At 37.7% G+C, this 72,089-nt stretch overlaps 1 protein-coding gene across 1 annotated transcript; it reads left to right on the top strand.

Moving 5' to 3' along the window:
* Positions 1-38,290: 38,290 nt before the first annotated feature.
* On the top strand, positions 38,291-64,661 carry LOC149010919 (CBS domain-containing protein CBSCBSPB3-like). The gene is made up of 14 exons (XM_089160964.1): positions 38,291-38,714; positions 38,796-38,964; positions 39,080-39,212; positions 48,453-48,623; positions 49,527-49,605; positions 49,724-49,837; positions 49,947-50,013; positions 57,886-57,991; positions 58,064-58,122; positions 62,842-62,951; positions 63,062-63,192; positions 63,284-63,366; positions 63,452-63,541; positions 63,751-64,661. The coding sequence occupies exons 1-14, from the start codon at positions 38,572-38,574 to the stop codon at positions 63,940-63,942; spliced, it is 1,647 nt and encodes a 548-aa protein (XP_089017090.1). The 5' UTR covers positions 38,291-38,571; the 3' UTR covers positions 63,943-64,661.
* The last annotated feature ends 7,428 nt before the right edge of the window (positions 64,662-72,089 follow it).

Below are 72,089 nucleotides of genomic sequence, written 5' to 3'. Positions count from 1 at the left end.
AGCAGACTTCTCAATCAGAATTGAACTCAAGGCTTTCACATGATATTCTTGTGCCAACTCTAAAGCGAGTATTTAGCTTCTCAATCTCATCAAACTTCTCCTGGAGTTCATTCTTTTCCTTCTCAATACTTTGTGACCAGACCAAGGCTCGGTCAGCTTTCCTTTAAAATCTTCTCTTTCACCTGTGGCAATTTTGGCCCTGTCAAGGGCATCATCCTTTAACATTTTAAGTTGAAAAAGCTCATTCCTATGATTCAAAACGGCTTCTCTCAACATAGAAACTTCTTCCTGCAATTCAGCACAATGGTCAGAGCAAATTTCATAATCATTATTCAAACTATCAAGATCATTCATCAAATCTATTTCTCTGAACTCAGCTGCTGTTAATTTTCTCTCTGAAGATCCCAATTTTCTTCGAAGATCCTGTACCTCATTAACCAATTCGAAGTTCTTCTTGATCAGTTCATCATTTTCCCGAGACAAAGTTTTTTCTCTCTCCAACACTTCAGAAAATGCATTGAAGGCAGCTCCAAAACATCTGTTTATCAATCAATATATATGTATATATTAAAGACAATATAAGTAATCAAATCAAAAGCAAATTAGTTCTAAATAAATAAAAAAGAAGAAGAGGTCTAATTCTTACCCCCACCCATGAGAATAAAGATCAGAATCAGACATCCGTGCAGTATTCTTCTTGTCACGAGGGATTCTACCTTTTGTACCCCATTCTCTGGCAGCCTCCCAATTACGGCTGGCTGTGTGATTTTCTTTTAAAAACCACTCAGGGTGGAAAGGATTCCCGGAATCAGCATTGCTCATGGTATCATCAACCTGATCAGGGGCTGGTTGGAGATCAGCTACCTCAAGAATATTCTCAGGATTAACATTCACTGCAGCATCATTTGAACCAGTCTGCATGATGATATTTTCTTGGTCTTCATGACCGACATGAGGGTCAATTACCACGAGGGCTTCAGGAGGGACAGGATTATTCTATGGGAGAACTACTTCATGAATTCCATGGGAAACATTTTGGTTATTGTCCTCCAAGGGAGGAACATCTTCATCACTTTTCTCAGGAGGGGGAACATTAATATCTGGAGGAGCAAGAACATCAGTATCTGGGACAGCAACATCCAACACAGGGATGGATAAAGGTAAAACGGAAACGGAAATTTCATTCACACGATCCTCGGCAACAACATCCAAGGGAGAGACAGGAACATCAACATTTTCATCACATAATTGATCGGCTATTTCTTCAATAATACCACCTGCAGCATGTGTTAGTATGTCTTCAGCAATTTTCTTCAGATGGTCAGAAGAATAGTCAAATAAATCCTTACCTTGACCTTCGTCCTCAACCATTTTTTCTGGGAAGACAGAAGTATCATGAGGAATTTCTTCACATGGATTATCTTCAACAGTAGGAACTTCTATGGGGGCAGTATGAATTTCTTTTCTTCTTTTCTTCTTCTTCTTTGAGCCAGATGGGCCCCGGTCGGAGATCGGACACCGTAGACCTAAGTCTACATCTCGGTGTATTGGAGGTTCGGGAGGTCCTCATCTTGGGACCAGGGATTTCACTTGCAACTGTTTTCACAATTTGCACATCAGCATCTTCTCCCGATGGCACTTTCCGGAGCCGGGGTAGTTTTCTCTTGATCGGGGAATCTCTCTTAGCAGTTTTTCTCTTCGAAGGATGACAGGCAGTGTGTTTTCTTTTCTTTGAGGGTTTAATAACCCTAGAATCAGACTTCTTTTCCTCTGAAACACTTCTCCGTAGGTCAGCAACATTAAGGATGGGACGAGCAATTACTTCTGATGGCAAAAATATATGATAATGAGTAAGGATTACAAAAAGATAGAAAGGTATACAACAGTTATTATCTTTACCTGGAAAAAGGCCGTGACTAATGAGACCTGCATCTGTCTTCAACTTGGCCGCATCTATGGGAGTTCCAGTCAGAATCATACTCCAGGTTATTCGGTCATATTCAGTAAGCACAGGACGTACTTTTAGAGGAGATAAGGATTCCAAGGAATGAAGACACCATCGAGACCGGAAGTTTGGATTTGGAATAGCGCGAGAAGAAGTATTTTTCCCGCCATTGCTTATTGTCATGGGGAATGGAAGAATCAATGAAAATTTTGGATTCTCTTCCCGGTTCACCCAAAATGCGAGTTCTTCGGCAAAATGAAGATATCCGCGTTCGCGGGATACTTTCAAGGTGTAATAATTTCTGAAGAGATCAACAGACGGGACACGATTCATCTGGAGAATAAACGCAAAAAAACAGTAAACCAGCCTCCAACTATTTGGAGTAAGGCGAGAAGGACAGACATGATAATAGTCCAACAAAGATTGCACTACGGGAATCAGCGGGATTCTAAAACCTGAATCAAGGTGATCAAGGTAGATGGTGATAACACCAGGATCAACTGAGTAAGGACGGTCGGAGGAGTCGGGAACCCATACTCTAGCATCAGAAGGAAAATGGTAACTTTCCAAATAAGAATCCAGGTGGGATTTCTTTATTTTAGTGGGATACCATTCGGGACCGGCATGCTTTGGGTCCATTTTTTCTCTGGACATGTTGACAGGAGTATAAGGAAGGATGGCTTCGTCATGAGCATACGGGACCGGTTTCCAATCTGAAGGATCATGTTGAGAAGAGGAAGAAGCACCAGACACATTTTTCATTTGCTCTCTGTTTGAAGGTATATCAGGTTGGGAAGAGATACTGGGTACTGAAGGGTTGGAAGCAGGATCCATGGCGGAGATAAGCAAGGAAGAAGAAGGAAATTGAAAAGGTAAAATCTGAAAAGGAGTAATAAAGGAGTTAGCAGATAGGTATGTTGGTGTTCGCGAAGAAGAACAGAGTACGGAAAGGAAAAGGCGACAGTTGACAGATATATATAAAGAATGAGAGAGGATTTCTTGAAAGGAGGGGGAAATACACGATGGTCCAAAATCAATGGTCATTACCTTTCGTAACCGACGCGTGGGATTAATCGGCTAACGCATGAAAAATAGTAGTTGAAAAGAATGAAGATGATATGTGAAAGGGCAAGGGAACAATATGATGGCAATGCATGGGAAAGAGACGAAGTCAGTGATCAGGCGGCGGTAACGTTAAGGAAGTTAAAAAGTTATATTTGAAAATTCAGAAAAGATCTGACAAGACAGTGATTTCAGCCGGTTTTAAGATAATTTGGGGGCTGAGTACAGTAATATAATTTCAACCAATACAAAGGACATGATTTCATGAGAGATATGATTATAAGCAGATTTTCAAGATAATGATGATATGATACGATAACTCGTCATCAAGGTTTTGAAGAAACCGAGGATTACCTGGGGAAAAGGCGTAATAGCCGGACAAGGAATACTGTGTGATTTTGATGAAAAGGATAAAACCTCCTGACCAGAGTCTCGTACAAGTTCGACCTGATCAACAGGCTTGGGGGCTTATGTTGTAACTAATATATCCATTGCCGGTTCATACCGGTCAAACCAACCTCAGCCGGGTTCAATTGAGAGATAAAGGTAAGATGATCGAAGACGTCCAAAGAGGAGCAATGATCTGATGGCCATGATTGAAAGAGTATTATAAGCGGGAAAGCCAGTATAAAAGAGAGGGAAGATCCGTAAGAAGGTAAGTCTCTAGAATCAACCAAAACTCTAAGCTCACTCTGATTGAACTCCATTACTAGCATTTTAGAAGCTCCAGTGAGCTCTGTAAACACCATCAACACCATACTGACTAGACCGTCGGAGACGAGACGCCGATCAAGACGATCGGCTCCGTTTCTTACTGTGATTCTGTTTCTTTCAGGAGTGAGAGGTTGATTGATCGAAGAGCAAACCAGATCGAATCAGATCTGAGGAGTTCGGTGCGAGAAACTTCGGTTCAAGGCGATCGGCAGAAATAGCACCAACAGACGCCACGACAGTTTGATTAACTATTCAAAAAGACCTAAGATTCTTAGGCAGATAAGACCTAAGATTCTTAGGCAGATAAGACCTAAGATCCTTAGGCAGATCAAACCTAAGACTCTTAGATCTGCCTAAGGATCTTAGGTTGAAAGACCTAGGCACAAAGACCTAATGTATTTAGGTAGAAAATCCAAGATTTACTTTCGGTAGAAAGTCCCAAGATTTATTCTTAGGCAGAAAGGACCTATTAGGCGGAAAAGACCTAAGATACTTAGGCACAAAGACCTAAATGCATTTAGGCAGCAAATCCCAAGATTTATTCTTCGGTAGAAAGTCCCAAGATTTATTCTTAGGCAGAAAAGACCTAATATAATTAGGCGGAAAAGACCTAGGCGGAAAAGACCTGAGATTCTTAGGAAGGCCCTACGAATCTTAGGCAGAAAAGACCTAAAAATCATTAGGCACGAAAAACTTCAAAGATCTTTCATCCTACTCTAAGTTTTTATGACCAGGGGGAAGTAGGTTATGACCAAGCAATTGTTGATGAACAATTACTTGGCTTTTGTGACCGAACACCCCTACCGAGCAGCATGTCTTGGATGATGAACGAGGAATTCAAATGAGAACGACCAAGAGGTATTAAATACAATACCGATCAAGTACACCAATAACGAACAAAGTGACTGGTCGAGAAGACAGAATAAAGATAAGAATCGAGCAGTACATTCACAAAGGTGCATGTCACGAATAGGCAGTATGTAAAATATTGAACAAATAAACTTAGATAAATCACAATACAAAGACACAGTATCAGTGTATGCAAGAAACAAGAGATAAAGCTATTGTATCAAAAACAATAAAGAGGTACCACACCCAAAAAACATCAGTTCTTTAGTTTGTTATAGACAGTAAAAAAAAAATTCAGAGGAAATCAGGCCAGCATCTACTCGGGAGCAGCGTTCTCCAAAGATTTCTGATCACCATTAGTATGCTCGGTCGAGGGACCAGCTTCATCTTTCTCCTCAGGGGCCGGCTCCCAGTTGGAGTCCAAAAAATCCCGAACATCCACCTCCTTCGACAAAGCAAAGACCTCCTTATCAACCGCCCAAGCAGGCCTAGAAATTTTAAGGTCATCGTAGATGCTCGGGTCAATAAATTTTTCCAACTTTTGAAGATTTAGTTTAGGGAACTCTCCAATAATGCTCGAGAAGGCTGCACGTCAACCATATTTGAAGCCCAGAGCAGCAACTTTGGCCATGAATTTGCGACATCCTTGTGTTCGAACCCATCTTCGGACTACCTCATAACGCAAATCGTTAGAGAGAGATTCAAAGGAGGCCGGACATGTCTGAGCAAGTTGATTGGTCAAATCTTTGATAAATTGATCCTTCTCAATCTTATCCTGCTCGGCAGTACAGAGTACAATATCCTTTTCCTCTAAAGACTTCTTAAGTTCAGACAACTCTGACTTAAGAGAAGAAGCTTGCTCTTCAACAGACTTCGCCCGAGCAACTGGTATAGCTTTCTCCTCTAAGATTGAGGTATTCTCATTGATCAAACCTTCCATCCGAACACTCATACTCTATATCTTTTCTTCAAGATGATGAATGGTAGTTTTATCTCGCTGAGCAACTTCCAAATTGCCCCCCCCCCCAAGCTTGAGTTAAGCGCAAAGGAGTCTGAGAAAAAGAAAAGTTATATTTCTCAAAGGAAAGCAAAGGAAAGCTACACGAGAAGAATACTCAAACATCTTTACCTGGTCATTACATCCTGTGTCCGGGAAGAGCCAATCTTCTGCAAAAACCTCTGATTGGCACGAAGAAGGACTCCCGGCAACCACTCTTTAGCCACACCAGTACCATCCATGTTGTTATTTAACACATGTGAATCTTGGTTGAGCGACCAAGTTGGTTCAAGGGCCGGAGACTGGATGTTCGGAGGTACACTTGCCGAAGCATCCTGTGGAGGAGAAGAAGGAGAAGGCTCCACATCCACTCCCGAGCCCGAAGAGCATGTCTCAGCAAGCATCCTTTTGGGCGCCCTAGGAGGCAAGACAGAAGCATCCTTGGCCCTCTTCGAACCTGAGGCAATAGAGGCCGACTTTCCTTGGTCAGAGCGATCTCGATCTTGTTTGGTCGGTACTCTCGCCTCAGCCTCTTGGGCTTCTTCTTCAGCTGCTTGTTCATATTCTTCAAACTTAAGTTTCACTACATAAGAAACATACACAATCAATGCTGACCAAACAGACATGGCGCAAAAAGAAAGAAGAAATAAAGAAGTAAACTTTCCAGGAAGGAACCCCCAATAATGAAGTATGTTGGGGGTATTCAGGACAATGGCCGTGTACGGCAAACATATTCTTGTTCTTAGTAGGGAGTCGGAGAATCCGCTCCTTGGCACGCTCCTCAACTTTGGTCAAAATGGGAAAATCATTTGATCCTTCAGCTGGACCCCGAACCCAATACATGGGAAAAGATGGTTTGGAATGTGGTCGAGCAAAGAAAAATTTAGGTCTCCACCCTTTAGTATTGGACGGAAGGGTGCCAGTACCAACGAAGTTCCCATCCCAACCACATTGAGAGGACGTTCTCTTGGACAGATAAAACCACCCATCTTGTTCTTGCTTCTTCACCATAAAAAAGTGGAGAAATAAAGCAAGAGATGGTCGGGGCCTAATTTCTTTACCTTGACAGAATCCCCAAAAACATATAAAATTTCTCCAACTGTTCGGCACGAACATTCCCGAACACATTTTAAAATGGAGCATTATCTCCCTGAAGAGGGGGTGAACGGGAAGACGAAAGCCACTCTTCAAAGCATCCTTATAGAGTGCATACTCTCCAGGCCGAGGAGAATTCGCCCGCTCATCTGGAGTAGGAACGCGTAAAATATGATCGGTTGGTACCTCATACTTAAGCCGAAGATAGTCTAATCTCTCTTCGGTCATCAAGGACGGAAGGAAGTCGGGACCAGAAGAGTATGGATCGTAGTCTATATGGTCGGGAGTCAGGTCTTTGTTTTTCTCAATCGTATATTCTTCCAAAGTCAGACTATCTTTCCATCGCCTCCTTTCAACCTTAAAACGTGCTCGAGCACTTTGGCCGACTACACTAGGTCGGGACTCAACATCTACTTCATCATTACTGGTAGCCTCACGGCCATAAAATGTTTCATGGGTTTCCTCGGACCTACCACTTGAACTTGGACCAGTGTTCATGTGGTGTTCGGGATTTTTATCAACTACAGAAGCAGAAGTAGAAGGTCCTTCTTCTAGGACCTCCTTAGGTTTTGCAACCTTAGAACCATTCTTAACTATTACCATATTTCCCTAATAAAAATAAAAGGAAGAAATGAAGGAGAAACGAAGAAGGAAACACAAAAGAACAAAGGAAAAACAGAGAACCGCATAAGGGTTCATACTACTTACAAAACACGAAAAGAGAAAGAAGAGAACAGAAGGAACTTACTGGTTGAAGAAGAAGCCAAGTTACTGTTCGTGTACACTCGTTGAAAAAGAAGAGATCAAATTGCTGTTCGTGTACACTCGTTGAAGAAGATGAACTCAAAACAAGGACAGTAAGCTAACAGAAATGGAAGTGGGAGGCTTCGAGTTTTTAAGTTGCAGAAGCAAGGTACGAAAGAGATGGAGGATGACTTATATATACATAAAGAAAGATTCTATTCTAAGGAAGCTAAGAAGCTGTCCAACGAACGGCAAGGATCAGATTATTTAAAGATGCTAATCCAAGGGCTTTGAAGACAACCAAATGGATGATGGGAGATGAAAGGTTCTTTTACCATGATGACGAGCATTTATTAAGACACGACATATGTGACAAGTGTCAACTCAAAGACAAATCTCGATGGAAGTGCTTCGATATTTCCGTGAGAATGGCGGCTACTCATAAGTGGGACATTACAATTTTCAAAAAAAGGAAATTGATCGGATCGATGAAAGGTAGTTCTGTTCGAGAAAGATATAATCCATTGAACCGACCACACGGTTCTCGACCTCAATGGATTGGGGGCCTTATGTTAATGATTAAAATGGTCATTCTATAGGTCCCGGATTAACCATAGAGTTGAACGGTCCCGACCATACTTTTTACATAATACGGTTTGACCATACAACCCATGGTAGGGACGACCACTACATCAAAAGTACCTGATCAGGGTAAACTCCTATCACCTGTAAACTACCTGGAAAGACAAGTCAGGTAAAGAACTCTCCTTAGAGTTACATTCCTAACATAACTCTTATTAGAGTTATATTCCAAATCAATCACTAAGACATTACACTATATAAACACCACAAGCTGGCATAACAAAGTAAGTATTCATATTCTGTGTGATCAATTACTTAAATTATCTATTGAGTAGTTGAGATCATATCATTGGTACTGACTTGCTCGTCGGAGACGTACCTCGACCACCCAAGGTCGAGCACGTGTTTTGCAGGAACGTGATAGGGAAGGACGAGCATGATTTCGTATCAACACATCTAAAATCTAATTAAACCTGTGAAATAGAGCAATTTATAATAGTAATGATGGATTATGTTAAATGATTTGCAGGGAATGGTTTCTCTGGTTTCATACGAAGGGTTAAACCAGCTACATATTTTCATCATTATATTAGCAACGACTCAACTTATTTACAGTCTTCTCACCGTGGCATTAGGAAAAGCTAAGGTACAGAATCTCCATAGTTGAAGAACCCACCCACCTTCCCAAGAAGAAACCTGTTTTCATGGCAGAATATTGACTCTGACCATTAACCCAAAATGTTAATCGTCCTTCCTGAGAACAATCAATCTCCTCTTTTTCTCCAAACCACGAACAGAGCCATCTAAGAGCTTTCTCCCCTATGCCTCCTCTTCTACATGCAACTCTGCAACTGCTCATGGGGCGAGAGAGACTGAGGAGAGGGAACGTCGCGGCTAGAGCCGGACAAAACGGGTTAATTTTTTTTTCTGTTAAAATGGGTCAGAAGGTGGGTCAATTTCACTTAAAATCCTCCTTCTAACTACTATGTTTAATAGGAATAAGCCACATGTCGATTTGTGGTGCCGCACTACTGTGCACAGCAGAGAGATGTGCATAGCAGAGGATTTTTTACCTCTAGGTTGTGATTGAGTTTAGTTATTTTATTTTATTTTATTTTATTTTATTTTATTTTATTTTATTTTATTTTATTTTATTTTTTTATAATCACATGTAGATGTGGATGTTTTGCTATGAGAGGCCATTAAACACTGTCTTAAGAATCAGAATGGGAACACCCTTACATTACCAAAAAATGGAAACAGCCTTAGCGAGTTGTTGCCAAATTTGTCACCCAACATCTATTTTTTTTCAAACTCAATAGGTCTATTTACCAAATTAGCCATCCATTGACTATTCAAATTTTCTCCATGACACGTGTCGCAATTATGTTACTACATAGACGATATCCGCACAGGTGTAAACAAAAATTCCCCTCCCCTCCATTGGTCCTATGGGCGCCCCAAATTTTGCAATAAAACTTTCATTTTTTTTTTCATGATATTACAAAGAACCACCCCAAAGCCCTGAATTCAACCATCTCAATGGGTGTCGCTTCCTGTTCTTTGTTTTCTATCACCAATATCTCAAACCTTATATCACCAAAGAGTTGGCTCTGTTGGCAATGACCATCACCTATGTTCAAGTCTGATTTTCTTGGATGGTACAAATTAATATGTCGCCAATAGAAGGTTGATAGAGTAGTAAAGACTCATATTTCTCAGTGAAAAGGTTATTAGTTCAACCCTTGCGGACAACATATGTAATACCCCAATCCCCCATATATAAAATCACTCATCCTTTCCCCTACCCCCGCCCCCGCCCCCCTCAATAAATAAATAAATAAATAAAATAAAAAGATGATATCTCAAGATTTATTACTATCAAGTGGTGGAACTATTTCACATTTTTGTGAGAGGGGAAAAAACCCTAGGTCCAATTTCCTTTTCTTAAAATCCAATAATAATGTCTTGGCCAAAAAACCCCAAACACGTAAATGTTTTATACTTGGTTTTCTACCAAACCATTTCTCAAACTGAACCATACCAGTCTTGTTATGTTGGATTTTATTTGATAGATAACATATTATTATCATGGCTTTCCCCCATGTAAGTGGCATAAAGAACTCAACAACATAGAGTTCATCTTCTCTTTAAGAGTTCTATTTTTCCTTTCCACTACCCATTCGATTTCGGTTGGTATGGAACAGTTGTTTCATTGATAATTCTATTTTCCTCACAAAACTCGTCAAAATTAAAATACTCTGTCCCTCTATCGATTCTAAGTCTTTTAATCTTCTTGCCAAATTGATTTTCACTTCCGTTTTGTAAGATATAACGCATTTCCAGCCTCATCCTTTGATTTGCGTAAATATACCATGGTATATCTAGAATGATCATCTATGATATCCCTTATCACTAACTAAGATAACCATTTTCCCACAAATATGTTATTTTTAGTAATAATCTCCTTATCACTTTCAAAAGCCAATTTCATTCCTACTTTGTTAAGCAAAGGAGTTGAAAATAAATTTCACCTGATATCTAGCACATAGAGGACATTGATGAGAACAATAGTCTTCCCAACAGTGAGTTCAAAGTCACCTTATCTTTTCCCATAACAAAAGCACTTTGGGAATTTTTTATAAATACTTTTTTCAGCATTCAAGCCTATGGAATAGGACAAAAACATTTTGAGACCACCACAAATGTGTCTTGTAGCATTGCTATCCAACACCCAATCCTTTGATTTTTTTTTTTTTTTTTTTAACCAAATTGCCTCCTGTGATCTTAGCTACAAATACATCATCTTTAACTAGGTTCACATTTCGAGATTTTTTTTTTCTTGAAGCTACAATCTTTCTTGAAGTGTCTTAATCCTTCCACATACAAAACAAACCAAATTCTTCTTCTTAGAAAACTCATCATTGTCTTGATGACTTTTTCTCTTCTTTTTTTGGTTGTTGGTTTCTACCAAGTTTGCTTTTAAGCGTCTTTCCTCAAGGTCTTTTTCACCCTTGTCTTTGAGCTTATTCTTTTCTTCAATTTTGATCCTTACAACCAATTCATCTAAGGTCACTATTGTCTTCTCATGTTTTAGTGAGAGCTTGAAAGCATTCCATGAAGATGGAAGTTTCTCACTCAATGCACTGGACACAATTTGGGTCGACACAATGTCACTATCTTTCATTACAGAGTTTAGAAAGCTAGCCATTGAACCAACATCTTTAAGATTATACTTCTTAACCAAAACATCCCAAATCGAATAAGCATATTCTAATGAACTATACACATGGTATAAGCCATTAGAAAATGCATTCAAGATTTGATTCTTGCATTCGTAGACCGCTTGAATCCAACCCACCTTTTTGCCCTCCTTTACAAGATCACTGCTTTTTTCTGGCATGGGTTCAGTCAAGGCAAATGACACCCAATTTTGGGCTAGGGCAAACAACATCATTTGGCTCCACCGCTTGAAGTTTTGACCTCCAAACTGTTTGATCGTATCAAACTCCGCGACAATCCTCATCTTACCCCCACTAACGTGATAACATTAGTGGGAATTGAATAATGGGTAGCAGAAGGGAAATTGCATACCATCATGGCCAACGAATGTGCCATCTCTTTAATTGTTGACATTTCCTTCAGTGGTGTTGTTTGAAGAATCTCCTCCATTGTTAACTCCATCAACAACATCGTTGTTGTTATTCTCGTCTTTGTTGATACTATCATCTTCAAGATTCGCCATTGGATCTCTCATAAATGAATTACCTTAAACTTGTTAGGTAATTGTATTACAAATTCTAAAAAAGAATAACAGAATTACAATACAATCGAAAATTGAAGATCCTTAGTTAATCTGGAGATCTTGATGTTGCAATCGAACGAACCACCAATGAATGAAGTTGATTCACACCTTGAGTGCTACCTTTGAGGTAATTGATGCACCCTACTACCAGGGTTCTTCGCACCACCACCTCCAAGATAAATCAACCTCCAACTAGAAGATGAGGTAGTTCTTCTAATCCCTTCAAGTAGCCAAACGATACTGTCACATCCACCCAGCCGGTACCCCATTTGGAATACCCGGGATGTGATCCACAGTCCAAGGATCAATGATCTAAGGTCCATGCCTCCCACATACACGGTAACACAATCATGAACAGTAATAATCAATGGTAAAAACAGCTAATACTAAGTATCATGAATAAGATAAGATTAACTAAATCAGAGTGCGGAATATAGATAATAATAGAGTGTGATCAAAATCATAAAGGGTGAGAAGGTGTGGTAGCCACCCTCTCAGAGCAGCGGAAAAGAAGTAAATCAAGTTAGTTACATATCCAAGTGTCACCAGAATAATTCAAAAACAAGTTAATTACAAGATCCAAGGTTCCACAAATACACCAGGGGAATGGGGCACTATGCTAGGGTTTCTTCTATACTAATGGTAGTCTCCTCAACAGTACGGATGAAGTAAACCCAATGCTGCCGCTCCCGCACAACTGTAGGGCTAACCCTGGTGCGGATAGTAATCCTCCTCGGCTCCAATATACGGATCCTCACCGACGCCACTACCCGAAGGGTAGTATGTGGAATCATAGTCCGCCTCATAGGAGGTGCCATCGTAATCTTCGGTACCTGGAATGTAATCTAAAACATTTGCACAAAAAGGAATGAGTTCGAAGAACTCAGCAAAGGAAGTTATTCCATAATTAGAAATCATACACATTCGTAACATATAATAATGCAATGCGATATGGAACATATGATGCAAATATGAGCCTAACTCTATGAATGCTGGTCTCTAGGGTAGACATGCTTTAAGTCATAGCATCGTACTTCTCCGGGTCGTCAGTCACTCTCCCATTTCCATATCTTGGGAATGCCCGGGAAGATCGGTAAAGTCATCAAAAAGCCGTGGTAAGGGGATCGGTCACCACTCTCTCACATCACCATTTGGTCAAGTCTTGGCGCATGTCACAAGAAAGCCTAGCCCAATGCAAGTCATCTACTCAGTCGGTCAAGTCAGATTCAGATACGTCCATTCCTCGCCCCCGGCGATCCTTTCCGGTATCCTTCACACTAGAGTCGGCGAAATCCCGGATTTCGGACTCATCAACCCTATTGGTCATCCACATATAGTAAACGGGAAGCTCTCACGTCCTCTCACGGATTGGTTACCGGTCTTGAGCGCCCGTGAGCCCAAGTCTATCCATATGCAACTCTACCAATAAATGGCCCCTTTCAGGTATCCGTAGCATGGTTTATGTCCCCTACCGGATTGGCTACCGGCCTAGAGCGCCCATCCAACCATACACTACCACGGGTTGTTCGGTCTCAATGCCTTTCCGATTCGGGTCTGACACGACAAGGATGAACCTAGCCACACAACTAGACAATCCTATGTATGTCATCCAATAACTCGGGAGAGTGTCGATAGGCACCATCGGAGAACATCCCATACTATTCCCTCCGATGCCCAAGGACAGAAGTGTCAGTAGGACACCCCCCAAATCCCAAGTCATACGTAAGCAATCGCACATCCAATCTCATCATTTCTCATGCATCCAATGCATATTCATAATAGTAATCAAATCATGATATTGAAACGAATCATTATAAACATAAGCAAATCAAAATGATAAAGTAACACAACAAGAGTATAAAGATTTAAATGCTACTGTTCTAACACATATGTAACAGTCTCATAATGATTGAAAGGAAATTTAGGGATTTCATTCTTTAAATAAAGCACAGTTCAATATTTGATGACTTATATGTTTATGGATATAACCATCCTTACCTTGGATGAATTGATGATGAATTGAGAATACCAAGAATAGTCCAATAGAATTGTTAAGGCCCTAAACAAACATCAATAATAAGTTAGAAAAGAAGTCGGGAAGATCGGATGTCATTTGGGTCAAAACCGACCAAGGTTGTTTGTCAAAGCAACAACTTTGGTCGATGGTCTTGGTCGATGGTATCGACCAAAAGGATCGACCAAAATTGTCTTTGGGGCAGAATAGTGGATTTTGGGGATTTTGGTCCGAAATGAGTCTTCCGGTGTTCGGATCAATCTGAAACTTGGAGGCATACTTAACAACAGTAGTAGGACACTATAAATCAGGGAATTAACCCAATCCAATGGTCTAATTAAAAAGCCCCAATTTGAGCTATCAAATTCAAGTGATAAACATCATGGCATGAGTTGGAATTGATTGCATTGATGAGGAATAGCATGCAATAGTTAGAGGAACTAATAGAAATTCGATTGGAATCATATGGCAATGTTAAACATGAACATAATACACTCTATAGCTCAGTTTGATATCAAATGGCATGATGTTAATAGGTAAATCATGGAATACATATGCTAGGCATGAGATATAAGCATAGCATCAATGAATAGCTAAGGAAATCATGGATTGAACATGAGTAGGCACTTGGAGTGGTGGTTGCAAGGTTGCAGCACCATTCCAAATGTCTCATCAGCAAGGTGACAATAGAAAAGAGTAGAAAATGGTAGGGTAGAGAGTGGAATGAGGAGTCATACCTTAGTGTGGAAGATGAAGACAAGAATCAATGATAAACTAAGTGTCTTTGATGAGGTACCCTTCACACTAACCAAGGAGCTGCTTTGGGAAGCTCTCCCCACTTTCCCAAGTGAGAAAATGATTGCAAAAGGCTCAAGGCTCGAGGTCATATTAAATAGAAAATGAATATTCCATGGAATCATTAACTTGGCAGACTGGGATATTTTGGTCGATGGTATCGACCAAAAGGATCGACCAAAATATTTCCAGCAGAAAACTCAGGTTTAGAATAGCAACTTCAAGTAGGGATTTGAAAGGCTATACAAGGTCAAATTGAGTGAGGTTTTCTTCCACAATTCAATCAAGAAGTCTAGTTTCGGGGAATACCTTTGGATTGTGCACAGGAGGTCATTTGGTACATCAACCATATTAATCTTCTCCGATGCGCAGACTTTCCTTAAACACTGACAATGCATTTAAGCAAGGGGTATCATTGTCAATGTCCATGGGCTCGGTCTCCGAATCATGATCATCAATCTGAATGGTCCATAAATCTCTTCTTCCACCGCTTCGGGTCTTCGGACTTGAATACAACAATGGATCCGGGTCAGGGTCAAGGTTAGAATAGGGCTGGATATTACAGATACAACACAACACTAAGATAAACTCAAAAGAAAGAAGAAGAAAAAAACTTTGTAAAGAAATAAACAACCAATAATGCAAGTGTGAGTAGTGTATGTGTTGCACACCATATGCAAGGAGGAGGTTGGGTTTATATAGGCCCAAACCACACCTTACACTCTTTGAGGTTCTCATGGTATGAATTGGGGCATTGAATTGTATTAACTCACCTCCTTCACAAAGGGGAGAATCAATGACCTTGTCCCTTCTCCACTAATGGGAATAAGTCACCTTGACCTACCTTCTCCACTAAATGGACAATCAATTCTCATATCCGTCTCATTCCCATAAAATGAACTTAATCACTCAATAGCCTTAACCCCACTCATGGTAATGGCCATGACTGGTCATGAAGGTAAAAAGAATTTAAGGTCAATGGCTTGAATTTGAGTAAATCCCACCCAACAAATATGTCCACCACATCACCCATGATCAAGGTCTTTAAGGCTCCCATATCAATTGCAATTGATATTTATAACCACCTCGCACCCCATAATCAATGTCATGAAGGGCCTCATAACCAAGGTCATGAAGGGCTTCCTTTACTCATGGGTGCCTCATTACCGTCCTTGACTCATGAGTCTCACCCACTAACAAATAAATTAAAATAAAAGAAATGCAAAAACTAATTTTGAAACCTAAGATAAAATAGAATTTGATAAAAATCTAACACTTATTATTATATTGTGAAAAAAAGTTATAGTTTTGGGTATTATTTATTATTGTATGCAAATCAAATGATTAAGAACTTTTAAGAAAATAGATAGAAATGTAGCCATTTCTCTTGAGTTCATGCTTTTATAAGAGTAATATGATATGATATTGACTTTGATTTTTATTTTGGTTCCACTAGTTTTGATGTCCCTAAAATATTCTTAGGAGAAGATATAAGCAAAGTGGAGGCTAGAAGGAGAGCAAAGTAATCCGGCGAGTTTGTATTAGTGTGGGGGGCGGGGGGGGGGGAGAATATTTTAATAATATAGGTGCTGCCGGATGGGTGCGAACCTAAGACCTCCCCATGAGAGTTTGGGCTTTTGAACCGCTCAACTAACCCACCATTGGCGAAATTATTAATAATGTTTTGTTCTCAAGGAACAACCTTTCAGCGAAATTTTGCCGAATTTTGGCCGTTTCGGTGAATGGCAAACAGAAAAAGACTGGCGAAAATTTTATGGTGAACTAGCGAAATATAGTGAAAATTGCCCACAGAATGTCGCTGGTGTCTCTCATTTTCATTCGAATCTTCAAATCAAACTAAAACCCTTACCATATCTGCAAAGAAACAATGATGGAGAGAAGACTGAAACAGACAATGAATGTATTTTAGCGTTTCAGAGAGAAAAGAAGTGAGAGGAGAGATTGAGAAGAGCTCATTGAGTGGTTGAACAGACAGAGCTTGAACAACAAATAAAACGCTACTTCACACTTCATAGTTGGGGGAGATGGTGGTCGTCGTCATCCATGACAATGGCTTCGAGCCTTAAAGAATAGAATAACGTGTTCATGTTCTCAGATGCAAAACCCTAACCAGTAGAGTTGTCATGATGCTTAAGGAGCTCCTATCTTGGAAAGTGACGACAGAGCAATTAATAATTAATAATAAAGTTAAAAGGGAAAACAAACCACAATAAAACAAACGATAATGGTCACCTTCCTCCAAATCTGTCTCTAAATTTTGGATATTAGTTCATCTTTGGGCTTACCGAGAATGGAACAATATGGAGAGCAAATAAGGAGGAACAGCCGTGCTCAGGTTGAAGAGAGAGAAGTGTGGATGCACCAAACACAACTTCCTCTTATCTAAATGAAAGGTCTGTTGTTTCATCTCTGATCCTCATCGTTGGAAACAGTAACACCCTGCGACTCTGCGCCTGCGAGAAGAAAGGAGAAGAAATGAGAAGAAATGAAAGAATGAGTCTAAAACTCTGAATGGCTAGTTTTTAAAATAAAAAAAATAATTATAAAATAATTATAAATTACAAAATTAAAAAACTCAGACATTACGATGAGCTTTGTTAACCACACAACACGTGGTTGTGTGGTAAAGCAATTAATGAGGAGGGATGACGTGCTTGCCTTACCCTTACGTGAGTAATTAATGGGGCAATTAATGATTTTTTTACATTTGTACATAGTACACTAGAGCAATTAATGCCTTTTTATTTTTGTTTTTGGCTTTTGCCTACTCGGACAAAATTAAAGGCAAAAGTTGAGATTTCGCCAACTCTTTGTTCTAACTCTTTTGTAACTTCACCATTCTAACCCTACTTAAGTAGTAATTATGCACATGTTCATTAATGGTATCCACTTAAATAAAAAAATAAATAAAATTATGATTATAAATCATTAATAGCTCTTGACCTATTTATGAATTTATGTTTAAATAAATTTACTTTAATGAGAAATAAGGGTCATAAATCATACCAAACATATCTATTTATGTTTATATATAATCATTACCATAGTTGTGCCATATTTATTTGGTATAGAACGGTTCTCATAATCAGTAACTAATGGTTCAATTGTAGTGTTTTATCCATTCATTAGCATATTATTTAAATAATTCTCATGATGTTACTTCAATTGTAGTGTTTTATCCATTCCATTAGCATATTATTTAAATAATTCTCATTATCACATTTGTGTAACCTTTGAGAGCTATTACCACAAACTAATAATCCTATATCATTGTGTGCAGAGGGTACCTAAAGAATGAATGAGAAGCACTATATGGAGTGTGGGGCTATTTTGAGATGGACACATTGTCACATTCACTCAGCTAGTATTCATCTACTCAAATACTCGAGGGAGTGATCCACAGTCACAAGATCAAGTCTCATGTTAATCACATATCATGCCACATAATAACATAATCATGAACAAGAAACAGTAAAGGAATCAAATTATGAAATAATAATAAGTGTTAAGAATAATCAGGGATCTCAAATGGATCTCAAAACAATGCGGAAACATAGTAAAAAATGGTATAAACATTTGTCCCAAAAATGGAAAGTGAAACTAAAAAGAAATCAAACTCCTAAAGTCTACATCAAGTATGTGTCTTTGATTAAATGGTAAATATGAAACTTGAAGCTTCAATTTCTCGGATAGTCTTCGTCTTCTTAAGCGCAATGACTAATCTTTGTACGCACAATCATAACCTACATATGTGTCACTGTACACGTCATCACTCCAATAATCTGGTACATCGTACGCATTGGTCATTGGCACTCATAATCTTGAAATGTCGAGACATCTTGATCCGCAATAGAATCTAAAACAACATACCATGAGGGATGAGTTCAAAAGAACTCAACAATATATATATATATATATATATATATATATATATATATATATATATATATATATATATATATATATATATATATATATATATATATATATATATACACCATTTAAACATGAGACAATTTATGATATTACGATATATGTGCAATGAAATTAGATAATGCTCCTATACTCTAACCAATGCATGTCTCTATCTAGGTAGGCATGCATTAAGATACGACACCAGACTCCTTTGGGAAATCTCACACAGACCCCAATGGCTCCAACCGAATTGAGAGTCACAACCGAGGTATAGAGGTACAATCATCTCATCAACCATGGTTGGGGTTTAAAGTCACACTCTCTCACTACTACCATTGGTATGAGTACTGACGCATGTTAGGGTAATACCTAGACCAATGCAAGTCATCTACTTAATCATATCATTCTAGGTTCAGATACCTCACCCCTAGTACCATACACTCGATTCGGTATCCTTCTCTACCTAGAGTCATCGTATCTTATGGCTGCAACCAACTCGAGCTGCACCTCCTCTTAACCCTATTGGTCATCCACATATGATGGAGGGGGGGAAGCTCTCATGTCCTCTCACTGGTTGGTTACTGGTCTTGAGCGTCCATAAGCGCAAGCCTATTATATGCAACCCTACCAATGAATGGCCCCTAAAATGTGGTTGTGTCCTCTCACGAGTTGGCTAATGGTCTTGAGGTGCTACCACCCCATGCTACTGCCACTATACCCGGCATCAATACCCCCGCCGATAGGATAATGACATGAAGGGTTTACCTAACCATGTTCATCTAAACATCCTAGAAGTGCAACGTAAACTATATGTCTATAGTAGGTTTTTTGGGGCAATGGTTGTACCACAACCCCAGATCAAGTCCATTTTTATTTCAAACTAAACAACACCACTTAACAAATTAGCAAGGCAGTAATCAAACATGGTTTTAGCAGTTTTAGAATATTAAATGAATGTAAAAGTGATAAAACAACAACATATATGTCACTGTAAATATTCAATATTGAATTAGATTTCAAAGATTATTACATATATAGATGAATTCCTCACCTTTCAAGTAGTTTATAACCTTTTCAAGTGAACTAAATGACGGCTTAACACGTCCCAAGTAGTCATGTTTAAACGTTGGCTCAAAGTTAGAAACAACCCTAGAAGTGAACATCGAAATTATAATCGAAAACCATAGTTGGTGCTCGACGACTCTCCTATCAATGTTGGGCATGTCTTCTATAGACCAAACAAAGACATCAAAATTGTCCCTTGAGAATTCTATCAATCTATTTTTAAAATTTTCTTCCCTACTCAGCATCGACATTGGGCCCCAACTTGGATCCTTTGAAATTAGTTATATCCTCTCAGCTTCTCTATAGGCTCTACCCTCTATATTTTGTCCTTGTCCAAGTCATCCCTTACTTCCACCATTATAGTGAAGCTTGTTTTGGCTCTCTTCATGTAATTCACTTAACATTATCGAGAAGCCTTTTGGTCAGAATTAAATTCTCCAATTTTGTTTTCTATCAGAAATTTTATCTTCATATACTTGGGTGACACTAATGCACCTAAGGCACTGAGGGTTGGTCGACCAAGGATAACATCATAAGATGATTGGTCTCGTACCACCATAAAGGTTGATTGAACGATTGTGTCCTAGGGATGCTTGCCAATCCTCAAGTCTAACAGAATTGTTCCCTTGGTTCTTTAGAAGATCCAATAAATCCATACAATTGGGCACCAGATGGGACGAACATTTTTTCATTCAACTTGAGCTTTCAGAAAGTTTCCAATGAGAGAATATATGTCGATGAGCCAATGTCGACCAGAACTCGATAATATTACTTTAATCATTAGAGCATCATCATGTGGAGTCTTGACATGTTGCAGGTCTTTCCCAGAGAAAGTAATGGGTTCCATTTTCACCCTAGATTCTGTCCTTTTAACCTTCGCATTGCCTACCCTCTATATTTTGTCCTTGTCCAAGTCATCCCTTACTTCCACCATTATGTGGTTGTTTTGGCTCCTTCTGTATTCTTAACTTATCGGGCCTTTTGGTCGTTAATTCTCCATTTTGTTTTCTATCAAAATTTTATCTTCATATACTGGGTGCCTTGCCCTGCACTGGGTTGGTCGCCGGATACTCTGATGATGGTCTCATACCACCATGGTTGATTGACGTTGTGTCCGGGGTGCTTGCCATCTTCGTCTACGGTTCCCTTGGCTCTTTAGAGATCCAATAAATCCATACATTGGGCACCGATGGCGAGCTTTTTCATTCAACTGGCTTTCGTGAGTTTCCAATGAGAGAATATTGTTGATGGCCAATGTCTTCTCGATAATATTACTTTAATCATTAGAGCATCATCATGTGGAGTCTTGACATGTTGCACAGGGTCTCCCAGAGAAAGTAATGGGTTCCATTTTCACCCTAGATTCTGTCCTTTTAACCTTCGCATTGCCTATATACCAAGCCTTTCTTTTCACTTGTCTGACAAAGTTCTCAGTTGGACCACCGAGTACAATGTAAATTGGAGCTTGCCTTCTCCTTCAATTGTCATCTCCTCTCAGCCTTGGTTGACCTCTACAATGGCTTCGGTGTCTTTCTCTTCTGGTCCGCCTTGCTCGCTTCTAGTCTCTAGGCGATGACTAAGTTTCCTCCTGCTTATTGCTACAGACATATTTCTTTAGGTGCCCTAGGATATAAGCTTCTCAATCTCCGCCTTGAGTTGGTTACAGTCATTGGTCAATGACCATAGTCTTTGTGACAATCATAGTACTAGTTTTTATCCCTTATCTCGATCTTCAAGTATAGACTAGAGCTTGCTTGGACACTTAAGAAGGCCCTAACCTTTGATTTGCATGAAAATATCTGATCAGCTTGTGTTGGTGGGAGTATATGTCCTCTTTGAAAACTGCTTCTTAGGATATGTCCGACCACCCCTATCAACAATGCCAACCGAGCTCTTGTTCTATTGGGGCTTGTCTTCGTTGGCTTTATTCTCCTTGGTTGGCTCCTCCTTTTCTCACCTGGATTCGATTGTCTCTAAAATCATTGCTTGATTATGACAGTAGTCTAGCAAACTTGAGTTCCTCTTGGCATATCACGCATGAGATTCTCTAACAGACGATGCCTTAGTTCAGAGCGTGGGATACTATCTTTTCATCCAAGTTTTCAATATGGACGGCCAGTTTATTGAATCTAGACACAAAGTCTTCGATTGACTCTGAGTGGCCTTGCTTTACTAAAAAAGAATATCTTCCACCTTCTGAGTATTTATCCCACTCTAGAAGTGTGATATGAAGACTCGACCCATCCTTCAACCCTAAGAACCACGGGGAAGCAAGGCTGGTTCGTGAGGCTAGGAAAATTCAGTAAAAAGCCACCTCACTATTCTAATAAGAAAACATCACCGACTTGTAGTGCATGATATGCTACCTTGAATCCTGAGTGTCATCGAATGCCATGAAGGTCGGATATTTGAAGCTCTTGGGCATGCCAGCCTCTTAAATCGATTGGACAAATCAGTGGAGATTAAGTATAGAATACATGTCCTCCTTTTTTTAGTGTCCTTTAGCCTCTTTAACTTCTCATCCAATTCTTCGAACCGTCAACTAACATAAGCTATTTCTTTGCCTGGAATCATGATTGTCCATGCCGTCCAAGGGCTTGAAAGGTGGTTCGCTGCCTCCTGCGACAAATCTTTCACGACCTTGGAGTCTGTCCCTTACTCCTTTGAAGGAAGGGTTCAAATTAGGTGCGGACGCTCCCCCACATGCTCGTCGGATTGGATCACTAGCCTTATCCTTCTGCCCAACTTGATTCTTTGGGGAGGTCGTGGGGATTGATCGATGGGGGGTGGTTGACCTTCATCATGCATAGACTCTCAATCTTCATGTATTTCACCAGGGGTAGCTGAGGTGGATTCCTTTGTTGTTTGGTGATGAAAGGGTTTGGATCTCGAGGCATCCTACAATGGTGAATGTTGGCTTTTACCAACTCTTGAATTTCCAAGATTTGCCTTTGCAAGTCATCAAATCTATCCATGTTCACATACTAGTTGGATGGGCATGGTGGCAAGTCGAAAGAGGGAACATACTGCTACCACCAACAAGTTTTCCTATCTGGTCTCTTGGTTCACAAGTTCATTATGTTGGCTTCTAGCATCAAGTCCAAATGTTAATGCCACCATGGCTTCTTGATTGCTTTCCCACAAATGGCACCATTAATTGTTTCTCCAAAAACCTCTTCATCAGTGCAAGCCGAACTAACCTGCAAAACAACATGCTCACCTGAATGTTGACAACTTTAGAAGAAGAATAAAAGTTGCAGAGCTCTAAATACCAAAAATTCGACCAAAGAATCTGTACCTGATAATAGCAATGTACTAGGTTTACATAGGTGTTCAAGTATTAGCTTGGTTGTACAATCGACCCTCCCACGGCCTCCTAATAGTCAAATTTAGGGCGTTCCTTTGATCAATAGTGACAAAGTTCTTATTGGTATCCGCAACCTTAACTAGGAACCCTTTCTAGAGCGCTAGGGAAGGTTGGTCTTACTTCTGTCCACTTACACTTCTAGTTGTGCAAGGAGCATTGTCTGGTTCAGATCACTGCTTGGTCGGCCTATGCTGGCCTTCCGTCTAGTTTAACCATATCAATACCTATTCTTCTTCTTTTTTGGACAAATAAGAACTTATATTAAACTCTCTAGACTAATTCTCAAGGAAAGGAGATTAGTGTTTACAAAGCAAGCTGACAAAGACTGCCACTAGACACGATTAAGCTGAAATTTCTTTGAGCCGCTGGCTAAGAAATCAGCAAGAGAGTTACAAGATCTGTGGATAAAGCAAAAACCTACATAAACTAAACTAGCAAAGAGCCTCATAATTTCTTGGACTAAGCCATGACTTGGCCAATCTAGAGATTGGACCTAGCCATTTCAGGCCTTTATGGCTGTGAGGCAATCTGAGAAAATTACAACCTAGTTAATACGCAAATTACAAATAGATAATATAGCTTCTCTAATTCTTCTAATTCTACTGCAAGTGCTGAAAACCCAAACCCAAAAGTAGCCCTTGCAAAAGCAAAACTTCTTGTAGGACTCCAAAAAATATTGCTCCTCCCCGAATGCCTTGAAGATTTGTCTCACGAAGCGTCTGAGAAAACCTTGAAACATATCTGAGGTGGTGAAAAGTTTGCATCTGAAGCACTAAAGTTGCTTGCTAAGACTTCCAAGTTATCGATTGGACCCCAGAGAGAAGTATTTTCTTGCACCCACTAAATTTCACTGAGTAACCTATTCATCCAAGTCAAAGTATTAGAAAGTGAAGCATTCTTACCTCTAAAGAGAAATTCATTTCTTGTATACCAAATAACCCCACAAAGTATACTACTGATAGTATGCACATGTTCATAATGACTAGAGTCTCTAAATTTTTCATCTAAAAAATTCAACCAATCATGAATAGAGCTACCTAAAAATTCATCTGTGTCAATTCTAAGGGGAGACGACCTCCAACAAGCTTTTGCAAACTCACAATGAAATAATGCATGAATAGTATTTTCTACATGTGAAGCACATATAAGACATAGAGGTGAAGGACTACTATCCTTAGTAAAGAGGGTTTGTTGAGTTGCAATACCATCATGAGCCGCCTTCCATAAGAAGGTTTTGATTTTTGGCAAGGATTTGATTTTCCAAATTCTTCCCCATTTCTCATTTTCCAAATGAGATGATTGGGCTTGAGAATGGTTGGTAGTATCTCTAGAACAATGATATGCAGACTTCACTTGGAAATATCCATTATTAGAGAATTTCCACACCCATTTATCTTCAAATTCCCTCATTAAAATTGGAATGACAAAATAGCTTGCTTTTCATCATGGCTAAACCAACAATCTAGCATTTGAGAATTCCATTTTCTGTTAGGCCAATTAGTATGCTCATGTACAAGAATAGGCGAAAAAGGGCTTGGGTCCCTTGAAACGAAGGGAGAGGGAAGATGGGGTATCCAAGGATCTAGAAACACTCTTGTAGATAGGCCATTTCCTATTCTACTAATCAAACCTTTTTTTAGAATTTCCCACCCCTCCTAAAATGCTTTTCTACCCCCAAGATGCTTTTTTGACACCTAGACTTCTAAGAAGTTTGAATCTTTCGGATATTTTCCTCTCATTGTTCTTGCCCAATGTGAATTTGGATTTGTAAAAGGCCTCCATCCTTGTTTCGCCAATGGGGCTTTGTTAAACAAATGAAGGTCCCTAAACACCAAACCACCTTGTTTCTTTGATTTGCATAGCGTGTCCCAATTAATCCAACTAATTCATGTGGTTCCTTTATTTTTCCACCAAAGCTTCCTTAAGATGCTAGAAAGCTTATCACACATCTCTTTAGAGATTAAGAAGTTTTACATTGTGTATGTTGGCAAAACAGTTGCAACTGCTTTAATGAGGATTTCCTTTCGACCTAAGATAGAAGTTTCTCTTTGCATACAGCTAATTTTGCCTTAAGCCTCTAATATAAATAAGAGAAAAGTTGGGTTTTTGATTTCCCAATGTTTGAGGTTAAACCCAAGTAGACTTCATGAGAAACAACTTCAACTATGTTAAAGAAGCTCGAGATTTGCTCTTTAGTTTGAACTAGGAAAATAACACGCGCATATGCACGTGGTTCATTGCCTTATTTTTTAGGTTTTAGTTTGCACATTATACAATTGAGGTGATGTTGCAATGGTTGTATTAAATGTAATGTTACATTATTGTGATATGGTCTCCTTCTCCGTTGATGTATTTGAAATCCCAATTTTCTGTTCTTTTATTTGAATTCAATTGGTTTGTCTCTTCCGTAGTGGGCCAATTTACTTTTTGGCTTTCAAATGTACCTATTCAATGGTCTCAACGTCTTAATGGAGTTAAGATGGTATTCAACATAATACTTTTCTTTTTGTTCCTTTTTTGGGTTGGAATGACCAAACATCTTGTTTTCAGTTTTATTGAGAATATGGAATTCATTATATGTTCAGATGGCTAGTTGTGTAGCTCATCCCATTGTGCAATGGCCTAGTTTGATAGATATAGAAGGATAGAAAGCAATTTAGCATTTTGGATCGAACAAAGTTACAAACATAATCAAGTAAGACATGCCAATTGACTTGGCCTTTCCACATTTATTCGTGTTTGATAGAGAAATATAGACTACAATATCCTACTGACAAGGGTTGTACAATTGTAAGATCCATTTAATACGTGTTTTAGTCTTGGTTTTGAACCATTTTAAGATCATGAATAATTAATTTGCAAGAACACAAGTTTGAAGGTTGTACGAACGAAGGAAACTAGTTGCAATAAGAAACAAATTCTAATTCACGCCTAAGAAGTATTTATCATGATCAAACGTATATGAACAATAAAAAATATTATTTTAACATACCTAATTATGCACAAAATAAATGCCGTACATGAAGAGACTCAACTCTTACATTAGTCGGAGAATTATAATTTTTTATTTTTTTTTGGGTACAAAGGGCTTTTTTTAGAATTTTAAACATTGATGATTTTATCAAATATAATTATAAGTATTTATTTCTTCTCTCACTTAATTTTATGGAAGTTGGCTATTTTATCTTTGAAACATATCAATATAATTGTAAGTATTTATTTCTTCTCTCACTTAATTTATGAAGCTGACTATTTTCTTTTTTAATTAATGGACTTCAATTTCTTTTTCTTTCTTCACTCATTTGAGTATGTTTCTCTCTTTTTATTTCTTCTTTTACTTCTACATCTTGTTATTTCCTAACTTTTCTTGTTCATGGCTAGATTTACTAAAATCTCCATTGATGTTTTCAGGGCTTTTCTTCACCAACTCCATGAATTCTTCTCAAAACTTAAACTCATTTAAAAAAACACAATGCAGCTAGCCAAATGAAGAACTCAACAGTGAGAGATTTAATCTACAGGAATGAGTTGTTATTTTTCATAAACTCACTACTAACCAATTCTCACGCCAATCCTTCTGCATTGTTTCCATAAATACAAATAGGAAGGGATTTAAAAAAAAAGAAGGCAAAAACACTAGACTCCTAAATGCTTGTCTATAAAAAAAAATTATATATACTATAAAAATCATTTATATCGATTCTGGGCAAGAATCACTTTTTTCTTTTTAATCATTTATGTGGAAACTTTGATGGGGGATGATGTCCAACACCAACACAAGGGAGAGGGACGAGAAGTAGGATTTTGATCAGCAGCTATAAGAGAATAAGAAGAAGGGAAAGGCGTGGTAGATCATTTGGCGGCCATTGTTTGAGACGGTGCTAAACAATCATGTCTAGCACCATTGCGTCTCTCACCCTCTTAACCTTCACGTTTCGAGAGGCGCTGGCAAGACTACTGTAATCGTCAGCCGTAGTCTCTCCTCTTCACCCGTCCATTCCATCTCTCCATTTTTGAATCCTAGACTTCTTATTTGATTATTTCTGGCATTATTTTAGTTCTTCTCAACCGCTTGAACGAACGCCTCCATGCCACCGACAAAGCCGGATTTTGTCCCTCGGCGAAGATCATCATTGTATCTACAATAATAACAACATTCTGCGAAACCAAACTGATAGCTCTAAGGACAAGGTTCCTACATTGGTTCTGTGGTCCAGGGCGTTATGTGCAGGATCTGCTCAATCTAAAACCAGTGATATTAATGCGGTATTTGAGTTGAATGAGAAGAGTAAGACGTTGTTGCTAGGAGAAAGTTGGACTTCGGAGATGCTCTGTTGTTGCTTCGACTTGCGAATGAAGCCTTCAAAATTCTTCAAAGTTGTAGAGGTAAAGCAGTTGCCCACTTGAATCTTTCTGGTGGGTACTCTTCCACGCCACCTCTGATTATGTCGTGCAACCTTTTTCATAATTTTCTAGTTTTAGAATCCTACCTGTAAAACAACCTTGTTTGAAGAAGGCGTGTGCAATCTTCAAAGCCCCACTTCTCTCTATTCAAATTCATTTCAGTTCTCTATTGAGGGTGTCGTTTGGGCTTTAGGTTGTTTGCGTAAGGACACGACTATTTGTAGGCAACAGGTGCGTAGGATTGAAGTTTGACCATTCTGAGCCTTTGGGTGTCCAGCCTACGAGGGGTTGCTAGCTCCTGAGTTTTTTGAATGGGTATATCTCCTGTTGTTTCGTGCAACTACTGCTTAGGATTTTGTGTCGTTGTGTTTGTGATGTGAGATATCAGTTCGTGAGATTTTAGATGTTCTGGTTTATTAGTTAATAAGAATTCTTTAGTTCGTGAGATCTTAGATATGAGGCTTAAGGAGGGGTCTGAATAGCAATCGACACAACTTTTGCAGTAAAAGGCATCCACACTAGCTTGTTTTTAAGGGGTGCGGTCATTTGATTCCGGGTTTTTTTAGAAGGTTCATGTCTATTTAGGAGGGGTATTTTGGTCTAAGAAAATACATGCCACAAGTGTTGGAGGTTTTCCTTTTATATAGTAGTATGATAGGAACCCCTTTGCTGAAAAGTATTGAGGATTTCGAGTTGTTTATATGTTGCTCAGATGCTTCATTATATTTTTTTAATATTTGACTTATGATTTTTGCATTCTCAAACTTTACAAGAGCAAAGACCATGCAATCATCTACAAAAAAGAGGTGATTGATTTTAGGTGCAGATCTTGCTACTTTTATCCCTGGGAGTTTGGGGGGCCCAGTTGAGAGTGTTAGTCTTCTCGACAGTACCTCATGGCACAAGATGAAAATGTACGGGCTCAAGGGACATCCTTACCTAAGACCTCTAGAAGGGTTGAATTTCTTGTAACTTGTCCATTGATTTTGATATGATACTCAACTGTGGATAAGCACTAAATGATCCTATGTATCCATTTATTACTAAATCCCAAACTATGAAGAGTGTCCTAGATGAAGCTCCATTCCATTTTATCATATGCCTTATACAAATCAATTTCAAGTGCCATGTACCCCAATTTAGATGTGGATTGCTTCATGAAGTGAAAGCATTCATGAGCAAGGTATATATTAACCAATATGGACCTTTCTTGTACAAATGCACTTTGAGTTTCATTAAATCAAGGAGTTTAGAAGAGGTTTTAATTTGTTGGCAAGGCATTTTGCAATAATCTTATAGGGAATGGTGCATAAACTAATCGGTCTTAGGTGGCTCATCTCTTGAGGGTTTTTCATTCTCGGGATCAAGGTTATAATTGTTCTGTTAAAGCTCTTAAGAAGGTAACCCTTGTTAAATAAATGTTGGATCCTTGATATCAGGTCTGGCCCTATTGTATCCCAATTTTTTTGAAAAAATCTTGTCGGTAAGCCATCAATCCACGAGCTTTATTGCCCTTCATTTGAAATAGAGCAGTTTTTATCTCCTCCGAGGAAGATGGTCTACAGAACATTTCATTTTCTGATGTGAAGATACAAGGCTGGATGTATGATGTGAGGGGGTGCAAGGAGATGGGTGGGTAGAGGTGTAGAGTAATAAGAAATGTCTTAATATTTCATTTGATATTTCCTGGTCAGTTGTAAGCCACTGACCATTCATGGCTTTGATTCTATGGATGACATTTCTCTACCTTCTCTATTTTGTAACAAAATGGAAGAATGATGTGTTTTTGTCACCTTCTTGAAGCCATTTGACCCTAGATCTTTGGTGCCAATATTTTTCCTCTTCTTTAAGCAATCTAGAGAGTTTGGATGTTATCAGCTTCAACCTGGGCTTGATTTTTAGAGGGGGTTTCTTGTTTGATTTCTTCTAATGATGATTAAAGCTTTTTTATTTCAAGGGAAGCCACTAGTACACTTGCCTTGCTCCAATTCTGATGAATTTTGTACAATTATATATCTACTGTTGAAGCAGGTAGGTAGGCGATCCTTGATGGTCTGTGGTCCACCCTTTTTTAACTTGATCTTGAAAATCATTGCACTCTTCCCATTTGTTTTCATACATGAATCTCATAGGTTTTCTTTTAGGTTTTTGTAAGGTGACCTCAATAGGTGTATGGTCAGATCCTACCATAGCTAGCTTATGTGCTAAGAGGTTACTACAAGAATTCAATATTTGGGTGTTGCAGAAGACTTTGTCGATGTTTCCTTTATTAGAGCCCTTCCCCTTCTTTTATTTGACCTTGAGTATTTTGGCCCAGTGCGATTCACCTCAAGTAACCCACATTTTGAAATTGCATTTCTAAATTCTTTCATTTGCCTTTGAGGTTTCGGTTTTCCTCCCCATTTCTCATCATTGCTAAGTAATTCATTGAAGTTTCCTAGAACTACCCATGGGGTGGAGACAATACTACCAATTTGGATAAGATCCTGCCAATTTCTTGATCTATTTTCAGCTTTTGAATCACCATACACTAAAATAATTCTAAATTCAAAATGCATAGTATGTACGTACACGCACAAGAAAATCTACAAAATGAAAAGAAGCTGAGAAGAGAGTTAGAGACACATTACCATTCTAGAGAAGAGTTGTTCCACTTGAAAGACTTACCAGATTCACAAAAAAATTGCCAGAATAACCCAATGAAGAAGAAATTCTTTCCATTACTAAGGCCGACATCTCATTCTCTATAGCCTATAAAAAAAGACAAGACTTATTGGTCAAGAAATGGTTTGGATTAAAAAATAAAAGAGGAAAGTTTGGGCAAGAAAAATTGTAAAATGAGTAAACAGGAAAAAGAAAGTATTGTAAAATGGTATGACTATTCCCTCCTTACTTGCTTGCCCAATGAGTAATGAATTCTCTCCATCCTAATGGACAAAGTTCATTTGGTTTTGGGTTTCCTTTTTTAAAAATAAAATTCTGATGCCACATTTAATAATGAAATTTCTCTTGCTGTTTGTGGCTAAGTCAGTTTGCTTAGTTTCCAAAAGCATCATTAAGCAGGGCCTAGAGGATTTGCATATTTTATGCAAATATTGTTTAGTCACCGGTTGATCACACCCCTGACTATTCCAACAAATTAGCTTCATTGGTCACTTGCGGGCTAGTTAAGGACAACCCCCCTCACCTTGTTTATCAGTTCATTAGCGGCACCATGTGTTTTCTCAATTTCCTGAGTATTTGCTAGCATCACCCAAGTGGTTAAAATACTTTTCCTAGCTTGGCTTTTCAACTTCTAGTTGGGTGATGCCCTAAATGCCATTTTTGGTTTGGGTTTTTGAATAGCATTAGAAATACAGAGCTTCTCGAATTGGGGAGTAATTTGGAGATCCTCCTCACATTTCCTCCTAATTCCCATGTTATCTGGTTCAGATCCAGTGTCAAAAGGGGAGAGCTCATCTATAGTCACAGTAGAAGCAAGAATATAAGGATTTCCTTATTTAGCAATAAGAATACAATCTTTTGGGCACCAACAATTGCATTGTTTGGTTCTAGGCTCTGATTATAACTGAGCGATTTCCCTATTCACCTTGTTTTCCTTTCAACATAGTCACTTGAAGGGTCTCATTCCTAGGGAGCCCCTTCTTGTTGATTTTAGTATCTTTCCATCTTCACAATTAGTTTCATTTAGATTGACCATAAGCAGAGAGGTAGGTACAAGTAAAAGCTCTTCACCATTGTTTCAGAGAAGTTTTTAAAGAGGGAAGATTAGGCTGTTAAATTCAGAGAAGTGGGAGTGTCATTTCCGTATATAAAATATATATATATATATATATATATATATACTAGCAAAGTAAGACACGTGCAAATGCACGTGGCCATATGAGAGAAAAGATATCGAGTCAAAAAAAAGAGAGAAAATTATATTAAGAAAGAAGACAATTAAAATAAACAATCAAGTTTTGGGGTGAGAGAATAATCAGTGAAACTTTTGAGAGGAAGAGTAAGTACATGAAAATAAGTACAAGCAAGAGTATTCAAAAACTTCAAAAACAAAAAGAGATAACGATGATTATTATTAAAGTAAATATATTTGAATTTTGCACATAAATAGGAATCCAATTATTGTTTTTATTAGTTTTATGTTTTTTATTTCCCCTAAACTATGTTATGCAATGAATGCCAATTATGAACACAAGTTCTACAGTGAAACCAATAAAGATCTTCAAGTGGCATTATTCATACAAAATAAATGATTAACTTAAACAAATAGCCAAGTAAAAACATACCCGATCAGTAGCTCTTTGGGTTAGGCCTTAAGGGAGGGAGTTAGGGAAAAAGGTAAGAGAAAGTGAAGTGATCTATTCAGAACTAACATATCCACCTTCAATAGCTCAAAAATCAAGTTTTCGGAATGAAATTGTAAAATCCACCGCCAGTGAACATGCGTTAACAATAATATACCAAAAGAAGAACTTGAATTGTTAAAAGGCGAGAAAGATTTCGTTTAGAAACAAAATTTCTAGGAAAATCAAATCTCTATTCTGAGGGGCAAAATTTCAACAAAAAGCCTGGAACCCTACGTTCAATCAATATGAAATTAAAATTAAGTCTAGAATTGACTACGGGTAACAGAAGAAAAAAAAAGGAACAAGCTGAAGCTTTTCGAAGAATTAGGGTTTACTCAAGAAGCTCTTACCTTTGATTCAGCGGAAGGTGCAGAATATCTCTTCAGTTATTACTTTGTTATGAACCGCCAGTGAACATGCGTTAACAATAATATACCAAAAGAAGAACTTGAATTGTGCAAGGGTTTACTTCAAGAAGCTCTTACCTTCGATTCAGTGGAAGGTGCAGAATATCTCTTCAGTTATTACTTTGTTATGAACCTCTGCAGAGGTAAATTCTGCAATAAGAAAGTCTTAAAATAAACAAAATTTTCTTTCTAATGCTAAGATTTATGTCAAGTCTAAAATTCTTATATTAGTATAATAAAAGTTGCTGAAACCTAATAGTTCAGTAGGATTTTCATTTGTTTTGATGCCTAATGACTCAGCAATACAACAATATACTGATTTCCTTTTTCTCTTTCAAGCTTTCTAGTTTGTATTACAAGCCATATTCAGTTATGACCACTATTCGTGAGACAATCCCTTTGTTATACTATATTTGTCACGTCCTCCCAGCCGGTACCCTATCTGGCATACCCGAGAGTGTGATCCACACCCCGAAGATCAGGTATCGAGTGATCAACCTCCCACATAAACAATAACATAATCATGAACAATCATCATAAAAGTGCGGAAGATAAACCATAGATCCAATAAGGAAAGAATGAATCATAAATAAATCAGAAAGATAGTTATAATCAGAGTATCAAACAGATAAGTAAAGTGAGGCAAAAATCCCACTTTACAACCAGCGGAAAAGTAGCTCTAAAAGATAATAAACTAGACAAAATCTAATCCCAGTAGCAAGTACATTGGGTAACTAAATTGTTCTCCACTTTATAGACAACATCCTTATAAGTGTAAATCTCATAAATAGCACAAGGACGCTTCCACTCAATGGTCGGACTAAGCATCGTACGGAGCATAACCACTCGCGGGATCTTCAGTGTAATTGTGGTAACCGCAATCACCTTCCTGAAGATATGCCTCTTCGCCTTGCGCTTCTTCATAGGGACCGTCATAGTACTCGGTACACTGCAGGATAGTCTAACAAACATTGTACAATAAAGGAATGAGTTTCAAAGAAACTCGGTAAAGCGAGTTAAAATCCATAATAACATAAATGGCGAGAATTTCCAGAACAAACATAAATGCAATATGACATGAGACAAGCAATGAATGAATGAATCTAACTCTATGTATGCTGGTCTCTATTGGCAGACATGCTTTAAGTCATAGCACCGTACTTCTTTAGGAAGGTCCGCTCACATCCTCAACCATTTAAGATATCTTGGATTCTCTCACGGATCATTTCACCGGTCTTGAGCAGCCGATTGGTAATGGGTCCTTCATCCCTCAGGGACAAACCATGGCGGGGGTTAAGTCAACACACTCTCTCACAACCATTTGGCATAAGTCTTGGCGCATGTCGGGGTAAAACCTAGCCAAATGCAAGTCTTCTACTTAGTTACATCAAGTCGGATCCAGATACGTCCATTCCTCGTCCCTGACGATCCTTTCCGGTATCCTTCACACTAGAGTCCTCATAGTCCCTGACTACGGACTCATCAACCCTATTGATCATCCACATATGGTAAACGGGAAGCTCTCACGTCCTCTCACGGGTTGGTTACCGGTCTTAAGCGCCCGTGAGCCCAAGTCTAACCATATGCAACCCTACCAATAAATGGCCCCCACAATGTGATTCCTGTCCTCTCACGGGTTGGTTACCGGTCTTGAGCGCCCATGAATCCCCATTGCTACCACGGGTCGTTCGGTCTCAATACCCCTCCGATTAGGGTCGACACATAACAGACATCCTAGCCAAACACTACTAGACAACCCTAGATATGTCATCCAACAGTTTAGGAAGGTGTCCAGAGGGCATCTCCGAAAACATCCCATAATATTCCCGTAGTAGTCCAAGGACAGAAGTGTCAAAAGGACACCTCTCCTTTCCAAACCATACTTAAGCATACACATGCATCAATTCATATCATCACATATATGGTAACTTCATATATGGAAAGAAATCAATAAGTACAATCAACTTGTATATAATTGGTAAGTAAATCATTCATGAATCAATTAATCATAAACAAGTAATCAAAGTTATACAACAGTAGTATATCATTGTAAGAATCTAATTTAGGAAACATGTCAATGATATTCAAATATAGAAACTAGATTCATGCTATCTATGTAATTAAGGAAATAACCATCCTTACCTTTTATAACTCGCAAAGGAATCCTAAGAAGTCAAGTAAGATCTCGGCAAACTTGAGAAGAAGGTCCTAAACAAGTATATACAACATATTAGGAAAGATCCCTAACAGAAAAGATACCAAAACATCCAACACAGACCAATTCGGGAGTTGCTTTGAACTCATTGGTCGAGTGGATTGGTCGATCGTCCAGTCGACCAATCAGTCGACCAATGCAGACAGTAGCCTAAAAAAACAGAGTTTTAAGATATGAAATCCGAATTTGGTGGTTCAAAAGGGTACTAATCAAGGGGTAAACTACATCAGTAGTATTCTAACATATAGGGGACCTCAAAACACTAATCAAATCAAGACATCAAGATCCAAATTAGGAAACAAAAAGTTACCAAAATTAGATCAACCATGGATCTTGATGAATTCGAAATAGAAATCAAAGACAAGAACAATAGGAGGATGGATCATTGCTTCAGGTAAAGGTATCATGAAAACATACTTAGATCTTCAAGGAAATAGGCTTAGAAGCATAATCTAAATAAGGAAATAAAACCTACCATATATGTAACTACCATGATTCATGAAGAACACATAGTATAGTAGAAGAGAACAACTAGAGATTGATAGATCATGGATCATGAAAAGAAAACACAGTAATTAACTACTAACATGATCAAAATAGAAGATCCAAGGAGATCAGAATTCAAATCAGAAGTTTAACAAGGTTAGATCATGGTTTGATCATGATTCCTTCAAAAGCTTGCAATGATCTTGGTTAAGATCATTGTTCTAGCCTCTAATCCTTAGGATGATCATGAGAACAAGTCCAGAGATGTTTGCAACAGAGAATGCAGCATCTCCTCAACTGTCTCAACTCAAAAAGGAAAGAAAATACAAAGATGGAGGAGAAGAAGAGAGAGTAGACATACCTTTTGATGCAAAAGGAAGAGTTTCGACGAAGATCCGTCAAGAAAACACCAAGGATGCAAGGGAGATGACTTGCAGAGGTCTTTGGTTCGTTCCAAAGAGTTTGGAGGCAGCAAATACGAAGTGGACTCGAGATTGGACTTAAATAGAGCAAGAAAAACCTAATTGCCAAAGACAGCACTCATTGGTCGAGTGGATTGGTCGATCGGCCCATCGACCAATCGGTCGACCAATGCTTGATGACAAATCCAAAACAGGGAATTGAAGGCCCAGATCAAATCCAATCCTAAAGGGGTTTTGCACACAAGTCAAGTGACTTACCTAATAGGTAGAAATGCCTTCAAACCAAGATAGAGAGCACTCCAAGTCCATCAACTAATCCGATCTTCATCAAGATTCAGTTTCCATAAATAGAACTTCATCATCAACTCTCATGGATTCAAAGCCAGACACCAAGTCCTCCACTGGGATGGCCCAAAGCTGACTTCTTACTTTACTCCGGGTCATCGGACCTACAAATAACAAGGTTCCCGGGTCAAGGTTAGGGCTGGGTTTTACAATATTAGCCACATGGCCTCCATTGTCTTAAGTCTTCTAACATTCCACTTAAACTACCTCAGAGGAAAAACTAATCTGTTAATCAAAGGAACATTGTGAATTATAGGTGCCTACGACAAGCCATCTTTTCCTGCCTGCAGTTGCATGCCCAATAAGTACAGTTCAATTCTCTAGTAAATAATGACAATACTCGCAACTATATATAACAAATCTCAAATTTGCAATAATCATGTAAAGAGTGTTTTAAAACTCCACGAACAAACAATCCACAAGCCCAATAACGATTATAACTTATAAGTTACCTGCAATTGCTTACAAGCTATGGAAAGGGCCTTCCCTGCAGGCTGCAACCATAAGGGTTTGGGTTTTAGTTTCAACCTTAAGCCGCCCCTCGCGGGTATTCACGTTCTCTACCACAATCATTTGACCTACGTACTCAATGTTTCTGCTTTTAACTGCCCACCAATCACGATCCACAACACTAATTATTATTAGCGAAAGAGAATATTTCTGACGCGGAAGAAAGAATTTAAAAGGTCTCTCCATAACTTTCCAAAAACAGCAATTCAATCATACGCACACAGAGACAATTGAACCGAGAAATTTAGGGAAATTCAACAAAATTATCTAACATTAAACACCTTTATTGATAAACACGGCTCACCTTTAATTTTCAAAATTATCCGGCAAATCTTCGATACAACCGTCACAGTGTAATCTGATCTTCAGAACTACCGTCGTCACCGGAGCCTATTTACATTAATTAAACGAAAAAATAATTAGTTTCATACGGTTCTTGACGTTTAATTTTAAAATTAATTCATATTATTAGTTGATTGATTACTGATTCTAGTACCTGTTTGAGTTTCGGTTCATCTGGCTTCTTCTCTAGTTTTTCTTCTGGCTTCTTGTCTCCTTCTTTGGGCAAAGGGGATTAGTTCAACCTTCTTCTTCGTCTTCTGCTCTATCCTCTCTGACCTTCATTGGATCTATTTTCCCTATCACTGTTAGCTTGTTACTGCTAAAGTCAATTTTCACATCTTCAACACCTGGAACCACCACAACCAACCATAACAAACACAATCAACAAAACGCGTAAAACAGAACGACAAAGAGATCCTAAAGACGAATCAAATTAATGAGAGAACAAATACATAGATTCAAAGAGATCGAGAGGGATTCAGAGAGAGATTCAGAGAGATCCAGAGGGATTCAGAGAGAGTTTGAGAGGGAGAGGGATACAGAGAGCGACAAACTTTGAGAGAGATTGAGAGAGGTAGTTAGAGAGAGTGGTGATTTAGAGAGAGATTCAGAGAGAGTTTGAGAGTGAGAGGGATAAAGAGAGCGACAGACTTTGAGAGAGATTGAAAGAGGTCGAGAGAGAAATCGAGAGATAAATTATGTGAGGGGTTAAAATTAATTATAAATTAATAATAATTCACGACTAAAATGTCCAATTTATCCTTGCAAAAATAACTAAATAAATAACAAATAGTACAACATTATTAGTATTTAGCAAAATTATAAGGACAGAAAATGACAGAAAAAGATTTGCAAAAAAGGTAGAATACATGCTTTTATTATAGTAGTATGATAATATGATATGATACGAGATATATATATATATATATATATATATATATATATATATATATATATATATATATATATATATATATATATATATATATATATATATGTATAGTATGATTTGGATTTAAGAAATGATACAAAACATGAGTGCACACCTTTTTTTGGACTCTTATGTTTTCGGAAATGTCAAGGTAAAATTAATTAAATATGAAGAACCTTTTTTTGGACTATTATGTTTTCGGAAATGTCAAGGTAAAATTAATTAAATATGAAGAACTTATGTGTGGCGTGTGGCTGTGGCGCGTGCGTGAAGTTTTCAGTTCCATTCTTTTGATAAAGATTTTCATGAGAACAAAAACCATGTTTTTGCGACACCAATGATTTTATCAGACTAAACTTTATGACCCCATGACCCCATATTACCCAAAAAAAAAAAAAAACTTTATGACCCCATTACAAAAAAAAACAACTTTATGACCCCCAATAATTCCCAACTTCGAAAAAACACATGGAGACTACCGGAAAGGAAAACAAAAAACTTACACAGTTGCACCCACACCCACACGGAAGAAAAGTAAAATTTTCTCTCAGTACTGTTTATCCACATTTCCATTGATTTCCCGCCAGCCAAATAGAGAATATGCTTTGTGCCTTTTGTCTACGTGGAGTTCTCCGTGGCACATGGTCAGCGGATTCAATGGACGGGAAGAAACACCCATGAGGCTAAATCAGTCATTTTAACATCACTTGCTTCTTTATGTGGGACCCACCAAATAACGGTTGTTTCCACGTAGATTCCAAACACGTCACTGGGACCCATTTGACGTGACGGACGACAGCTTGTGAACCAAAGAACATGGGACGTCGTCAACCGTCGAATAAGAATCTTATAATCATTACTTAAATGTCATCTACGTATTTACCGAGATTTCCTGCAATCCGTCTAATAAGCAGTTAATTCAAATTCGAGATTGCAAAGTAAACTGGTGGGAAAGAACTGCGAAAAAATCCGAAACGAGAAAGTGCGACTTCAGGGGAAGGGATGAGGAGGGAAATGAAACCCTGATCCTTCGAACCCTTCCCACCCTATCTCCTCTCATTCTATCTGGATAAATTGATTTTCATCGTTTTCAATCATCTAGGGTTTTCAGAGGAAGCTATTATCGATCGTGCTATTTATTTTTATTTCCCCCCCTTTTTCCACTCTCTAATTAGATAGATAGGTCGAAGATGAGCAGCTCAGCAGTTCCTCATCCGAGGAGACACAATCTGAATCCCAGGCGTGGTCCGTCAGCTGTTAAAAAATCTGTGCAAACTGTTGAGAACGGCAATACTGATGGAAGCCAACCGAAACCTTCGTCTCCTCCTCAATCGTACACTTCTTGAACTCTTTTGATTGGTTTTCTTGATAGTTGGTCGAAATTATTGGTTAAATGAAAAGAAAAACATTGCAGGGCTGTCGGTGGAGAAAGAACCGTAAAGAAGTTGAGATTGTCGAAATCGCTTACGATTCCTGAGGGAACAACTGTGTCTGAAGCATGTCGTAGGATGGCATCCCGCCGGGTTGATGCAGCTCTACTTACTGATGCGAATGGCTTACTGTCTGGAATCATTACTGACAAGGTTCGTTGATACTTTTTTGCTGTTACTTAAAGTTTCTTAGCCCTCATATCTGCTTTAATTTCTTCTCCTTCAATCTTTTTGATTCGTTGAATTTTTTTTAATGTTCTAATTTCAGGACATTTCCAATAGAGTTGTAGCGGAAGGTTTGAGGACAGAACAGACGATTGTTTCAAAAATTATGACGAGGAATCCAGTTTTTGTTACATCAGATACATTAGCCATTGAGGCTTTGCAGAAGATGGTTCAAGGCTAGTCCTATTGCTCAGCTCTTTCTTTTATATATATATATATATATATATATATATATATATGGGTTGTGGGGGGAGAGGGCGGGGATGAAGTATTTGTATTGACCAAAAAAAGTAACCAGCTTAATCCTATTGCTCAACTTGCTGCTCATTTGTTTGATTTATTGAAATGAGTAGGATTAAAAGTTAATAAACGTGGTCACTTTGACCTTGCACTGAAAAAACAAAGGCTTAGCTTTGATCAAGTCTAGGATTGATTGCCTAGTAGTTGCTCTCCAAGTTTCTTCAGGTTTGAATGGTGGGATTTGGAGTTATATGACGTCTTGATTTTGGAGGGAAAAGGGGAGTGTCAAAAACAAGAGTTTAGATCTAGAGTAGGGTTAGGGTGTTGGGCTGCAATACAGGTTGAAAGTTAGGGGTTAGATGGTGGTATGTTGACTGGACTTTGAGGGAAATGTGATGGCTGGTTGTTGAGATATGGGGATTTTGATACCGGGTGGAGAGAAGGGCTCAATCCAGGGGTAGGAATTTAAAGGTGAATGAGAAGAGGACGGGGTAGGCAGCCTATATACTTGGATGGGGCCTCTTAGATGTTGGAACTTAAGTGGAGGAGGGATGTCAAAGGCTATCCTGTCGGCCACAGCAAGATTCTTGTCTTGATCTCACCTTCAAAGTTAGAACAGTAAGGACCTTAGGTGTTTCTTCAATCTTGGACTTTCGCTAACCAAATTGAACAAAACCAGAATTGCAGCAGCTAAGCACAAAATACTTGAATGGAGAAGCTTTTTAATCTTGTCAATGTTTAGTACCTTCCCATCGAATGAAGGGACTATTTGTACATAACATGTTGGAGTCCTAATCTGATTTGGACTCCAAGCTCGACTCTTAACATAAATTGGGAAATATCTGTCCTAGGCTAGAAAATATAAATATGACTAGGTCTTTATAATTTAGACCTGTACAAGCACTGGGACCTAAATTGTGGGTCTCCTTTAATGGCTTAAAACTAACTAAAGAATTACTACTATGCCCTCAGGTTGAGCGGGATTACAAAATCTTTCACTGCCAATCAAACAGAGCTAAAAACCTTTAAAAAAGAAAGATAGATGGTCTGTGGGCATCAAACCTAGGTACTGAGCAGCAATCCTAGGGGCTTCTCTTGGCCTTTCACTTGTTATTGGATAATTGGATCCTGCATCAACTCTTCCCTTTTGAAAAGCATTCATCTTCGATGAATGAGAAAATTACATCCATCTCTCCCAAAAGGTCTAGATCAAGTCTTTTGAAGTCATCTACATGAATCCTAGTGTTGTCTTCTCTGGGTCGACCCTTCCATTTGACAAGGAAAGTGTCATACCTAGGGCTTCTTCGAGTGGTCTTACACATGTCACAGATAACCTCCTTGATGGTGTCTTCTTCTGGTGGCTTTAGTTGGGCAACATATGCTTTGTGTCTCCTTCATCTGAGTGGGGCCTTCCGTAGAGGTGAAGATCAGCCACATTGAAGATTTAGCTGATGCCTATATCAAAGGCCAGCTCTAATACATAGGCATTGGAACCTCTCCTCTTGAGGACTTTGTAAGGACCCATCTCTTTTGGGTGAAGATTGTGAGGCACACCTGGCTGGTGCCTTTTTGGATTAACTCTCTCCATATCCATATCTTCACTTTTGAACTTTACATGTCTTCTATGCTTGTCCGCATTTGTGTTATAGGTGTCATTGAGCTAGCTTTCTGCCAAAATCTGCATGCACCTCAGTAATTTGCCTTAGGAACTCATCTGCCTCTATATTTACTTTGGCATGTTTTGGAAGGGGCATCAAATTAATGGGCCTCTTGGATTGTATGCCAATAAGAGCCTCAAATAGGGTTCAGCTAGTGATTCCATTCATAGATTGTTGTACACATGTTAGAGTTTCAGCATCCGTAATCAGCCTAGGGACTAAAAGGAAATTCATAAATAAAAAGAAGAATAGAACAAGAAGAAACATAAGAGAAGGAAAAGGGAGAGAGCTTGCATGTATATGCTTTGTCTCTCTGCTAGTACTTTATTTATAATGTAAAATAAAGTCTTAGTTTATGAAAATTTTCTAAACTGAGTTACAGCAAAAAAGAAAAATTACACATTGCAAAGAATCTCCCAATTCTTCTAAAAAGGAAACTATCCTAGGGAGATTACTATTCCTTTCTTTATCCATCCTAGTGATGTATCCCAATTCTGGGGTTTGGGTTTATGAAAGATTTTTCCTAGAATTTAGAGTTAGCCTAGAATATAATCCCCTTGTGAACCAACAAAGTAATTATCAAATCTAGATGGGATGGATAATATTGTAAAATTTGGGTTTTGGGTAAGGATGGGGATTAACAAAACCTGATGGGTTGCAAGGATTGAAAATTGAAATAAAGGGTTAGGATTTATGGGGAACCTAAGGAACAAATTAGGGTTGGGGAAATTTCTTATGGGTAGGTTTTGGGATGAATAAAGTTTTAACCATTTCCCATGGGATGGTTTTGAGGAAGAATAATGATTTTTGGGTTTGCCAAACTTACCTTGGGATGGAAAGGGAAGCTTGCGGTTAGGTCTAGGGGAGGTTTAGGTATGTATAGATGAAGGAATCGTAAAAAACATTGGCTGTTATAGGGTTCTTGGATGATCTTGATTGGGTTCTTGGATTTTTGGATGGACCTTGGGCTCTCTCACTTTTTCTTTTCTTTTCTTTTCTTTCTTTCTTTCTTTCTTTTTTCTTTTCCTTTCTGGTTTCCAGATCTGCCGCAAGAATTAGAAAGGGAAAGAAGGGGCTGAATGTGGGAAAGAGGAGTGGGAGAGGTGCCGCAGGGTTTAGGAAGGTTGGAGAAAGGTTCTAGGTATGCCACAAAGGTGGGGAGGTTTTCTTGGATGAATTGCAGGGGTGGATGAGGGCTGCTGCTGCTGTCACAGGCAATGGGGAGGGATTTCAGGCCTTGCTTTAGGGTTAGGGAAAGGAAAAGGGAAGGGTAAGGGGTTGAGATTCTACTTACTTGGCTGAGTTTCAAAGGAACTCTTGAAAGTTGCTGTAAGCTGTTGTGAGCTTGGAGAAGATGAATGCTGGAACTGTACTGAAATTGCACAAAACACTCTTTCCCTTAACCTGGGTTTTGGGGCTTTATTCCCATGACTCCCAAGTCTGATTTTCAATTTAATATCCAAGCTGTCACTTACATGAGGTGGCTTTATTTATTGCCACAATTAGAGAGATTAAAAAAAAGGACTCCAAATCAAAATTCTAAGAGTAGATATGGGGTCATAAAAATAAGGAAATTAAAATGGACACAACTTGTGGAACCCAACATCTCTGGGAGTCTCACTTAGACCAGGACTTCTTAAACAAATGACAAAATACTGATCAGAAAAATAAAATAAAACTATATCCAAGGTCTAGACAACATCCTGGACTCAGTTTACCAGACCTAGGACACAACAAAATTGACCAAAATGACCAAAATACCCCAGGTGTGTGGCGAATGCTGTGGCCCAGAACTCCTTCTGACATGCTTTCCTAGTAGTTTCTTTTCTCAATTGCCTTCCCCTAAGCCCCTTGCATGATTTCATAGCATGACTTGTTAGTTTTACTCTTCTATAGTCATTGTAGTTCTAGATATTACCTTTAATTTTGTAAAATTGTAAACTATAACCATAATGCTTTTCCTCCATCTGTTTGGCATTTTTCTGGTGCTCAAAATCTCATTAAACAGTTGGGTTTTAGGGACAATAAACCACAACTTCCTATGCTCTTTTACACTTTTATTGGGAGCTCGTTTGGAACTTGTACCTTTGTAGTCTCATCTTCCTTGAGGCTTCTTTTACTCTAGACACCCTAATTCTTTGTATATATAATCTATGGCATGTAGTTTCTTGATGGATAATGCTGTCTTTCGAAACAGTATTACTTGAAGTGTGTTCATTTAGTGGGAGGCAGAAATGACCTTCTCATGTCTTCTTAGTGTCTTCATCCCTTCGTAGTACTTTACCATCTTCACTTTTGCTCAGATTGCTATAAAGATCTACATATTCCTTTTCTTTCTTTCTTTTTTTTTTTTTTTTTTTTTTGGGGGGGGGGGGACTAGGAAAGTTAAGCCCCAAGCTCAATAAAGAAACAAAGCTCAACAATGGGCAACAAGCCCAAAAACAAGAAAAAGCTTGAAACTCAAGAAAAAACTAGCTCTAGTTTTTCATTCCTTTTCTTTTTCTCCCTAGGAGACTTGAAATTGACAATGAAGTCTCCATCATCTTTGAAGCTTCCCTTACTAATGCAGCTGCTTTGCCTGCAACCCTCAAGATCTGAGCTATATGTCAGGGTTGGGATTTCGGGCTCAAGCATATACTCAAGGGTGACAAAATCACTAATGGAAACAGGGGTTGTGTTACAAGAGGCCAAATTCCCACAAACAAAGTGAGAAGAGGAGTGTGAGGCGGAAAAGGGGTTAGCTTGGCTTTTAAGGAAATTAGAAATGCCCAGAGAAGGAGGCAGAGCTGGAGTAGCTGGGGAGAAGGAAGGAGGAGGAGGGAGCAAGTTTTTAGTATCTTGTATCCGTAACGTATCAAACAGGTGATTTTAAGTGACATTTTGTCTCGTAGATGTGTATCGATGTGTGCAGAATTGAATGAAGATAATCAAAATACGTGAGGGAATGGTCTTAATTCAAACAAGGAACAATAGGTATAGCTAATATATCCAGTAGATCCAAATGCAGAAAGATCATCACACGTAGTAGATCTAGATGCAGAAAGAACATAATACCCACAAACAGGACGTGAGCGTCATTTATCACAAATCAGATATAACTGTTGATATATCCATTAGATCCAGATGCAGAAAGAACATCACACCCATTAGTAGCAAGGTTTTCTACTGCAGCAGTACTAGTTACAAGGCTGATGTGAACTCAATCCCCCTTCTGAAGTGTTGATCTTCTTATCTTTCTGGCCAACCTTCTCTGCCCCTCTCAATTCACAATACTAGGATGTATGCCACTTTTCAACTCTGCAAAACATAGCTTAAGGTCAAAACAGGTTAATGAATCAGATGGCTATAGCATCCAATTGCACTGCTGCATATCCCAATCCCCTGAGTATTCCATCAACTTCATCTTCTTTCCTCGACCATATTTCTTCCCGTACAAATAATAAAAAGGCTGAGAAGAAAGGTGCCCCTGTTCCTGTTCATTTATAGAATACTTAGGAGGTAAGAATTTACTAGGAACGATGAACTTCAGTTGTAAAATTACCAGGGAGAGAAACCCTTTTTATTTTATTTTATTTGCTTAACAAATCTTTCAACTCCTCACCCCCAACCTGCACAAAGAAAAACACTGAACTGCTTCAAGAGCACGCCAATATTAAAAAAAAAGGGGTTCCCAAACAAGTCGAAAATCTGTCAAGATCTTCTAGCAACATAATCAGATGGGGTTAATTTCAGTTAGGGCTGTAGATGGTGGGAAAATCTAGAGTAATCAGAAGCGCACAGTATCGTGTAGTCAATGGGTCGATGTCAGGGAGATATACCACCTTATTTTACTCACCTAAGCAACTTGAGAGAGAGATGAATTTTGTGATTTGTTAAATTAAACTATCTTAACACACATTCGTCTAATGAAGAAGAATCAAAATGGTCCTAATCACTACGTCTAATGAAATTGGAATTTGACAAAATTAAAACCTAACATTCACTATCTATCAAGTAATAAATGAGCAATGAAAATAAACCACTTAATGCAATAAATAAAACGCACCTTAACTAGAGAGAGGCATGACGGTAAGCATTTCTAATCTAGGATCCTTTTTTTTTTTTTTTTGGGGGGGGTGTGGGGGAGGGGAGACAATATTATAATAACTAAAAATTAAAATCCTAAAGTCAGAATGAGGGGAGAAGATGATTGATGGCTGCTACTTGCTTGAAACTTAAATTTTGAATGATGAACACTTGGTCGATTTGAAATTCTACCAACCCAGAAACACTGGATTTGGGAAAAAACAAATTTGAAGTTGCTAGGCCTGGGGAAAAAACAAATCATATAAACAGAAAGCCACACTTGAAAGAAACACTGAACTTACATTAATAAAATTTAAATATTACAACGTGCTTGAATGAAAAAGAAACAACTGTAAAGAGAGCTAATTGCATTAATAAAAGTTACGTTCAAATAAACTAAACTCTAAACATCATGTTTAAACTAAAAGCCAGAAAGTATTAGGGGGCATACCTAAGTTGATTCTTGGTCGAGTTCTGCGAAATTTTGTGGAACTCATAGGTGCTATTGGTCAAAATTTCGGGAATTACCCCCATTCCCCCCCCCCCCGCCTCTTTCAACATCTTTTCCACTCATAAATCACCCCTGTTTGTCTTCCTTCACCTTAATTGTTGCTTGCTTCATGGTTATAGTCCTTTTGGAGCATATGGTGGAGTTGTTGGATTTTTTTTTTTTTTTTTGGGGGGGGGGGGGGTCATCTGTTGATCTTAATAGCACGATTACATGTGGGTGTGGGGATAGAGCAGGATTAGGTGCATCTTTGGATATCCATCACACCCAGACCAGTTCAAACATCACCCTCTTATACTCCATTTCCTGATGATACATTCCCTAGGTTGGGGTATCTAGCTTATGCAAATGTGACACCTATAGATTCACAGTATCAACTATTCCAATACCATTACATTGGAGTCTTTTGTCCAGTATTCAGAGCAGTGGATCAGATCTTACTAGTACCACACATCTCGTGAGATGGATCCATTCAGGAACTCAACTTGGAATTTAGTGAAGATATCAACAAAATTTTCTTTTTGGTTATTTACTTTGTGGCTATAGTATTTATATTAAAAATTTAAAGTACTTACATAATTTGTTCAATTTTGCAAGTCTTTGTACTTGTTAGAGCCTCTAAATGATAACTCTTAATTGGTTCTTTTTAGCAAAATACCTGTGCCGTTGTATTCTTTATGCTTTAAATAGGTTGTATGCAAAAACCCATATAAGAAATCCATGAAAATAGGGCCTGAAACCAAGAATTGAGTTGTCCTTGAAAATTCCCAGGTTTCAACCTGATTCGACTGGCCTTGAAACTGAAAATTTGATCCTGGTGTTCTTTATCATAGTAACAACATTTCTTTATCATAGTAACAACATTGGAGATGAGAGGGCTTAGGCAGAGCCTGCAATGTCAACCCTTCAACACACCAATAGTGGAGAGGAGGGTTAGGAGCAAGACCTGGAGGGGGAGGGATGAGCGGCCATCGTGGGTGAGCTGCAAGTTGCATAGCCCATTGCCAAAGGAATAGAGGTTTGCTGCCAATCATCCAAGGACCTCCTTTAAGAACTCTTTGCATGTCTTTTTCAGCCAAGAATTTGAATAGGAAAAAGCCACGGTCTGATAGGTATGACTCCATAGAACCAGAGGGCTTCCATTGCTTGGGCAAGGATGTATAAACTATGTGGAATGGGAGGTCCCGAGGCAAGAAAGTGGCCCACCAAATGACTCCAGTTGGGAGCTTCACCATCAAGAATGCTGACCGAAAAGTAAGCAGTGTTATTGCCATCAATTGGGGGGGGGGGGAGGAGAGTAAGTGCAGGAACACCCAATTTTAGGGAGATTGGGGCATGCAGAAAATTGGGAAGCCAATGGGGTTGGAGGGGATGGAGGAATGGCCGGTGGGCAAGAGGTTGATGGAGGTAGGGGAAGGGTGGAGGATACAAGGATGTGGTTTGCTGGGGGCTGGTGGGAGTGGGTGACCTTCATATTTCTTTATCCTTGCTTTTCCAACAATCTTATTATCTTCATCCCCCCCCCCCCTCTTTCTTTTTGTGCTCAGATAACTATAAAAATCTCCTTTTTTTCTTTCTCCTTGCTTTTCCCACAATCTTATTATCTTCATTTTTGTAAAGTTTATAACTTCGTGGATCTTCTACATCCTTAATCTTTTGCTATGTTTTAAAAGTAGCTTTGTGTGTCTTAATGGTTGTTTGAACCTATTAATACAATCATCCATCTCATTCTACATTGTGTCAGATTTTCCCTCCTAAGTTTGTCTTTCCTTATTTGATCACTTCTTCGTTACTAAATGATTCGAAGTATCTCCTTCTAAGCACCACTACTGTATCTTATGGTAAAGCAATACTAAGAACTACCTGGTCAAATGTATTAGGTGTGCTGGAATGTTCTCAAAATATCTTTGGTTTTTATGCTTACCATACTAAGATTAATGGGATTTTTAGATTTAGGGGAAAAAATCCAACATTAGAAAGTTGAAAATTTCAGCAACTGCGGAAAATCCATTTCTTCTTCTTAAAAGGGACTGAGCTTTTGTCTTTTGAAATTAAATTTTTAACTGTTTTGATTGTATTCAAATTTTTTTTGGGTGGGGGGGTATTTTCTTGTTTATTCAAATGTTGAGTGAATACTTAAAATGGCATAAGTAAGGTGGGTTTGGGCTGAAACTCACAGGTTTTGTTGATTTTCAATGGAGATAAGTAAATTTAGATGGGTGGTTCAGGTCGAACTTGTCATAATCAGCTACAAATTGGTACTGCTGATCAGTTCTGTCTTGGTTTTTTGTGAAACTGAGATACTTTGGTTGAAACTAAAATTTAGCACTGTCAAAGTTTTAGATTATCATTGGGTTTTCAGCTTCCACTTCTTATGAGAGGCATAGACTTTATGCTTCTTGCATATCTTGTGATAAATCGTAGGTAAATAAGTGGCACAACTGCATGCTGATTTATGGAACTTTGAGTGTTGTAACTTGACTAACCTCATGGATTTGGTATTATGATGGCATGATCTGTCCTATTGTGTCTGTCACCCTAGAATAATTGAAAAGCTGGTGTTTGGCAATAATTCAATTACTGTTCTTGAAAACCTTTTCATAATTGCATGTTGACTCTTGACCTATGCAATTCAATGTTTGTATTTGGTTTGTCCTAGCTAAAGCATGGCTACTTATGCTGACAACACACTCTAGTGTGTGAGCTTTGGACTTATTAAAAATGCTGAAGCCTACTAGAGGCCTGTTTTGTTGCTTTTCAATTTTTCCATGTAAGAAAATATTTTCTATCTAATTACCTTTGTTTCAATTGTTGATGTTCATAGACTTCTTTTCTGATATGAATCCTGTTGTGTTCTTAATATCCTTAATTGGAATATGAATAATTACTTACAAATGTCTACCCAACTTGCATTCATCTTTAGTTTCTTGTCATTTTTTCTCCAGGAAAGTTTAGGCACCTCCCTGTTGTTGAAAATGGTGAAGTTATTGCTTTGCTGGATATCACAAAGTGCCTCTATGATGCTATATCTAGAATGGAGAAGGCTGCTGAGCAAGGAAGTGCCATTGCAGCTGCAGTTGAAGGGGTGGAACGTCAATGGGGAAGCAATAATTCAGGTTACTTTCCGCTTATTGATTTCCCTGCTCATTTTAATGATAAAGATTGTTAATGAGAATAACTCTGATCTTATTAAAATTTTCTTTGGTGATTATCAAGCTATGTTTTGCCTAATAAAACGAAAGTTACTTGCATGCTATCATGGTACTATTTGTGTGTTGGAAAATGTATCGATAAATACATGATTGATTTTATAAAATATATTGAATTGATATACAAAGACACAATCTTATCTGTTTCAAGAAAGCGATGTATCCTTTATGCTAGGTCCAAGACCTGAAATTTTGGATGTCGACCAATTTTGACTTCTTCTGAAACACAAGTTTTTCAGTGAATTTTGGATAATTCTTGATAGTCATTTCATTTAATTTCTTGCAAATCCCAAAATTTTGTAATTTCTGCAGACTTTTGACCTAGACTGGATCGATTTGATATTGGGACATGTTTGCTGTCAGGCAATCAACTAGGACAAAAATGTTTGTGCTGATTGAATCTTCCACTTGGTGGCTTTAGTTGGCTGCTGAAAAGGGATTCTCATGTTACTGCTATGCCACCTTTGTGGTGACTTTCCCTGTAAACATCCTGATGATAAAATTTGGCCATCTTGATAAGTTTGTATGCCACTTCTGCTCTACAATTCTGAATGTTGAAACTATAAGGTAAAACGTCATACCATTGGCTGTAGAATTGCGGTGGATTCCAGATGGTGAAGCTTGACATGAGACCAACCATATTGTCCTCATTTTTCATGTCTGCTTGGTTAGCTGTATCGACTTCAATCCTTAAGTAATAAATGAATCTGTTAAACCTACCTGGATCCCCCTTTCTGATCCATGTTTTAAACTTTTTAGTAACAAGTTGATATTTCCATCTTACTTCTCTGTTTTTGTATTTGGATGCAGCTCCATATGCCTTCATAGAAACTCTCAGGGACCGGATGTTTAAGCCAGCCTTATCAACAATCATCCCTGAAAATTCCAAGTAATAAATAACTTGTTTATGATTTGGTTATTGGGCCGCCTTCAACAATAAGTCTTCCATTATGGTGCCTGGCATTGATTTCTTGTTGTTTGTTTTATTTTAAATGTCTTTGTTACAGGGTTGCAATAGCATCTCCATCAGATCCTGTCTATCTTGCAACCAAAAAAATGCGAGAGCTGCGAGTAAATTCAGTGATAATTGCAACTGGAAACAAACCTCAGGGGATACTTACGTATGAAGGCTATCTTCAACTTTTGAGAGAATTTGCATTTTGTTGGGTGTTAATAGCTTCTTTTTTTTTTTGGCCTACTCATATTATTGTGTCTTGCGATGTGCTGCAGTTCAAAAGATATACTTATGCGAGTTGTGGCTCAAAGTCTGTCTCCTGAGCTGACTCTTGTGGAAAAGGTTCCTACATTTTCTCATCATTTAATCCTGTTCTCCATCAATTATCTTGTTGCAGTAAACCTGTTTTTTTCTTCTTTTTGGTGAGCTTGATAGCATGCCTTTGGCCAAGCTTGGACAGGTCCAGTAAGATACTAAATAACTGATTAAATATGTTTTAAATGCTTTATTAGTCTTGTTTTTGATAATTTATTAATGTGATGGAGTTGGTTCATTTGGGGATTACTGGTTCATGGAGAATAATGTTTTCAGAGTTCTTGTTGGGTCTGGTTTGAATTGGAAAAAGAAGTGTCAGTACTAAATTCAAACTTACAGAAGGTGGTGGCTACCCAGATTGTTTTTCTAAAAGCTGGATTTGGTGGTATTAAGTGTTACCGCTCACCACTTTTTATAAAATTTTTGAGTCTCACTGGGGTTTTGGGACTCTGCCAGTGATAATTGATCAATGCTTTTGCCTTTTAGGCATCTCAAAGAAAATAAAGCTTTCAGTTGCAGCTTTATTTTCACATTAATGTTGGTATCATAACATTAATTGAGGAATTCCACATGTTTTAGACAGAGAGCCAGACAAAACGTTGATGTGAGGTGAACAAAACATAAATCTTTTTCTATATCAAGTATAATGAATGAAATGGTTACAATTTGTTTTAACAATCTGTTGATAGTTTGGGTACTATTGCTTCAAATAAGTATCAGGTTATAATTTCGAATGCGATACTTAAGGAGTAAAGATACAATGAATATTAGAGGAATTAACAAACTAGGCCTTCCAAGTAATAATTTGTCAGCTGATTGGGGCTACAAATGGTTAAAAGGTAATATGTAAATTAAAATCAGCTTCTTTTGTAAACTGTCATTTATGTGGAGAGCACAAACTGGCTAATTTGTTATAAGAGGGAGATAAGTGATGCAGACCCTCTAATCCCGAAGGAAGCCTATGACATTTTTAGAGACCTGATATGCAGTTTTGTTACCTGCTGAAAATTTATTTCCTATTTTATGGGAATATTTAGAAGAAGATTTTAAGATAATCAAAATTAAGTTTCATTTGAACAGTATTGTACCCACCTAATATTTGGTTTGACATGACTACCAAAGTAAGATGGGCATCACAAACTACACAACACTGTATATCTATCTCATCATTTCCTTTTTGTCTTCAATTTTGTACCTCCTTTCCCATCTCCAGTGATTTAACTCCGGGGTCCAGGCATCTCAAAATTTCATGGTTCTTCAATAGTTTCCACTTTCCTGTGATGAAAAGTTACTGGATAAGAAGGAAAAGAGGATCATAAGTGGAGATGGAACGATCTATTTCATCTCTGTCAAGGAGGCAAGACTGATGGAGACCAAATTCAGCAACTATACGGTACAGTTTCAGTGGTGGGAACTGTCACCGTAATATCTGAACTGATGTCATGTCTGCAGAATGAGCAGGTAAAGAGGGATTGGAACCATATGCAGTTGCAATCGGTGTGGTGGCGGCATTTAGGGAGGAGACAATTCTTCTTATTCCACATATAGTTTTCTTCTAACAGGCCTCCAATTCTCTCCTAAAACAGAGACAATCAGACAACTCGTTTTCTCTCTTCCTACATCTCTCTAAGCAAGTAATTACTGAACCTGCCCCTTTCCAGCATCGGGATGTAGGCTTCACTGGAAGCATGGTTTGATAGCTTTGTCTTGACGGGGATTTTGGTTCCTCAAAAAAACCGAGATCTCAGCTGAGATATGGTAAAAATCCCCAGTCAACTAGACCCAACTTGGGCCTGTCTTGGTAGGTAGTAGGACTCAGTTTGGGCCGGAATTTGGTATTTAGCTTATTTTAAACCTTTGAAACACAATGGTGGCGTTAGATTTGTGAGTAAACAAGTGCATGTATGAGTTCCAACTGGACCTTAACTTTGAAACCAGTGCGTTGAAGGAGTGAACTTGTAAACTTATAAAACATGAAATACACAACCATGACTTTATAAGTACACCATAAGAGTACAAGAGTAAAATTAATGACTAAGTAGCTCATCCAACTTTTGCTGCACCAATGCCAGTATCAATACCACCTACACTTGTATAGAACATTGTTTGTTTAAAGAAAAAACTGAAGTTTGGGAAGAACACTCACCTTGCTTTATGATTGGCTTCAAAATTAGTAGATCCTTGTTGTGGATGAGCTAAATAGCTTGTTGATGGACCTGAGATGGAGATCTGACCAACTTTCCACGCCAAAAATCCAGCCAAAACACCAAAACTAGCAAAGGGGAAGGAGTTTCTGAACAGTTTGAGATTGAGACATCTTGACCTCATCTTGACTGAGATAGGGTATTTATGAAGTTTGGGTCGCACTAAGATCTCAAACGATTTGAGATCTCGCCCAAGATGTTGTATTTTTCTATTATCGTTTCAATTCATATGAGATCTCAGCTCAAGGTCTTAGAAAAAAGAGATTTGACTGAGACCTCGAACTATGGGTGAAAGCTTGCTTTTTGAAGTAAATGGTGTTGATGTGAACAAAAAGACCCCCTGCCGAACCTCATTCTATGGGTATTTAGGTAATTTTTTAAACCCTTTTAGGGCTCAAGAAGGGTCTGGTTGGAACCCCCTCAATCCAAGGGTCATAATGCGAAATTTTGTTGCGTGTCGATGTTTCGCCACCCAACGAAACCATTGAAACTCCGAAACTTTTGGGCAAAATTTGGGAATATTTTGGATGAAGTTTGCCCCCCCCCCCCCTTTTTTTTTTTTTTTGGGGGGGGGGGGAGGGGTATTTCAGATTGGCGGGTTTTTTGGTGTCTAGCCTAATTTGAGGCCAATAAACACACTGGGAGTTTTATTTTGGCTTAAAATCTAACTTAAAGTGGTGTTCTTGATCAAGTTATGCCCAAATGTATGCGGGCAAAAACGGAAGTCTAGAACATGAATATAAAACAATGTAAATATGCAAATGATGCAAGAGAACACATAGATCTTGATTAAATTGCAAGAAAGAAGAGAACTACTAAGATTCATTATCCAAGTAGTCAAGTGTACAAGTATACAAGCGTAGGCAAGTTCATATTAGCGATCCCACCATCTCAATACCAAGTACTATGCCTTAGTGGATCCATCCCCTACTGATGCTCGATCGTATTGTATATCATTTTCTCCCCCGACTTATGTCCATATTGAACCCATGTCATTCCCTGCTGATGGTTGTTGAGATAGTCTTGAATTGCAGGTTTGTAATGATCGTCATCCACCACCTCAAGAATTTCTATATGAGGAAAATGAGAATAGGGCCAAGGAATCTGCTCCTGTGGTTGTGGTGGTGCTAGTGGATATGGACCCTATAGTGGTACCATAGTCCATCCGAAGATGGACTCCGCAATTGAGTCTGCCTTCTAGGTCAACCCATAATGTCCATCACTGTAACCATACTATGAACCACCAAAAGGGATACTCGTACCATAATGTCCATGAGTGGGAGGTACACCATAAAGACCATTAGTCCCATAAGTAGATATGGAGCCTATACACTCATCCAAGCTCAGGATCCCATCGCAAGAATCACACAAAGCAAGGGGAGAGATGCTTTGGAGAGAGTTTCCAATTTTTGCTGAAATGGGCTGAAAGTTCGCCTCGATTATGCCTTTATAGGCAATATTTTGCCGATAAATCACCAATAAAATATAATAAATAAATAAATAACTCAATATGTTGCTTTTTGGCGACTTTTTTTTTTTTGGTTTTGGCCCCCACTTTTGTGTTGCGACTTATCGAGACACCCAAATATCGCTAAGTTTCTGCGATTTTTCCAACCATGCCAAGGGGTTATGGATCTATCTTTCTTTCTTTTTTTTTTTTTTTTTTTTTTTTTTTGTATTTGTATTTGGGTTAGTATTTTGTGAGCAATGAAAGAGTCCTGGTCCATTTAAATTCTTATTTGATTTTTGTTTGAGTGGGTTTCCACTAGTAAGTTGCAGATATGATAAGACTCTTTTACAAGAAGGGTTCCTATATTTTAGGGGTTTGCTTTTGATTAGAATTTATCTTAATTAGTGGTTGTGAGTTACCTAGGTAAGGAGTCTTTTTCTAAAGAGGATTTTAATAAATAAGTCTGTCTTTTATTTCAAGAAGAGGTCTTTTATTTAAGTGGTAGTTAAGTTGGTCTTTAAGTTGGTGGTAGTTAAGTTGGTCTCTAAGTCTTAGTTGAGTTTGAGTCAAGTTCTTCTTTGTAAACGCTATAAATAAGCCTCCTTGCTCATTGTAATTCTTCAGTCTGATTGAATAAAACTTAAAGTTTATGTGAGACACAAGGTCGTGGTTCTCTTTGGGAGGGCCACAGCAGATTTTTGAAGAGTTCTTCATCAATAATCAACAATTAATTACAAGTTTCACCAGCCATTAATGAATTCTAACATCTTCTTGAAACCTTCATCATCTTCTTCAACCCTCACAGCGGCCTACCTTCAACACCAAGTAAGGAAACAGCAACTCCAGCCCCTTCCGGACCCTCTTCCTCTTCTTCTAAACCACCCACGAACTTCTCCTCACCTCTCCATACGCTTCTTTTATTTTCCAGAGTTTTTCTCAAATATTCGGACTTTTTCTTAGACCCAACATTCAAGGTTAGATCTACGGAATCAAATCGTTAGATCTGTCCCAAACTTTAGGAACATCATCCCTGATGTAAACCCAGCTTTAGGGTTAAGGGTAATATGAGAATTTCCCTAAATCTAGGGGCTGCCAGGAATTCCAGCAAAGGTAACTATGTTTATAGGGTATGTATGATGAATTCTAGCAGTCTAAACCTTGCTGTAACTCAATTTCTAGATCTGGATTGTAATAAGAATGGACTGCAAAATAAGGGTATAGGGTTTCGGCTGGTGGGGGGATGGGCTGCTACTGCTGTTCTGTAATTTCAGAATTCTTCTCAAGGTTTCAGTGTAAAAGAGGGACTAAGTTGGGTTAGGATTTAGTTCACAGAAACAGCAGAAAGAAGTGCAAAATTTTCACAGTTTTGTATGTTTTTAGGGGTTGAGTATGGAATGATCCAAGGTTTCAATTAGGCCAGAACTAACTCTGATTTTGTTGTTTTACAATTTCAGATTTAATCGTTTAAGGCTATGGTTCAAACTAGGTTTCTTATTGGCTTAGGACTCTTGGTTAGGGTTAGGGCTTGGTCCGATTGGGTTGAAATTAGTATGGAGGGTCACTAGGGTTAGTTGGATGATGTTCCTAAATTTTGGGACATATGTAATGGTTAGATTTTTGTAGATCTGACCTTAAATTTTATGACTAAGAAAAAGTCCGAAAATTCTAGATAGATTCTGGAAAATTAAAGAAGTATATGGGGAAGTGAGGAGAAGCTTGCAGGTGGTCTAGAAGAAGATGGAGGGGGTTAGGAAGGGGCTGGGGTCATGGTGGGAGATCTCGCGAGATATCTCATTTTTTCACCTTGGCGAGACGAGATGGAGAGCGAGAGCAGAGAGTTGGGATATCTCGCTCGAGATCTCGCCAGATCTCGCTATATCTTGCCCTGGATCTCGCTGGAACTCTCAATTTTTACCTTTTTTTTGTGGGTTTTGGCTGAATTTTCACGTGCAACTACTCTTAACACATCTACAACAAGGAAGATCAATCATTCTCTACTTGTCTTATGAATTTATGATTTAAGGACTTATATATAATTATTTTATTCTTGAAAATTGAGATTGTGATACTCATATGGATGGAATTTTGATAACATTTAAGTTAGTTGATGCACTTGATATACTTGCTTTTCATTTATATGCCTTAAAGGTTCTATATTACATGTTTATAACATTGCATTCCCTAATCCTACTACATTTCGGTTTCACACTATGGGTAGACTTAGAAATCATACATAGGGTTGTTTCTAACAAATCCAAGGCCATCAACGTGTTCAAAAGGCCTTAAATAAGTTAAATACCAAGTTTCAACCCAATTGGGACCCTAAAACCCACCGAAATGGACCACCGAGTTGACGCCAACAAATTGTATATCTCGACCGAGGTCTCACCGAGATGGTCGAGATCTCTCTTTTTCAAGGTGGCGAGATCTCTCTCGAGAGCGAGATCTTCTACCATGGCTGGGGTTGCCGTTTACGTACTTGGATTGAAGGTAGGCTGTTGTAAGGGTTGAAGAAGATGGAGGCTTAAGAAGATGCAGGAATTTATTAATGGCTGCTGGAACTTGAAATTGATTGCTGATTGTTGATGAAGAACTCTTCAAAATCCGTTGTGGCATTCCCAAAGATAGCCACGACCTTGTGTCTCACAAAACTCTAATTTTATTCAAAACTGAAGAATTACAGAGAATACTTGGCTATTTATAGTCTTTACAAAGAAAGAAGAACTTGGCTCAAATTCTACTAGAACTTCGAGACCAACTTAACTACCACCTAAATTACAGACAACTTCTTGAAATAAAAGACTACCTTATCTATTAGAGTCCTCTTTAGGAAAAGATAAGAACCCTCTTTGTTAAAGAGTCTTATTTTATCCCCAAATTGACCAATTCTGACACAACTCAAATTAAGAAATTACAATGGACTGGGACTCTTTCATTCCTCACAAAGTACTAACCCAAATAAAAAATAAAAAAAAAAAAAAAAAAAGAAGATCCATAACCATTGGATTGAAGGGGTTCTAACCAGCCCCATCTTTAGCTCTAAAAGGCTGAAAAATGACCAAAATACCCCTGAGGTATTCGGCCAACTATGGATTGGGCCTAGGTATTAGGCCCAATAATTGGGGGGGGGGGTCAATCTTGGTCAACATCAATCCCCCTAACCCTAGTGACTCTCCATCCTAATTTCAACCCAACTGGACCAATCCTTAACCCTAACCAAGATTCCTAAGCCAAGTAAGAAACCTAGTCTGAACCATAGCCTTAAACGATTAATTCTGAAATTGTAAAACAACAAAATCAGAGTTAGTTCTAGCCTAACCGAACCCTTGAATCATTTTATACTCAACCCTAGATAGAAGCCTTAAAACATACAAACCTAACTTGTGAAGATTCTGCATGTCTTCTGCTATTGAGAACTAAACCCTAACCCAACTTAGTCCCTCATCTGCACCCTGAAACCTTGAGAAGAGTTCTGAAATTGCAGAAATCAGTAGCAGCCCACCATCCGACCCTAAAACCTTATTTTTCTGTCCTTTTTATTTAAATTTCAGATCTGGGAATTGTGTTACAGCAAGGTTTAGAGTGCTAGAATTCACCCTACATACCCTAAAAACATGGTTCTCTTTGCTGGAAGTCCTGGGCAGCTTTTAGATTTAGGAAAATTACCAAACTACCCTTAACTCTAAATCTGGGTTTACATCAGATGTGGATGTTGATCTTGGATAAAAATTTGGTTTCTGAAGTAATCCAGTGGTTGTGTACTACATCCTTTTCATGGATTTATGTATGTGTGTTTTATATTGCCCATTTTAGCTTTATTCAGTAGTTCCTAATGATTTTCAAATTCTATGTCTGAAATCAAAGCCTAGCTAGTGAGCTTAATATGGCATTTGACTTTAGTACTCCAGTTGTCAACAGTTCTAGGCTTTTCTTGCTCGATTTTCTACACTTGTAAGGTTTCTAATGGTTCTTATCTAGTTTGCTTCCAGCTTATTTAATATTACAGATTAACCTGTGATGCTATTGACATATTAATGTGATTGTGCTGTTTAATGTTCTCCAGTATGTATGTGTGTGTATCTATATATGAATGAAAATCTAGTATCCTACGATTGAACTGGCGTCTAGTGATTGAACTGATATTAAACTTTTCTGCACTGATAACGCCAAACTCTAAGGTGAATGGATCTTTTCCTTATTTTTCATTTTGTTGGCATTATCTTACTTCTGTGGTTTCTTCTGAAGGTAATGACACCTAATCCAGAATGTGCAACACTGGAGACAACAATCCTTGAAGCATTGCATATAATGCATGATGGGAAATTCTTACATCTTCCTGTTGTAGATAAAGGTGTGCATTAGTTTCTTAAGTTAAGTGCGATATTATTTCATGACCCTGGATTTGATAATATTTTATCTGCAGATGGATGCATTGCTGCTTGTGTGGATGTCCTCCAGATAACTCATGCAGCAATTTCCATGGTAAAGTACCTTGCATTTTTTTTATGGGGGTTGGCTGGATAACATATTAAAAGGAAATCAACAAACACTACCACAGAGCAAGAACGCAAACTAATAGGAAAAACCTCTTACAAAGGAGGTCACAACAGCTTTATTATCTTTTTGAGGGGTTGGGCAAGGGGAAACAAATCAAAAGAATGAACAGGGAAACTATAAGGGAGAGAAGAACAAATCAGCAAAGGATGAGAAACCAAAACTTGTGGGGATTTCAAGAGGTGGGTTTTAAAGGGGGGGGGTCCCGAGAATGGGTCATACCCTTTCTAGCAGTGCCAAGGAAGTTGATATCGTTCTGAATGTGTTCAGTTGAAGATAATGAGGACATACATCTTTTGTTACCGAAATGATGAATACTTGCACTGAATTCCACCTATCCAGAGAATTAATGGAAGATTTCCATCATGGATCCACCTCCATTCTCCTTTTAAGAATACCATCCCAAACATAATGTCAAACAAGACCAGAAAAATAGATTTTATATTTTCCAAGGTTCCAACCGGGAACAATTGGGAATTGACAAATTTCTTTGAAGAAGGAACTTCTTAGTAAGAAGCATTCTGGTCATAGTTCTCCAGATAGTAAATTGGTGTTTAGGAATGTTTGTGCTAAACCAAACCTACCTGAATCAAGGAGCTGTAGGAGCTCTTAATTTCACCACATCTAGGCAGAAGAATTGGAGAATTTGTTTAAAGATTTCGCAACCACAATACATTATCACAGATTCCCACCACTTATTGGTCTTCAACAAGCACTGGGAAGTTTGCTTCAAATTGAATGAGATTAAGAGAATTGCTAGGGCTGTAATGCCAGATCCATAATGCAGGATGGGAGACACCTTAACAATCTAATTCTGTCAGCATAGTAGTTACTAGTAAGCACCTCGTTAAGGTGCTAATTTTCAAAACAATGGTACGGTGTCCATATCATCATCAAGAGATAACTGGATGCAATTGGAAGCAAGATGCTATTATCAAAATCTTTTTCCAATCCCAATAAAAACAGTTCAAATAGAAGCCATGTTTCAAAAAAGAAAGCTTGATTTTTCCAAAACATCGACACATGAGGCTGCAAAGTCCTAGAGCTCCTTCAATTTTGGGAATGCAAACCCGAGGAAATTTATGGGATGAAGAAATTTGGAGGACCATAACTCAATGCCTCATCTATACCAGGTTGAGAGTTGAGACAACTGAAATCTTGAGATCTTGGTGAGACAGGATTTTGGTTTGGGGTTATGGTGATACAGCCCCAGTTTAATGAGGGCCACATCTTCCAAGATCTTTTTTTAAGAGAACCAACTTATATGGGACCAAAACCGGTTTCTCGATATATTGGTTGTGGGATATGGGCTGGTGATGCGATGATTTTTCGAGTAGGCATGGATTTGATTGGTTTGGCTTTTAAGGAGAAAGGTTTAAGTTAGGGTTTTGTGATTAAAAATTAGATGCTCTTGATTGATATTTAAGTCTCAAGGATATGTAGCCCATACCATGAGAGATATTGGATAAATTCCTTGAGATGGGAAATGGGGTCTATATGTGTCGATGTGTCGATATGGGTTGAAACGTGAAGGCAATCTAGGTAATAATATAGGATATGATTCCCACGTTTTGTTCAGTTTGGATGGCAAAATAGGGAGATATAAGGGGAATTTTTAATTTATTTATTTATTTTTATTTTTTTGGTGGTGGGGGTGGGTGGGTATGAAAATTCTGAAATCTAGAAAGTATTTATATCCTGAAATCAGACGGTAAGAATGGATCAAACTGAGTTCTATGGTCACTAGGGTTGGGGATGCATCTAAAGTTTGGAATCAATCTAATGGTTAGATTAGTGTAGATTTGACCTTAAATTTTTGATCTCTTGAATAGTCCAAAAACTCAAGAAAAATAGGAAAAAGGGTGATATGAGAAATGGAATGGAGTGTAAGCTACTAGATACCTGGATGGAACCTTGAGGATTGAATACTCAGATGGAGAATGAAGGTTGAACTTTATCTTCAACCATTCACAGGTATGTAGGCTTTAATCTCACCTAGAACCTTCCTAGTGTTTGGATCTTCAAACTAATTGACTAAACCATAACTCCTAATGCTTGGATCTTGAAACTAATTGATAGAACAAATTACTAACACACACACAAAGTGCTTGCAAGGAAGCTTTCGTTCAATGATCAAGTATCATCCCTGATCTAATCAATTGGGGGGCTATTTATTGCCTTTACAAGTCCTACTGAAATTAGGACATAGAAACTGACTTAAGCTAGGAAAATAGAAACTAGCCGAGTTAGACTCCTAAAATTGAAATAAAACATAAGAAACAACTTTCCTGCCCTTATAATTTGAGTTAAGCAGAATTCATATAGTTAAAGCAATTAACTGAGTAAACTAACCTTTTTCGTACTTTACCTAAGATGCCGGACTTTTAGGCCCATAGCATAGGTGTATAACCACATAAACCTATGAACAAAGCCCAACACCCATATCGATCAACCCTAGGTTGATTTTAAAGGAAAATAGGCCAGTTTGATGTTGGATCCGCATGATATGGTTTGATGCTATGGTGGCAAATGCCCACAATTTTCTCCCAAACTTTAGGCGGCAAAGTGTGATTTAGGCTTATTTAATGTATTTGAATCTTCAAGTTGTCAAAGAAACTACTAAATTTGGTGCTTTGGATCGTTCACCATTAGTTGGCAATAAGCATTGAACCCTTAGTGCAATATTACCAGTTCTACACATTGTTTGGGTGTTATGAGACATAATTGGCAAGTAAAACTTGTAGTATGGATCTAGCTTATTGGTATGGTCTAGAAAACTTTATCTAATTGAATCCATTTGATTTATCTCTACTGACAAAGCTTGTACTCGAATATATATGTGTATATATATATATATATATATATTTTTATTTTTTTTTTTAATTTCTATTTCAAGAAGAAGCATATCTTGTTTTTACTATGAGTTTATCTTGTTTCTACCATGAGTTTATGCAATATCCAACAAAGACACTTAGTATTGAATAATTATTGAGGAAATAATTGGAGACATAAAAGTAGAAACTACAAAACATATCTTGTTTTCACCACGAGTTTATGCAATATCCAACAAAGACAACTAATATTGAATAATTATTGAGGAAATAGTTGAAGACTTAAAGTAGAAGCTACAAAGAACAGTTGACAATGCATGTAACATAGACACCCAAGTGCAGTGAACATACATGTCATAGACACCCTAATCTCATGGCTGAACAATACTTAAAGTTTGTGATCTACCAATATGACTAATGATTTGGTAGATCAAGCACACTCATGGTCTGGTAGAGTCAAGATGCACTGTCTTCCATCTACGTTACATGTGAATGCCACATTATTTGTGTTTGAGAAGAAGTGAGAGTAGTTCCTTCTTTAGTTGGTTGAGATATCTGAGATTTTCAAAATGTCATCAAGATGTCTGAGATCTTGCCAGAATTTTTTGGTTGAAGCTATCTGTAATGTAGAAGAGGTTCAAATAAGAACCTCTCTACGGTAGGATTTAGAAAATTGTTGTGGCAAACAAACCAAACCCCTCAGTCAACACCTGTTTGGATTGAAGTTCTAGCATTATTTTGGCATAAGCCTGCTTGAATGGGGAAATCAGCAGTAGCATTAACATCACCAACTGGCGGTCTGGTGATCAACAACAGAATATACGACGAAGGAGGTGACAGCAACCTCGATGGTGGCTCTCAATTGTTGCAGCAGGTTCAAGAATCTCGGAACAAGAGTGGTTTAATTGGGAGAATAATTAATAAGAGGAGAACAATTTAAAGTAGAAAGGATAGATAGATTTTAGCCCTTGGCTCTTCTAGAGAACCTGTTGGACTGCTTGCTCTGGTCCATATGAAGCGGATTGGTTCTGCCAAGGTTCATCAACTAACACACACACACACACAGACACGCAAAAAAAAAGAAAGGAAAAGAGAGATATTTTTGGCCATGGCAAGCCCTACCAGACATCTTATCTGCATTGTGCTTTTAAGGTTGATAGGTTTGTTCTTCTCTCTTTGTGCCTTTTGAATGGTTGTATTAAGCTTCTTTGTCTTTTTGTGTTCTTTTTTTCTTATCCCACTAATTGTTTCCAACTCCATTTAGTTGGAAAAAGGCTGAGTTGTATCCACAAGGTGTCTGTTAATTTCTGTATGAAAGAATAAATTATGTAGGAGTTACCTGCATTGGTTGTTGACAACAGGTAGCCTATTCTTGTGCAACAAGCTTTAGTTACTGTTGAGACTATGTATTTGCTCTTGACCAAATGATTTTCCCCACAACCTCAACTTTGCTTCACATGGTAGGTTCATGCTCCAGACTTCTACCATGTCTCTCCTTGTTTTCTTGAATTTGGGGAGTAAATTGAATCTACTAAACTGAATGTTCCTATCTTTCAAATGACTCGTAAAATCCAAGAAAATGTACCAAGTTTCAAAAACGAAGTATAATTTTATTTGATTTTCTTTTTCCTCTTTTTATTTTGGGGGGGGTTGGGGGGGTGTGGGGGAGGGAGGTCCTCAAAGTGTGTTTTAGGTACAGCATTTGAAATATTAATGGCTAGTTCGTGCTTATCTTGAATGTGGAAGACAAAGGTTTCTTTTTCCACAGGAGGGGGTCGGGTAGGGAACTTTGTACTGAGTTGGTTGGTTGTTGCAGGTTGATGGTACCTCAGGATCTGTCAATGATATGGCAAACACATTGATGCAAAAGTTTTGGGACTCCGCACTTGCCTTGGAACCGCCAGATGATGAATATGACACTCAGAGGTCGCATTTTGGTACCTTTTTATGAATTTATGTTGGTATCTCATGTTCATGATTACCTTGTGAATATTTTCTGTCACTGATGGTTTTCCCTGTAAGCGTGTTTGATGCAGTGAAGTATCTGGACTAATGGCATCTGATGGTACTGAAGCTAGCAAGTACATGTATCCACCTCTTGGACTTGGGAATTCTTTTGCCTTCAAGTTCCGGGATCAGAGGGGCCATATGCATAGGCTTAATTGTGGTACTTAACCTAGGAATATCCTTTTGTGAGCCTGGATCATCAAGTTGTGCTTGGAACCCTGGATAACAGTTTCTATCTTTCTGTCTGGTAGGTACTGAGCATTTGGATGAACTTATATCTTCTGTCATGCAGAGGATAAAGATCGACGATATTCACAACCGTCCACAGTTTTTGGTGTGTTTCATTTTGAAACCCTGTTCTTTGCTTAAACTTGCTTTTTAGGACAGTTATTCTGAGTTTCTTTTGTTTCATCCTGTAGTATGAAGATGATGAAGGGGATAAAGTACTACTTGCAAATGACAGTGACCTTATTGGTGCTGTCAGTCATGCCAGATCAGCTGGATTAAAGGTACCATCCCTGTTTCTGCATGAGAATGGTTGTTGCCTAACTTTCACTTGAACTATTCAGTACCCACCATCCATCAAGACACTATGTATTTCATCCAACCAAAGAATTCAGGCATGCATTCCATGTTCTACTATCTGTTTTTTAAATTGACGGTTGATTCTTTTTTTTTTTTTGTTTTTTTTTTTTTTGGGGGGGGGGGGCATTTATAGGTTCTAAAGTTGCATCTTGATTATTCTGAATCAAGCAAGGAGACATCAACGTCAGTTGGTCCAATTTCTTCAACGGATACATCCACAGCTAAGAAATCTGGTGGGCTTTACCTTCAATCAGGGCTTTTGGCTGGTGTTGCTGCAGTGGCTGGCATCAGTCTATTGGTATACTTGAAGCGTAAAAGCCAGTAATGTTGGTATATGGTTGCCTTGAAGTTCTCCAGCTGTAATGTTTCACAGAAGAGCCACTGGAAAGTTAATAATACCCATGGTACTTCACTAGATTGCTAGACAACTGGTGCTCTTTTTTGCTTATGCTTGTTGCTTTAGGTGCTCACAAGATGCAAATGATCAAAGGCTGTAGAGGAATATATTCTTTCTAAGGACACCAAAAGAAAGATGAGTCCAGACTCCAGAGAAGCAGCAAAGCCTGGTACCATGGAGGAAAGAACCCAAAGGAGTCAAAAGTGCAGTATTCATATAGAACAGTTAAACAAACATCCTGTAGATTTAGATCCCTCCAGATCCTGCAAGCCCCTCATGCTTTTATAGGTTGTAGTTTTGAATCTGGCAATGTATCAATTTATTCGAAATATCATTGTTCAAGAAATAGGAAAATTGGGATGTCATTTACCCTGCCTAAAACAGTTGCTTTTTCGATTCCCTTCTTTTGCCATTATTAAGTATATCTGGAATCTATATCTGTCTGCCATCCATTTCTGCTTCCATCTGTTCCTGCTTTATGGTTTCCAACAGTTGCAGCAAGTAGTTTGATCTGTTTCAAGTCCTGTTGATGAAATAGTAAACCACACTACGACGGCTATCAATGATGTGCATTGGTTCAATCACAGCCTGCTTTGAGTGGTATATGAAAGAAATGTGCATGAAAAAACTAATCAGCACCATGGTCCTTGGAGACTTTTTTTCTCTTATTTATAAAAATCCAACGAGATCTCACCTGTTTGGAGCTTGGTAAGCCTAAAACTGGAGACCTTGATCCACTTGGAGTAGGGATATGTTTGGAGCTGGGTGACAAACCAAACAGATGATGTCCTCCATTCTCTTACAAGAAACCCACCTGATTATGTGAGCGATGGGCACAGGAGTGCTCTTTAGAACACTAACTACATCCACCCGGTGCTTAGAAAACAGTTTCCAACACTTAAGTTTCTCATGAACCTGTTTCCAAAACCTTTTAGACCACTCTAGTGACCAAGTTTTTAATAGAAGTGTTTACACAATCTGTTTAAGCTTTCGTTCTAGTACAATCACTTCACTAAGGTATCCCAGCTACAGCAGGAGTTACTAGGGAAGGGGACGTGGACGTCAGACCAGCGTAAGATTACAGTGATGGAACTGTTCACCTTGACATTTGTTTTTTGTTTGTTTTGGGGATGGAGGGAGGGAGTGGTGATGGAGGTTTTGTGGAAGAAGATGGGTGAAGGGGATATTCCTTCACCCACTTCCATGAGGTTAGAGGGGCATTTGGGTGTTAAAAAAAATTGGTATTTGTCATTTTGTCTATTGGAATGACTTAACAACAGGACCAACCGAATAGGTATAAGTAAGGGCGTAAATGGATAACCGAAATCCGCTTCCGCATCCGTTTAGGGGTATCCAAATCTGTCCGATTATTAATAGGATGCGGATATGGTATACCCATTTCTTATCGAATATTATCCGTGCGATAAAATTATCCGATTAAGTTACTTATTTAGATTTATTATTCTTATTTTTATAAATTTTTCCTATGATATGTGACTATTTTTCTAGATTTTCTACTAAAATATCTACCAAAGTTGTTAAATTCTTAAATTTCAAACCTAGCCCTCACAAATAAAAAGGTAAAGATGTAAATATGTAGTCGAAAACTTGTATTCAATCTATATTTATGTCCGTTTGGAAGAATCTACTTAAGAAAATAACTATCCGAATTCGACAGAATTTGTCCGAAAACCGATAGGATATTATCCGAATCCGCCCGAATATAATAAGATGCGGATATGGATATACCACTATCCGATCCGAATCTGGTCCATTTACACCCCTAGGTATAAGCTGCTATGGTTTCTATGTTAGGGTGAGACAAGGTTGAGAATTTGTCTGCTGGTTTCAGTTTAAGCCCACAATGAAATTATTCTTCCAATCTGCATCAAACTACTACCTCTGTGGTTATCATGAACTTCAGCCATGCTTAACCCTAATTAGCAAACTTGCAATAATTTGAGAAACAACAATAGTCTTGAATCTAAATCAATTTTTAACATTCTCTTTAACAGTTTCAGTTTCACCTAAAGTGATTTTAAGCATTTTGGGCTCAAAACACTGATGGGCCAAATTCAATATGAGACAATCATACAGGGGCTAGAAGATTTGATTGCTAGAACCCCACAGGGACCGGAGAACCTTTATTTGCAGCTTTCAGATCGTTAAACGTGGCTTTTTTTCAGATCTAACAGCTATGATTGTAAGAGCAAAGAGTATTACAGTCGTTGGATCTGAAGGAAAACCACGTATCGTGATCAAAGAGCCGCACAAGAGATACACGCGCAATAGCAAACAAAAATTCCAGGCTGAAGGCCACAATTTTACTGACTCTACTTTCCACCCTAGTTTGCTTTTCCTATCTGATCTCTGTGGAGATTTTGCACTACGGCCCATGATGTAGTGGTGGACCACATCACATAATAGTTTTATTGGGGGCCCATAATAGTGACCAACAAGGCTGCCATATTCACACGACCCTTCACCATCAATATCCAAAAAGATGAGTAAAGCATATATTAATTGTTTACAATTGGTCAAATACAACAGGATGTGGCCACTCAACTGAAACCACACAGCTTTGTAGAAGAACTTTTCTCATGGGCCAATGTAATGGATGGAGTGTAAACCCAAAACTTTTGAATCTAAATTCAGGAAATAGATTAAACTTGGGAGAGCTCTCTAACACTTATATCTGTTTTTCTTTCTTTTTTTTCTTTTTTTTGGGTGTAGAATATCTGCTTTAAGTTCAAGCTATGTGCAGAAATCCATTGGAAAATTGTCAGAGGAAAATTCCATCAATATCTCTCTTTCTAAATTTATGCCCAATCATACAAAAAAATGAAATGGTGCACTTAAGATGAAGAAGATGATCTGTTCACTAAAAATGATGAAGGAAAAGAGGCCAGGATTTTGGTTTGCTCAATATGATTTTTTCTCAAAACCCTGAGGAAACCCTTTTTTTTTTTTTTGTGAATTTAAATTTATTCGGGAGGAGGGGATTTGCAATTAAGGGTGTTAATCTGTATGGTACTAACTTTGAATACTGAAAACCAAAACCGTACCGTACCTAATTTACATGGTACGGTATCGGTATTTGCAAAAATTGTTCAATACGGGAAAACGGTTTAAATATAGATTCTAGTGCAGCACAATTTTAGTACGAATGAACCCATGACACTTTTGTTATTAGTTCATTAAGATCCTAATGAAATTACAATCAAACAATCAATAGAATATGATATTAACAGAGACAAAACAAGTAAATCTAAGAAGAAGAGTGAAGAACAAAACAAAAAACTAAAACAGGGAATTAAGAATAAGATATAAGTAAAGTGTTTTAATTGTAAAATTACATTTATATTCCTTAATTTGATACAATACCAATTCGGTATGGTTTCAGTACATACCGACGGTATGAGTACTTAAAACCGGAACCGTACTGAAAAAATTCGGGTTCGGTAAATGAAACTGAATTTCAAACGGTGCAGTTCGGTAACAATTGACACCCTTATTTGGAATAAGCAAAAGTTTGTAAATTTAATATGTCTAATTACTAATTACTTAAATATCCAAACCTTTTAACCATTAGATTTTATTTATTATTATTATTTTTTTTTTTTTTTGAAATAAGAGGTTTTTATATATGGATATTACGTATGCCGTCACAAAGGTCGAACCCACAATCTCTCCCCTGAGAAGTATAAATCTTAACCTATAAATTATTTAGTAGTAAATGTTATAATAACACAACTGCACACATGATATTCTAGGGACGTACAAAACTCCACCAACAAAAAAACTTTGGTAGAATTTCACGTTTTATCAGATCAGGATAATAGTATTTCTAGCCAAATGGACAACAGCTGCCACATGACTGGCTGCGTTTGTTTGCTTTGGAATAAAAGTGGGGTGAGAAAAAAGGATGGGAAAATTCTTGAAAAAAAACAATTTTCTTATTTTTCTTTAAATTTCAAAAGTGTAAATTGTTTGGTTACTTGGGGTGGTGACAAGTTTTCTTGATTCAAAGAAACTTGTCTCTACCTCAAGTAACCAAACAATTTACACTTTTGAAATTTAAAGGAAAAATAAGAAAATTTTGTTTTTTTAAAGGAAACTTGTCTGTGAGAGGTGGCAATTCAACTTTCAAACATTTTCAAACTCCCACAAATTTGGTAAGATTTTGTGGAAAAGTTTGTAAAAGTAAAAAGTGGGACCCACCACTATCACTTTTCCACAAAACTATTTCCTTTCTTTTCATTTCGTTCTCCCTCACCCCCATTACACAGAGTCCGGATCTGCGACCCAAAAAACAGGGGGGGGGGCCAGGGGTGGTGATGGGAGGGTTTTTCTTTTCTTTCTTTTTTTTAATATTTTTCAGGTGGGGCCCACCATTTATTGTGGTGGAAAAACAGTCGGGGAGCACTCTCTGTGCTCCCCGCCTGGGGTGATGATCCGGATTCCATTACACATGGGGTCCATATTTTTTTTTCCACCCCTTTTTTTCCACCCTACCTTTGCAAACAAACGCAACCTAAGTGTTTTTTATTCCATCACATAAGGATAATTGGTTTTCAAATTATTCTTGAAAACATTTTCACCATTACAATTGGATTGAACTTGAATGCGTTGGAGATCATGAGAATTTGGTTTGCATCAATCGCACCAACAGTAGTAAATAGAACCTCGCTCTTGCAGTCTCAACCCAAGAAACCATATCCTCCAATGCTTTGCTAGAGCTAACCATGAAATGATTAGAGAAGTTCAATTGAAGGTTGTGCCATACAGTTGAAATCCTTCTTTCTCAATAGATTGGTTTAGTTGAAAAAGGTTAATACATAATTAATATGAGATCAAGAGTTCAAATCTCTTTAACGTCAACTCAAAACTCCACTAGAATCGACCTTGACCAATCTCAATCAATATATTTAAAAGGTAAATTTCCTCATCAGGGCCAGCTATGGCTGCTCCTTCAAAGAGAGAAAGTGTGATACCTCCTTTAGTCTCTAGTCTGTTATTTAGCATGAAAACTGGCAAAATTTGCGCCATGAATCCTTGTGATTTGACAATAAAAATTGTCCTATTCCCTAAATAAAACAATATAACTCTACATTGGATCACCACATTCTAGTGTTAAGTATTATTGGAAAAGAACGAAATATAAATATAGAAAGATTGTTCTTATTCTTGGATTCATCATTTATACCGTTCACATCAGCTGCTCACAAACAACAAATTGAAATTTTGGCATATTGTTTAATTATTACAAGTGTTTTTTTGTTATTCCCATCCAAAGTATTGATTATTAATAAATCATTACTAAAAAAAATATTAATTTTCATGTGGATTCTTTGAGGTTTGGGTCTTCTTAGAAAGAAAAAAAAAATTCAAATTAATGTAATTATTAGTATAAAAAAATATTAAAAGAGTACAAACTTCTACCCTAACTAGTAATAACATTGAATGCAATCAAATTAATATAATTATCAGTATAAAATTAGAAAATATACTCTTTTCCCTCCTATTCAGGTTTTTTTTTTTAAGATTCATTAATAAATACTTTCATTCATTTTATTTAATTTTTTTTTCTAATTGCAAAAATGAGGTCAAAGACCTAAACTAAAAGTCAGCATTGGCAAAGCTAAAAGAATTTACCTAAAAGATCTTGCTAACACTAATTAGATATTCTGAAAGAATGTAAAGGAACTCCTCTTAGCTAGTAGCACCTTTAACATCTAATTAGTAACAGGGTTCATGTCTTTGAAGATATAACGATGTTTATTTGTCCTCATTATTGTTCAACATTGGACGAACCCAGAAAAGATGTGTGAGACATACTCTAGTCAGTCTAATTTCATATCTATAAGACTTAAACCCTTCTCAAAAACCAACAATTATCTTTACTCGATGGCTAATATTTGATCACATTTTATTGATTATTTATTAAAATCCAAATAGTACCATATAATACTTCCTTGGTTTTTTTTTGGTACCAATAGAATTCCTTCTTGTTAATAAAGATAAAACATCATTGTTTCACAAACATCATTTATAATGGCACCTAAAGATTTTTTATGAGGTTAATTTTTTTTCTTTCAATTAACAATGTATGCTATATGTGTTCTATCATGTATAAAAGTATAAAGGGTAAATATCACTTACCTCCCTTTTTAGTTGGACAAATAGCACTTACACCCCTTCTTAGTTGGATAATATCACTTATCCTCCCTTTTACTTAGCAAATATATCCAACACCTCTCATCTGTTAACTTTCTCGGTTAAATTTAATTTTTACTAATAAATATTTTTCTAAAACCCCAAACTATCTTTGGCTAAGAATATTTTTTCATTTTAAACCCTAAATTACCGTAATCACCCTAATAGTTAAAATACTAAAATTATCTTCAATTAAAATAATTATTAAAAACAAGAACAACATAGTTAAAACCTAAATTATCTTTAATTTTTAAAAGCCCAACATACCCTTTTTTTATTTTTAAAAATTATCAAATAATTAAAAAAAACACGTACTACTATCAAGTAAAAAAAATGCAATTAAAAAAAAAGGGTATGTTGATAAAATTAAACATATATTACTATTTTGGGTTTTCTTAATTGTTTAATAAATTTAAAAAAAAAAAGGGTATGTTGGGCTTTTAATAATTAAAGATAATTAGGGTTTTAATTATGCTGTTTTGGTTTTTAACAATTATTTTAATTGAGGGTAATTTAGTATTTTAATTATTAGGATGATTACGGTAATTTATGGTTTAAAATAAAAAATATTTTTAGCCAAGGGTAGTTTGGGGTTTTAGAAAAATATTTAACGGTAAAAGTTAAATTTAACCGAAAATGTGTTGGCCTTTGCTAGGTAGAAAGGAGGTGAGTATATTATCCAACCAAGAGGGTAAAAAATAAAGGATGTAGGTAAATGATATTTACCGTTAATGCATTTAGGTTGGTTGGTTAATATTTTTATAACATGTATGGAATAAATTTATCAATTAAAATCAAATAATACAACATAAATTATATATTCACTTTTTTTTTTTAATTTTTTTTATTATAACGGACAATTTTCATGGCCTTTTTTTACACCAATTTTGCAAAATAACGGATTCCTCAACTCATATAAGATATGCACGATAGGCAGATGACTTACTCTTGGCTATCAAACCTGGATTCCTGGATATATAGATATAGTACAATCTACAAAAAAGAAATTCGTGGTTCAACTCCACTACTAACGGAGTTTGAACTCTAATATCTTATTTGGAGTAGTTTGGTTTTTTATCAACTAAACCGCCTTTTGGGATTACTTTTTAGTGTATTTTTGATAAACGCAATGCAACAATGCGAAATTATAAATTATTTAAATATCTTGTGGTTGTGATTACAGTCATGGTCAAATCAGTATATTTAGGATTACTGTTGTAATCATACTCTCAAATCTGTATAAATCGAGGTGTGATAAATCCTCATAATGAAGATTGATTTAAGGATATAAAAACTTGTGGTTGTGATTACATGAAAACCAGAGAACCAATGTAAGGATGTCAAGCAGTACTGATAATGTACCAAAAATGAAACCCTATCTTCCCATTTTATATCTACATTTGTTTACCTAAATTTAATTTAATTAATAACTTATTATTATTTTTTAACATTTACAAAACAGTTATCATATTGTCATGGTAACTGGTAAGGTCATATAAAAAGTGAATATATAAACGGTATATATATAATAATGCCACCTCTTAGTTACCTAGTTTATCAATGTTATCCAAATAGGTAAAATATATTAAATATCTTCTACTATTAAAAAATCAAAATTAAATATAATATAAATAAGTTAAATATTTAAAAAAGACAAGAATAATATTGAACAAAAATCCTATTCTCAAATTTTTTTTCTTCATTTTCTTGTACTATTTACGATTTCTCCCTCCTCTTATAATAAATCTTTCACAAAGTTTAGCAGAGAGAATAAATAAAGTATGTTTGTTTGCTGAAAAAAAGATGGAGTGGTAAAAAATGGTGGAAAAATTCTTGAAAAGAGTGTAAAGATTTCTTAC

Source organism: Hakea prostrata, chromosome 7 (genome assembly GCF_041222555.1).
Source record: "Hakea prostrata isolate BN-2017 chromosome 7, UWA_Hpros_2, whole genome shotgun sequence".
NCBI classification, from domain to species: Eukaryota; Viridiplantae; Streptophyta; class Magnoliopsida; order Proteales; family Proteaceae; genus Hakea; species Hakea prostrata.
This window is presented reverse-complemented; position numbering and strand designations above follow the sequence as displayed.

Excerpts from the sequence above, each read along its gene's own strand:
- LOC149010919 (XM_089160964.1), top strand. The coding sequence starts at position 38,572 with ATGAGCAGCTCAGCAGTTCCTCATCCGAGGAGACACAATCTGAATCCC. Across the intron at positions 49,606-49,723 it reads ATCATCCCTGAAAATTCCAA|GGTTGCAATAGCATCTCCAT; the intron begins GTAATAAATAAC and ends TCTTTGTTACAG. Across the intron at positions 58,123-62,841 it reads CTCATGCAGCAATTTCCATG|GTTGATGGTACCTCAGGATC; the intron begins GTAAAGTACCTT and ends TGGTTGTTGCAG.